Source organism: Mixophyes fleayi, chromosome 1 (genome assembly GCF_038048845.1).
Source record: "Mixophyes fleayi isolate aMixFle1 chromosome 1, aMixFle1.hap1, whole genome shotgun sequence".
NCBI lineage: Eukaryota > Metazoa > Chordata > Amphibia > Anura > Limnodynastidae > Mixophyes > Mixophyes fleayi.
The window spans coordinates 416,033,252-416,105,340 of record NC_134402.1 but is presented as its reverse complement, the minus strand read 5'-3'; the positions used below and the strand labels follow the sequence as shown (position 1 = coordinate 416,105,340).

The window sequence follows — 72,089 nt, the reverse complement described above, 5'->3', positions numbered from 1 at the left end:
CTAGCCTGCTGTGTCTCTTGCTGCTCTATTTGGATTCTGATTATTTGTTGCCGACCCTTGCCTTGATTTCTGACTTCGATTGTTTGCCTGTGCCCCTTGATCTTTTGCCTGGACTCTGACGCTGCTGTTCTGCCTGTGACCTCTGACCTTGGCTTGTTTATCGGATACTCTGTCTGCTGCCGGCCCTCGACCCTTGCCTGGACTCCATTCTACCTTCCTGGGTTCCCCTCAGCCGGTACGCATCTCACGACCCTCTGTTAGTCTGCAGCCAAGTCTGTCCCCACCACTAGGGGCAACAGTGGATACCAGACTCTCAGAGCAGACTCCGGGTTTTGCCGTACTGGTTTGAGGGGTTCCTAACAGTTCTGACCTCAGTCTAGAGTGTTCCTTCCGTTGCCTGTTCTAGCTCTGGAAGATACCTCCTTGCTCTGCTCTCCTACTATAATATATTGTGCTCTATAAGAAAGGGGGCTGCTTTAGGTGAAAACCATGTATTGCAGGTTCCAGGAAACATCCCAGTTTATGTCAGTTGGCATCACAGTAGGAAGCATAGACATATTATTACAGACAATTATAAAAAATGACGTATTTTTGAGAGTAGAGCAACAGTTATCTAGACCTTTTAAAGTTAATTGTTTAGAATTGATACCACTTTGGGAACGAGGAGAAGTTAGACACCTTTGCTTTTGAAAAAATAAGCAAATTGGATTATATATTTTGATACAACAGGACTGAATGGATTTTAAAAAATATTTTTATTTTTCTCAGACTTGGTCTCCCAGTTCCAGATTCAGTAAAAAAGTAGAGTTTAAAAAGAAAGAACAAACAAAAAAAATAATTTATTTCAATAGTAAAGCATTTTTTCCACGTGGGCACTAGCAAGAGACGGCATTAGCAATCGAGGGATAGTAGCAGTACCATTTTCACAGGATTTAGGGTTTATTTCTCTTTGGTAAATAGTCCCCTCGGTAGAAGCACCTTTAGCTGCAATTACAGATAATTTGTAAGTCTCGACCAGCTTCTCAAATCTATAAAAACTCTGCAGTGCTCAGCCACCCTATATATGCGTCTCCTAAAATATACTTTACCCAGTTATCTAACAGTTGCAATAAGTTGGATAACAGCACAATAAATGAAAACCTTGCAATCCCTAAAAGAGTCCAATAACGTCCGTATCCTCTAATGTGTATCCTTACATGCGGCGGACCTCACCGATAATAGTCCCGTTCCATATAAATAAAGAGGAGAAAAATGAAATCAGCTTCAGGGACAATAAACCAAGAAAATAAGCAATCCGTTACTCACATATAAGTAAGGAAATTCCGGTCCTACTCGGCGTCTCCAAAGTTGCACTACCAACTGAAATGCCGACTTTCAAAGATCTTGGGCTGCATGTAGTGATCGCGGTGTCCCAACAGCTGTTCCAGTGAGAAAACAGATCTCCTTCCTGTTCACGCTGATTCCGCTCCACAAATCAAGAAGGCGGGGTATGTATTAAAAATCTTTACTTTAAACACATCTCGGTGACAGCTTTCGCGATACCACCAGTAAATTGGTATGAATGGATAAAAATAATAATGCTGATCGCAGCGCCTCTACGCGTTTCGTTCTATACAAAGAACTTTCTCAAGAGTAATGACATGCAATAGAAGGAATACAATATATACAAAAACACCTTAATTCTTAAACTGTCTTGATTGGTTGCTGGATAATCATATGCACAACTGACTTGCTGATGATAACATTAACCCATCCTTTGCCAACCGTAAAAATAATTACTTATTAATAAATAATATAACATTAAAAGCTTCTCAAATCTGGATGCTGCAAATTCTGCACATTTTTTACCTCAATATTGCTTGAGTTTCAGAAAGTTGGAGACAATCAGTCAATAGCAATTTTCAAATAATTCCATAGATTCTCCATGGGATGATGTCTGAGCTTTGAATGGGCAACTTCAAAACATTCATTTTATTTGTATTTAGGCCTCTCCACTGTAATTTTTGATCTATGCTGTGGGTCACAGTTCAGCTGGAATATAAATCTTCCAAGTCCTAAGTCTCTTGCAGACTGGAGCAGGGGCAGATCTAGACTTTTCTTTTAGGGGTGGGCAGTTTATTAATTAATCCCAACTCCTCCCCCTCTTCAGTCCCAAATCTTGTAGGCCCTGTGCCCTTCAACAATATGTAAAAAAAAACACTAAACTGTCCAGCGCTGGGAATAAACCTTCTGCCTATACACAATTACTCTCTATAAAATACACACTTGAGTAAAAATGCACAAGTTTATTGGAATAAAGATTCCTGCAGTAAAGGACACAACTCCCAAATGGGGAGCTTAATATACAAAAAGAAGACAGCAGTCTATAATCATTCAATTTAGGCCAAACGTATCTGTATAATACAGCCTTTCAGTGTTTCACAAAATAGTGAAAGGAAACTAATAGAAACAGCTGATGAAAGCATTTTATGTCTCCTTTTGTCATCTAATAAAAATGGTTTCTGTCGTGAACCTTAAAAATGTGAATACATGCATGATTCAAAAAATAAAATAAAAATAGACATAAAAATAAATGTAAAAAGATGCGTTTATGATGAAAAAATAAAAAACTCAATATATCCACAACGAGCAAATGATCTTCAATGGGAAGAAATATATAGAGATCCGAAGATACAGAGTTAGGCTTGTTCCATATCTATACGGTAAGTATACTTCATAATGTCCTCCATTTTACGTATGTATAGATTCTCATAGTGTTGGAGACAGTGAGTCTGTAAAAAAGTGGTTCTTACCGCATCCTCTAGCCCTCATATGTAAGTACGGGAAAGCGTGATTCCACCCGTGCAAAGTTCTTAAACCATCTGAATATCCGGTGATGTTTTCACTAGAAAGAGTGCAATATCCAATTCAAGTATACAGGAACCGATGTGATGTATTTTCATTCTGCTTGAATACAATACCGATCATCGGAGCATATATTGGTCAAAGAGTTATTTCTCCCCACACAGGGCTGTGTATAATGAAGTAACCTAAAGGGAAATCCTTTGTTTTCTGACGCGTTTCGTCCCGTTCCAAGCGGGACTTTTTCAAAGTGATGCTCCGGTATTCTCAGCTCCTATTTAAGGAACATGGGGGCGTGGTTATCCCCATAATTACATTTAAAGTGCACTCTTCTCTTTATCTTCCCTCCGCTGTCCATTATCATGACAGCTATGTGGAATACTTATTTATCGATTAGTTGTATGTTTCACAAATTCCAGGTAATCAAATGGCTACTTATGAAGAATTGAAACATTTGTATCCACCCTTATTAAGCACTTTCAGATATCCGCAAGGAGTGGAATTTCGATCTGATGTTCTAAAAGTATTTATTTCTTCATTTGTTGTTCTTATTTCCTAATAATGGAACTCATCGTTCCAAAAACAATATTATTTTGTTTATTCCTTCATATTGTTGCGTATGAAGAGAATTACTCATATCATAAAGAACACACACAAAAAGCAAGTTCCGATCTTCTCAGATCCTAATTTAGAGAGCATGATGACATCACATAGATTTTATCATAATAAAACATGTCATATAAAATCCCGTTTTTTCAAAACAGTTCTCCACGTCCTGTCACATTATATACAGGTATCATAATGTTATTTTGTTCATTCCTTTTTATTGTCACATGGTCCATATATGTAAAAAAAGGGTTTCTCATATCATAAAAGTTCCCTAGGGAACTGTATGTGTGTTGTTTTTGATTCAACAATATGTGACACACAAATTAATGTATTCCAGGATACAAGATGATCAGGTTTGTTCTTTGCTTTATTTTAAGTAAAACACTATATAGCTATAAAATCACAAGAATAAGAGCAACAAATAACAGATATGTCTGTCCCATCATCACAATGTTCCCTCCTTCATCACACTGCTGCCCTTTACCACACTGCTGCCCCCCTTTTACTTTCATCCCTCTGTGCCCCTCCATCACACTGTGCCCCTCACCACACTGTGCCCTCTTACACACTGTGCCCCTTTATCACAATGTGTCCCTTTTCACACTGCTGGTCCTTTTTCACATTTTGCCAGTTATAGCACTGTGCCTCTTTTCACACTTTACCCCTTTTCACACTGTGTCCCTTATCAAACTGTATACCTTTTTTTTAAGGATGAGCGGGCTCGGATTCCGCTAATCCGAGCCCACCCGAATAGTGCGGATCCGACGGGATCCGAGCACTGTTCGGGTATTTCCGGCGCCAAAAAAATTAAACTGAGGCTCTGACGTCCAAGTCTCGCGTCGGATCTCGCGAGACTTGGATTGCATAAATTCCCCGCTAGCGGCCGCCATTTTCATTTGGGCTGTGATCAGGGTAGAGGGAGGTTGTAGGGTAGTGGTACTCCTGCGTGATCAGTCCAGCTGTGCTTTATGCTTGAGTCCAGTGCTCTGTCCTTGCTGAGTCCAGTGGTGCTTTATGCTTGTGTCCAGTGCTCTGTCCTTGCTGAGTCCAGTGGTGCTTTGGCCAGTGTCTGTCCTGCTGAGTCCAGTGGTGCTTTAGTCCTGTGCATTTTTGTGCTAAGTCCATAGTAATTGTCTAATTATTAAAAACTCCAAAAAAAAAATAAAAAAAAATAAAAATTATACAAAAACAAAGTAAAAAAAAAAAATTATTTAAAAAGTATAAAACAATTCTAGAGCAATAAATTATTGCAGTCCTGAAATATTAGTACTGCAATATCTACATTCACTGTTTCTACAGTCCAACAAATAGGAACTGCAATCTATATTACTACGTTCCCTGTTTCAGCAGTCCAAAAAATAGGAACTGCAATCTATATTTCTGCGTTCACTGTTTAAGCAGTCCAAAAAATAGGAACTGCAATCTATATTACTACGCTCACTGTTTCAGCAGTCCAAAAAATAGGAACTGCAATCTATATTACATTTACTACGTTCATTCTTTAAGCAGTTCCAGAGAATAGGTACTGCAATCTATATTACATTTAATACGTTCAATTTTTAAGCAGTGCAAGAGAATAGGTACTGCAATCTATATTACATTTACTACGTTCATTCTTTAAGCAGTTCCAGAGAATAGGTACTGCAATCTATATTACATTTAATACGTTCAATTTTTAAGCAGTGCAAGAGAATAGGTACTGCAATCTATATTACATTTACTACGTTCATTCTTTAAGCAGTTCCAGAGAATAGGTACTGCAATCTATATTACATTTAATACGTTCAATTTTTAAGCAGTGCAAGAGAATAGGTACTGCAATCTATATTACATTTACTACGTTCATTCTTTAAACAGCAGTTCCAGAGAATAGGTACTGCAATCTATATTACATTTAATACGTTCAATTTTTAAGCAGTGCAAGAGAATAGGTACTGCAATCTATATTACATTTACTACGTTCATTCTTTAAGCAGTTTCAGAGAATAGGTACTGCAATCTATATTACATTTAATACGTTCAATTTTTAATCAGTGCAAGAGAATAGGTACTGCAATCTATATTACAAGAGAAAGTGAGGGAGGAGCTGGTAAACCATTGCGATTCCACCAAGCATGTAGCTCTTGTGGATGAAGCGCTTCGTACGCTTTGCCAGGATCCGAGGGTGGTCACTCTTTTAAAGTCAGAGGAATACATTCTGGCCACCGTGCTCGATCCTCGGTTTAAAGCGTATGTTGTGTCTCTGTTTCCGGCGGACACAAGTCTACAGCGGTGCAAAGACCTGCTGGTCAGGAGATTGTCCTCTGAAGAGGACCGTGACATGCCAACAGCTCCACCTTCATTTTCTTCCACACCCAAGGCTGCGAGGAAAAAGCTCAGTTTTCCTAAAAGACCCACTAGCGGGGATGCAGACAACATCTGGTCCGGACTGAAGGTCCTGCCAACCATTGCAGACATGTCTACTGTCGCTGCATTGGATGCTGTCACAATAGAAAAAATGGTGGAGGATTATTTTTCTGACACCATCAAAATAGACATGTCAGACAGTCCATATTGTTACTGGCAGTTTGGAAGCCCCTGTACAAACTGGCTCTATTTTACCTGAGTTGTCCCCCCTCCAGTGTGTACTCGGAAAGAGTTTTTAGTGCAGCGGGGGAACCTGGTCAGTGAGCGGCGAAGGAGGTTGCTTCCTCAGAACGTTGAAAAAATGATGTTCATAAAAATGAATTATCAATTCCTCAATCAAGTACAGCACTGGCCTCCAGATAATACAGAGGGACCTGTGGTTGCGGAGTCTAGCGGAGACGAATTGATAATGTGTGAGGATGAGGAAGTACACACTGAAGGGGGCCAGGAATCAGAGGATGAGGACGACATCTTGCCTCAGTAGAGCCAGTTTAGTTTGTACAGGGAGAGATGAATAGCTTTTTTTGTGTGGGGGCCCAAACAAACCAATCATTTCAGCCACAGTAGTTTGGTAGGCCCTGTCGCTGAAATGATTGGTTTGTTAAAGTATGCATGTCCTATTTCAGCAACATCAGGGTGGGTGGGAGGGCACAAGGACAATTCCATCTTGCAACTCTTTTTTTTGGCATTATGTGCTCTTTGGGGCCTAGTTCTATCTCCATCAGAGATATTCCTGCAGGCCATGTCACCGGCACAGCTATGTTGGTGTTAGACGTGCGCTGCATACTCTGTCTGATCTAGCAGAAGCTAGGCATTGCCCTTGATAAGCAAATAGGCTTTCCGTGATATTACATTGTCAGGGATTAGGCTAAACAGAGTGTCATGGTATTTGAGATCCCTACCTTACCTACACACAGCGTATACAGCGCTGTAATTTGTTCTATCATATTAATGTTTAGAAAGGGTCTCTCCATATTAACACACTCCGCCTGCTCACATCACCCAGTGAAGCAAGCGCTATATAAGTGCCAACTTTTAGACACGTTAGGCAGCGTCTTTAATGAGAATACAGTCTCTATATAATTGTGAGTGCTTTAAGATCTTACATGACCTTTAATCAGGCCACTTTAATCGCTGCTCTATTACAGATCTCTGTCCAGTGATCATCATGCATATTTTTGCAGAACCAAGTTAAATATATAAACAGGGTCTCCTAGAATACGTACTATTTTATTTAAAAGAGTTTTAAGGGGCATTACACTCTAATAGAGAGACTCATCATTTCTGAATAAACAAAATTATATAATTCTTGTTAAGTTCCAAAAAAGAGGAACTGCCATTTCTATTACTACGTTCTTTGTTTTTGTAGTTCCAAAAAGGAGTAACTGCCGATTCTATTAATACTTTCTTTCTTTCAGTAGTTCCAAAAAATAGTAACTTCCATTTATATTACTACGTTCTTTGTTTTTGTAGTTACAAAAAAGAGGAACTGCCATTTTTATTACTACGTTCTTTCTTTCTGTAGTTCCAAAAAAGAGTAACTGACATTTTTATTACTACGTTCTTTCTTTCTGTAGTTCAAAAAAGGAGTAACTGCCGATTCTATTAATACTTTCTTTATTTCAGTAGTTCCAAAAAATAGTAACTTCCATTTATATTACTACGTTCTTTGTTTTTGTAGTTACAAAAAAGAGGAACTGCCATTTTTATTACTACGTTCTTTCTTTCTTTTGGGTACCGGGGCCACTCCACTACGCAGTCCAGATAGATGCGTATCAGATATTTAACTACATTCAGTGTTGGGGGCAAATCCAAAAATAATTAAAATGCACTGTCATGATCGAAAACAAGAGATATTGACACGCTAGAACTCCACCCTCTATATGCTGCAGAGGATGGAGGAGCAGCCATACGTGCAGTGGAATTGAGACCAGTTGGAGGAGGCATTGTGGCCCCGGTACCAAATTGGGTACCGGGGCCACTCTACTACGCAGTCCAGAAAGCTACAGCGGTGCAACGTTTTGGACTAAAAAGAATATTGTGAGGTGTGAGGTGTTCAGAATAGACTGGAAATTAGTGGAAATGATTGTTATTGAATGTTATTGAGGTTAATAATAGCGTAGGAGTGTAAAAAAAAACAAAATAATGTATTTTAGCGCTTTTTATGCTTTTTTAAAAACAAATCAGAACCCAAAACCCTAAATCAGAACCAAAACCTTTCGTCAGGTGTTTTGGCAAAACAAATCAGAACCCAAAACCTCAAGCTAATTAGAACCCAAAACCCAAAACATTAAAAGTGCCTACTTTTTTCCTTCTGTTCTGTCAACTGCTCCACTCACCACAGCTCCTCACTGACAGCGTCAAGACGTGATGATGATGTCACGCCCGACAATCAGTGAAGAGGAGATAGGAGGGCGAGTGTGCCAGGGATGGGAGGGGTGTCAGGGATAGCTACCTCTGGCCACTCCCTGATTTAATATCTTATCATATATTAAAACAATCACACAATATATCACCTCTATTTTATCAGGAAACCTCTCTTAACTACGTTTACCAGTAACAAACCGCACTCTGTGCATTCGTGACCTGGAAGCTTACTGTAAGGCAACACACAGGATTCCAGCCTATACCTCACACTCACCTCTCTCTTAGGCTACAGATTTAGCTGCTCCCTTTCCCAACATAATCTGCACTAAGGGAAATTGGCTTGAAGATGGACAGCTTATCTGACTGATTTCCCAAAACACTGACAATTTCTTGCAACTGGTCTTAGCTTTTTAAAGACACTTTTCCCATCTCCAGGGGTTGTGATCTGTGACACTATTTACAAACATAATTTGCATATTCCCTGATTTAATACCCAATTCTATTATGTGACCTAACTTTTATGTGGAGTGTCCCGCACACCCAATTTTATTATTAATAAATCCACTATGAATTTACCAATTTATTGATACCAAACAGCCCTAGATCCAGTGTATTATTTGAGCTTATACTCATTTCCTCAACTTCTCTGTTTGACAGAATGCTTTATTTGACATATGGGCTGCCCTACTCATGCTATTTATGAATATGTGGTTGATCACTACTTTTATTGATTTTAAGTGGTATTTTGGAAACTGACATATATTTGCCTATACAAAACATAACAATTCATCACGTGGTCTCCTTGTATAAGACAACAAGCTGTGAACGGCTCTCTACTGTCTGCCCAAAGTCTTGTGTCTTGTTAGGTGTCAAAAAAACTATCCTATGTCAGGATGTAGCTCACCCCAGAGGCCTTTGAAGCAGTTCACTCCCTAAAGGTGACAACTGTTATCTAATAACACAAAGGCGTGCAAAGCCAGCAAATAAACACACATCAGAACCTATGGCTTCACATTTTACACCTTATTACCTCAATTTATAAATGGCTTCATTTGATACACAGTATTTACACTGCAGTTATGATTAGTCCTTATTCCCAACAATTATGTTGTGTATTAATACATATAACTGTAATTCCTCTATGTTCACTATGGGGGGCAATCACCCCAAACACAAATTCCCCCACCCCGATCCACCCTTGGACTGGAGCAGGTTTTCCTCCAAGATTTCTTCATATCTGGTTCCATTTTCAAGCCACTGAACATTCCCAGCATTATGCTCCTACCACCATGCTTGACAGTAGGGATATTGTTCTTAGGGATACGCACAGTGTTAGGTTTGCACAAAACATAACATTTAGTGTTGGGGAAAAAAAGTGCAATATTGGGTATTTCCGTCCATAGAATCTTCCTCTACCTGGAATGTGTATTTATTACATGCTTTCTGAAAAACTATAAGTGACATTTCTTGTGAGTCTGTAGCTCTGTCAGAGTTTCCATAAGCCTCTGGGTAACATTCTCACAAGGATGTTTAGGTTTGTAGGATGGTCTGTTCTAGCCAAATTCAAAATTGTGTCATATTCTCTCAATTTCTTTATGGTGATCTTAAGAGTTCTCAGTTTGCTTTGAACATTCTTTGGTTTTCATGATAAAGTTATTGTTTACAAATACACAAACAAACTGTAGAGCCTCTCATAAGGAAGTATATTCATTTTTAAATCAATTGAAATGATTTAATTGTACACAGGATGACGCCAATTAAGTAATTATGTGCCACTAAAGACAATTTATTACACAAGGGTTGATTTAGATGTATTTTTAGCAAAAGGACTAAAATACTTATATAATCAATATCCAACATTCTGCTGTAGTAACATTTTGAAAGAAAAATGAGGCTAGTTATTGGCAATTGGACAGTGACAATATCAACTAACCAGCTACATGTAGCAATTTACGGATACAGTAACCACAGCTGTCTGGTACTAATCTTACAAGACTTGTAGTTTGTACCTATAACATATAATTAGCAATAATGTTTAAGAACTAGCTAGAGCAGGGCCGGTACTAGCATGCCTGGCGCCCACCTGCAAAAAATAAATTTGCGCCCTTCTCTTTTATAAATTATTTGTTCATTCAGTAATGGTTTTTCTTTTAACACTAATCATATAATAAACTTTAATAAAGACAGTAATGCAAATAAATACATTAAACAGCAAACATGAATTACTATATGAATAATATAAATGAAGAATGTGTATTCTTTGTAATAAAATGCTACATTTTTGGCAAATTGGTTTGGTTGTGCCCCCTCCTTCATCACATTGTAACTCCTCTTTCAGCACAATGTTACCCCCTTCAACATCACACTGTACCCTCCTTATGATCCCTCTGTGTCCCTTCAACATCACACTGTGCCCCCTTATGATCATACTGTGCCCCCATCATCATCACACTTTTTCTTCTCCATCACAGTTTGCCCTTCATCAGTTTTCCCTATATCCCAATGTGCCATCTTTATCACACTGTCCCTTCATTATCACACTGTGCACTTTTAACATGACACTGTGCCCTCTTATGATCACATTGTGCCCCCTTACGATCACACTGTGCCCCCTTATGATTACATTGTACCTTCATATAATCACATTGTGCACCCCTTATGATCACACTGTGCTCCCTTCAACATCACATTGTGCACTCTTATGGTCACATTGTACCCCTTTATGATCACACTGTGCCCCCTTCATCATCACATTTTACACCCTTACGAGCACATTGTGCCCCCTTCATTATCACATTTTACCCCCCTACGATCACATTGTGCCACCTTATGATCACACTGCACCCTCCATCCTGCTTTTGACCCCCTTCATCACATTGTGATGAATGACGTTCTTTATAGCCTTCTTTCTTGTGTTTTCTTCTCCTCTGTCTTTATCTTTGCTCATGGCTCCTCTCTATGCCGCTCCTCACTGAAAATGTTGGGTGTGATAATGTCACGCCAGTCAGTGTGAAGGGAGCAGGAAGTCAAAAGCAAGTATTTTTTTTTTCTTGGCTGGCAGACAAGCGGTAGATGGCAGGCAGGGGGAGCGCCTCTCAGGCATGGCGCCCCCTCTGCCATGCTTACCCCGCTTACCGCCAGCCCTGAGTTAGAGTAAACATATTAATATACTGACAGGGATACCCCTTGAGGATATATTATCAGAATAGGATTACCCCAATCTTATAGATATTGTGATAAGCAGAAAATCATCAGTCTACACCGGCGGTTCCCAAAGTGTGCGCCGCGGCTCCCAGGGGTGCCGCGGCGCTGTCACTGGGGTGCCGCGAGCCAGACTTAAAAAAAAGAGAAGATAGAAACTTACCAATCAGCGCGGCGCCGGGACCCAGCAGCCTCCTCTCTCCCGCAGCAGCTGTCACTGACGTCTATATTCAGTGACAGCTGCGGGAGAGAGGAGGCTGCTGGATACCGGCGCCGCGCTGATTGGTAAGTTTCTGTCTTCTCTTTTTTTATGTCTGGCGTGGGGCAGAGTGAAAAGGATGGTGGCACCGGAGGGGGACAGTGTGGCAGCGGAGGGGGACAGGGTGACAGCGGAGGGGGACAGTGTGGAAGCGCAGGGGGACAGTGGACAGCGGAGGGGGACAGGGTGACAGCGGAGGGGGACAGTGTGGAAGCGCAGAGGGACAGTGGACAGCGGAGGGGCACAGGGTGACAGGTGGCAGCAGAGGGGGACAGTGTGGCAGCGGAGGGGGACAGGGTGACAGCGGAGGGGGACAGGGTGACAGCGGAGGGGGGACAGGTGGCACCGGAGGGGGACAGTGTGGCAGCGGAGGGGGACAGTGTGACAGCGGAGAAGGACAGCAGGAAGCAGAGGGGGACAGTGTGACAGCAGAGAAGGACAGCGGGCAGCGGAGGGGGGCAGCGTGACAGAGGGCTGCAGATGGGGCAGCGTGACAGAGGGCTGCAGAGGGGGCAACGTGCCTGGGGGTAGAGGAGGGGGACAGCGTGGCAGAGGGCAGAGGAGGTGACAGAGGGCAGAGGAGGGGACAGCGTGACAGAGGGCAGAGGAGGGGGACAGCGTGACAGAGGGCAGAGGGGGCAGCATGAGAGAGGGCAGAGGAGGGGGGACAGCGTGACAGAGGGCAGAGGAGGGGACAGCGTGACAGAGGGGGCAGAGTGCCTGGATGCAGAGGGGGCAGGGTGCCTGGATGCAGAGGGGGCAGAGTGCCTGGATGCAGAGGGGGCAGAGTGTCTGGATGCAGAGGGGGCAGTGTCTCTGGATGCAGAGGGGCATTTTTGCATACAACTAAATAAGTATTTCTGTCGTGACCTAAATACTTATTACAATTTTTTGACCCAACTACTTCTAAAACAGGACTGCTCAGTAATTATTTTGGAGGGGTGCCTTGAAAAAATTTGGAGACTCTGAGGGGCATATTCAATTAGCTTTTGGATTCGCGGTAACGCGCCGGAACAGCCGCGAAATGTAATACACGGTACCGCAATAACGTGGATTTTCGTTCGCAGCCCATAGGGTTGCGAACGAAAATCCGCGTTAATGCGGTACCGTAATACCCGCAAGAACGCGCACTTTTCGCGGCAACGCGCGTTACCGCGAATCAAAAAGCTAATTGAATATGCCCCTAAGGGTGCCGTGAACTGCAAAAGTTTGGGAACCACTGGTCTACACTATTAGATGATTTTATTTACACTGTTTGTTGTTTTTTTTTTAACAACTCTCTATTTTAAATATTTTGCTAGCCTTATAGTTGCAGTTTGATTTTAATGCAATAGAATAAAGGTTAATACAGTTTAATTGATTTATGAATCAATTAGTGCAAAGGCAACTACTTTTTTTTTGTTCTTTGGGGGGTATACAATTGTTTGGCTTGACGGCCGAAAAACTATCGCTCTAAAACTATTACCGTTAATACGGTAAAATTGCGCTTAAAAACCGTTCATACGGTAATTTACGCGCTGAATTTCAGCTCGCAGCTCAGAGAGCTGCGAGCTGAAATTCAGCGAGTAATTACCGTATTAACGGTAATAGTTTTAGAGCGCGAGTTTTCCGGAGGTCTGGACGAACAATTGAATACCCCCCTTTATGTCAGCAATGTACTGAACTGATATGCAGAGCAGTTGTGTACCGAAGATAACTAACAACATTTCCACCAGCAGGACAAATATTTCCCTGGGTGGGACAGAGCCTTAAAATTGGGACTATCCCACTGAAATCGAGACAGTTTGAGGTATGTCAATGAAATGCTTGAATACACAGATAAAGTCTTGAGTCTATTTCTGAATATTTCTAGAATGGGGACCTCTCAGACTGTGCGAGGCAGCGAGTTCCAGAGAGTAGAAGACATAAGCTCAAGCCACAAATGAAGTATGGTAGATTCTAAGTACTATTAGTAGTCCTTTATTCACGGATCAGCAAGTGTGAACATAGAGAATCAGAAGCTGCTTCAAGTACCCAGGACCCTGGATATGTAGGGCTTTGAAAATCAATAATTCAATCTTCAAACAGATTTGCCATCTTACATATAGGGGATATGAGGCTATAATGAGGCATTTGAGTCGGTCTCCCTGTGTTTGTTGTGTTTGCGTGGGTTTCCTCCCACACTGGTAGGTTAATTAGCTGCTTACAAAATTAACCCTAGTCTGTGTTTGTCTGTCTGTATTAGGCAATTTAGACTGTAACCACCATTAGGGTAGGGACCATCATCATCATTTATATAACGCCACTAATTCCGTAGCGCTATACAGAGAACGCACTCACATCAGTCCCTGCCCCATTGGGGCTTAGTCTAAATTCCCTAACACACACACAGACACACAGATTAGAGTCAATTTGATAGCAGCCAATTAATCTACCAGTATGTTTTTGGTGTGTAGGAGGAAACCGGAGCACCCAGAGGAAACCCACGCAAACATGGGGATAACATACAAACTCCTCACAGATAAGGCCATGGTCCGGAACCGAACTCATGACCCCAGTACTATTATGAATGACAAATATTATCTGTACAGCGCTGCGGAATTGGTGGCACTATATAAATAAATGGTGGTGATGTTCCTGGTATTTATTTACTATAGTGAATACATTAAATATTTTTTTCTAATACTATGCTACAATCTCACTGTAAAAAAAAAAAAAAAAAAAATGTGTTAACGAAGGCAGTTCTACAAACACCACCTAAAACTATTGAGACATTATTAACACACAGTTAAGCATTTACAAGCCGTAGTTATCCTTGGAACGTTGTGACAGTTTAACGTACGTTTAAATCGAACAACACAACTTAAATTGACTGTAATACACTCGAATGTATCAATGCGCGTGCACATTCATCACGGGAGCCCGCATAAGTGGACGTTAGCGACGTATCTGCGTGGTACGGCTGTGCCCTAAACTTAGGAAGGTTCCTTTATGCGCATGCGCCCCTCCCCAGCCAGTACTGGTGACGTAACAGGCACGCTTGCCTTGGCCCCTCCCATTTTCAGTTGCGCTATGTCCCCTCCTCCTCTGCCTCTGAATGTGACCGGCAGAGGCGCCTCACCGCCCGCACCCCACTCCTCCAGAGCCCCGTCCCGTCCTCCCACCCTCCTGTTTCCCCGGCATCGTCTCACAGCTGTCCTCACATTCAAACAATAACAGTCAGTGGCCCCTACGGAGGGAGGAGAGGCCGGTATCAGGGACCGGGGTACTGAGGAGGAGGCGGCATGGCAGCTACCTTCGGCAAGATCCAGATAGGCATATATGTGGAGATCAAGAGGAGCGATGGTGAGTGTGTTACCCCCCTCCCTCACGTCCGGCATCTCCATTCATTCATGTGCTGGGACCCGCCATTGTGTGCGAGTCACCCGGGGAGGGCTGGGCTCAGGCAGCTGCATTGGACCAGGATGGAGGAGATGCGAAAAGGAAGATTGTGACGAGATTGGGCTTTGATTATTCGAGATCACAATGATGCTGGTGCTTGGAAGATGGGGTGAAAGGATGGGACCTATCAGAAGATGGAGTGATTGGCTTGGATCTGTCACAAAATGGGATGACAGTCTAGAACCTGTCAGGTGGTGGGTTGACTGTCTTAAGAACTGTCAGGTGGTGGGTTGACTGTCTTAAGAACTGTCAGATGGTGGGTTGACTGTCTAGTACCTGTGAGAAGGTGGGGTGACTGTCTAGTACCTGTGAGAAGGTGGGGTGACTGTCTAGTACCTGTGAGACGGTGGGATGACTGTCTAGTACCTGTGAGAAGGTGGGGTGACTGTCTAGTGCCTGCAAGAAGGTGGGGTGACTGTCTAGTGCCTGCAAGAAGGTGGGGTGACTGTCTAGAACCTGTCAGATGGTGGGGTGACTGTCTAGTACCTGTGAGACGGTGGGGTGTCTGTGAGAGAGTGGGGTGACTGTCTAGTGCCTGCAAGAAGGTGGGGTGCCTGTGAGAGAGTGGGGTGACTGTATAGTGCCTGCAAGAAGGTGGGATGCCTGTGAGAGAGTGGGGTGTCTGTCTAGTACCTGCGAGAAGGTGGGGTGACTGTCCAGTGCCTGCAAGAAGGTGGGGTGCCTGTGAGAGAGTGGGGTGTCTGTCTAGAGCCTGCGAGAATGTGGGGTGACTGTCTAGAGCCTGCGAGAATGTGGGGTGACTGTCTAGAGCCTCGAGAATGTGGGGTGACTGTCTAGAGCCTGCGAGAATGTGGGGTGACTGTCTAGAGCCTGCGAGAATGTGGGGTGCCTGTGAGAGAGTGGGGTGACTGTCTAGAGCCTGTGAGAATGTGGGGTGACTGTCTAGAGCCTGTGAGAATGTGGGGTGACTGTCTAGAGCCTGTGAGAATGTGGGGTGACTGTCTAGAGCCTGCGAGACAGTGGGGTGACTGTCTAGAGCAGGCTTGGCTAACCTGTGGCACTCCAGGTGTGAAACTACAAGTCCCAGCATACCCTTCCAGCAATAAGCTGCTATATATCTGCAAAGCATGCTGGGACTTGTAGTTTCACAACACCTGGAGTGCTACAGGTTAGCCAAGCCTGGTCTAGAGCCTGCGAGAAGGTGGGGTGACTGTCTAGAGCCTGCGAGCAGGTGGGGTAAGGAGCGGAGTTCTGTCTGAGGGTGTTGTGTGGGCCTCTGTACTATCAATTACTAAGGGTGAGGTAGACTTTCTGTCCCTCTGTTTGACCATCTTGATAGTATCCTGATAAAAAGGACATTTTTAGCTAGACTTAAGACGTTTTCCCAGAGAGGAGATACCTAGGTCACAGTAGGGTAAGCTGCTAGGTGTATGTTTTGGTGTCACTTTTCTTAGCAACAGGCAGATTGAATAGAGACACTAGTGAAATATTCCACCTGGGAGGGGTTTGGTGAATGTAGTCTCTCAGGTTTCATTAACACATTTCATTCCATATTATTACCTCATTATATAGTCATCTTTATTAGGTTAATTTCTGTAATGACAATTTTTTTTGTGCCCAGCTTTGGGCCTTTAGTATATTTTTGCACTTACAAAGCAAATGCTGCTTTGCTCAAAGATATTTGTATCTTTAAAGATAATTATTAACCCCCATGCTTCCCAAGAGGCCTGCAATGCGTTTCACACTCCTTCCATAGCATAAATAATGCCAATATCACATTCCCCTTTTACTACTTATTTCTTCTTTTAAGGACAATCTTTGTGCTCCCAGTTTAATCTATCATACTGGTTGGTAAACCATGTCTGTCTGTGAACTGATTTGCAATTGCAGCACGTTGCAGTGACACTTACACACCCCTCCTTTCTGAATGATTTAGGTTATTATTGCCACAGTAACCAGAGTCGCTACAATGAATGGCTTAATTGTGTCAGTTGCTCAGTGTGTACATCACAATGCTGCATGGTGGGTTTGAATGGGCTTGGCAGGTGTAACATGTATTTTTTAATCGGCCATCAAGGGGGTATGTTTTCTGGGTCTAGAACTGTAAGAGCTTTTGTTAACCTCTTCATGACCTGGAGAAAGTATCTGTATGATTTCACATGCTTCTTTCATGGAGAGAGTGGTGGTTTTGGGGATCTGTGCCAGGGAGTTAGCAGTGAGAATGCAAAGTAGAGCAGTGGCTGGGAAGACGCTCCTGCCCAGTATATCGCCCTCCTCTTTCCAGACAGCACTGAGGTGCTGAAGTAGAGATTCCCCACAGAGTGTGCAGTGCACTGCATCATGATGCCCAACCCTGCCTGCTGATAGGTTGGTAGGAAATGTGGACCAATCGGTAGCACTGCATAAGTGCCAGAACTTGTTGCTATGGCCATATTAGTGGGGTTACGCTTTTGTTATAGCTTCACTTCTGCTGAATGCACACAGTAGTTTGAGCATTGTATCATTTACACACTGTCATTAAAACAGATTTTTGTTATTCTGTTATTTGAAATGAGCAGTTATGCTGAATCATCTCTGTATACCTATTTTTACAGCTGGTGGATATGTCATTTTCATTGTCTCTTGTTTAACACCCTTGTCACTAAACAGTGAGTTGACAGGTTAATGTCCATTTCCTTTATTACGTCATGGTGCAATAAACTAAACATATTATTTGCTACTTAAAATATTAAGCAACCAGTAAGTTTCCCTACTAGACAAACTTTTAATGCCCAAGAGGATTGAAGACTTTTGAACACAGTTTAAAATATTAGACTTAAGCATGCCCCATTTCTCATGCGTTAATGTGCCCATTGATTATTAGTAATAGCACAATGCAGGAAAAACCCATGGGAAATGTGATAAAGTGTGTTAGGTTTTATGCATTTTTACTCATTTTCCCAGTGTGTACATGTGAACAAGCTGAAAAATAATGAGAAGTATTGTAGTGTATTTTAAAGCATAGTTATCTAAACTAACCACAACTAGTTTATTATTATTGTGATTTAATTGTTTAAATGAAGATATATATTATTGAAGTATACAGTAGGTATATAATGGATGTTGCAATGGAACTTTATTATCTTTCCAGAACAAACAATATTGTAGCAAATATTGCAGAAAATATTTTTTTATGGTTAGGATTTTGAAATGCAGGAATATAAAAGGTGTTTATTTGGTTTCACTATGTACTTGCTATCTAGATAATCACATTTATAGAGCATATACAGCTACTATTTGACACTAACTGTCCCGCATTAATGAAGTGCACTCAATGCTCACTGCCAACAAAAGTTTTGCACTTGTGATTTTAGATGGAGTGCCCTGCGCACTTCAAGCCCCCCCCCCCCCCCTCTCCCCTACTGCTCTCTATCAGGCGACACCTTGGCAAACTACAACTGTGCAGAAACGTCCAACCTGCTATCACTTTAGACCATTCCTCCCCCCGTTTTGTTAAATAAAACTTTGCTGTTGTAGTGCTTGGTTTGGCTTTATGGCAAAAATCAGGTTCTTTTGCAAACAAAGTGTCTGTGCACCCCACGATACAGCAAAAATCTCCCCTTAAACGCGCTCTCTCAAGCTAATCTTAATCCACAGTTTGGAAGACTGTTTTGTACAGCTCCACAAAACAAAGCTGACAGGTACGCCTGCCCTTTACTTTGCAAGGAATGACATGGTTGTGACCAACCCTTCACAACAGCCGATGCAAACCTCTGCTTTTCTGCAAACTCTGACATCTTGCTTTATAAACATATGGGGGTAAATGTAGCTTAATTTAACTAAAACAGCATTTTATGTAAAACGGCAATAGGTTTAAAGGCAAAACTTGCCTTTAAACCCATTGCCGTCTTTAAATTATGCTGGCAAAGTAGACAAATATCGGCGATTTGCTATGTAATATATTTACTACATGGGCTTTTGGTGGAAACTTTGGCACTCTTGTGAAAATCTAGGCACAAGGCACCTCCAAAAAGGATTGTGCATTGCACCTCTACTACTTTGTATTTTGTGATGCTCTGTGGGGCATATTCAATTGCCGGCGGGATCGCCAAAAATCCCGCGCTCCAAAAATATTACCGTTGATACGGTAATCCTGCGCGAGAAAACCGTTAATACTGTAATGTACTCACTGGATTTCAGCTCGCGGCTCATGGAATCACCTCATCATTTTACAATGGGGGGGGGGAGAAAGTGTGCCAAAATGATGCGATTCCTGGAGAATCGCACCATCAAGGCTCAAAATCTGACCACTTCACTAGGAAGTGGGCAAATGCGGGAGAATTACCAGCTCTCCTGGGAGTTCGGGAGACCTAACCAGAATTCGGGGGTGTCTCGGACATTCCGGGAGAGTTGGCAAGTATGGCACTAGGTATAACCCAGCAACTGTGCAATGCTCTTGCAGAGACAACTACAAGTGGATCTCTGAAGATATGTGCGGTGATAAGAGTGTAGGTGCTAGACAAGACACTGCAAGATATGTAGACTACATATGTGGAATATAAAATCACAAAAGAACACACAGAGGAAAAAAAAAAACCTATTCAATTAATGTCACCTATTAATGCCTATATTAACATAAATACAATTTTTACAGTTGCTCCTGATTGCAAACACATGTCCAAGCATGCATACTCAGCCATCATCACTAGTAATCTGCACTTAGACTAGACCTGCCACCATTCATACTGCACCTCGACCTGGGTCCTCTGGGCTTGCCCTGGCAAAAACCCGGGTTTTTGATGCAGTATGAATGGGGTGTAACTGAACCCGGGAAAAACTTTCAGCATATCCAGCTCCAACGACGGACTAACCCTGGTCGCATGACACAAAATCTGGGTTATTGCTAGGTCTATGCCTCTGTGAAAGGGGTGTTATATCACTTCCACATTGCCGACCCTGCAATATCCTGGGTTTCTCAAGCCAGGTTTTTGCCGTGTCATAGAGCATCCCAGCTCAGAGACCCCATTCACACTGCACCTGAAAAATGGTGAGGTCAATTTTTTTTATTTATTTTTTTTGCACACAAACATGAGGCCAAAGTGGGTGGTGCACTTTTGAGTATTGTTTTTGAAGTGACTTTAATTTATTTTCCACCAGCTGCTGGCTGTGCTTTATCCCACGCTCTGTTGTATTTTTGCTATATTATAGTACACTGTTGCATCCTTTACAATGCCTGTGATCTGTTTTTTTGATTTCCCCCTCTCCTCTAAAGGCCGGCAGTTCACTCACTTCTTCCTGTAGTCAGTGTGCCATGCTTTCTCCTATCTCTTCTCTGAAATACCATTATCTTCCAGCATCCCTAATCCTCCCTAAGCGGCTTCTTTTGTGAGGCCCAGAACCTGGGTCGGATGTTCACACTTTAGGCGACATGAGAATAACCCTGCAAAAGTCCCGGGTCTAATTCCCGGTCATCAGACTCTGGATTTTGCACTGACCCCCTTTCACACTGAGCCACGACCGGGTTGTGGGAGCTCGCCCCAGTAAAATCCCGGGTTTGTTTAGGCAGTGGGAATGGGGTATTAGTCATATTACCTCCCTGATTTATTACAGAACGCAGCAACTCATCCCATATCTTTAGAACAGGGTCCTGATGGGAAGTCATATGGGTCAAAAAGCTGACAAAGAGTTGTTGCGATATTACTGCCCCTGTGTATAAATTAACCATTCCACACAACAAGTCTGCCTAGCTGTCAGTCTTTATCTGTTTGTTCTATTCAAAAGCACCATCCTTCTAACCTGGCAACTTCCTGCGGAGGAATAAGGGAGAGGTCGTGATGGACATATTTAGTGAATTTTTCAGCTCAATAATGCATAGCCTTTACAATGCATCAATGTCAAATAGGTGTTCTAGTCTCTTGCGACATCGAGCTCCGATATTTTGCAAATATGTATTTGAATTTATAGATAAGCACATGGATTTTCAGGCCAGAATGATTGCGACTGCACATTCTCATGCAACTCCACAAACCCTCAAAGATAAGCTGAGATTTCATGCTCCTGGGCAGTTCTAAGACCATCATTTACCTTATGTTGCATGTCTTTGTATGTAGTTTGTTTGTTTGCCATGATCCCCTCAATGACCAGCACTGCTGTCCCCCGGCTGACAGAATTATGGGAACTCTGAGTCTGAGTACTGCATGGAGAAATATGTAGAGACTGTCTGGTAGTTGGTGACATGACAAAACCTAGGTACATATCTATGCAATTATCGTGCAGATCACATGATTCGTGACTGCTTGCTCAGATATTGTAAGAGTGTGTATGCTCCCACGATCATGTTTTATCATACCAATACACATAGCGTCTGTTGATTTTGTTTTCTAAACTTCCTAAAAATCACGATCAACGATGTCGGGTGAATGTGCAACTGTGTGCGCACTCTCGACCAGGTAGATATCTGTAGAGTGTGCACAGTCACAATATTTTTCAGCAGATGGTTGAGAGATGAAGGTCACAGATCTGAAGGTAAATTGTGTAGGTGTGTACACATGCTCCTCTGGACTTTCAGCCGTTGGTGAATTTGTTACAGAAATTGCATAGATGTGTACCCAGCTTTACATAGAAGTCCTTTTCCCCAATGGCTAAATTTGAGTGTAATGAATCCCTTATAATTGTTTAATCAGATCTGTAAAAACTACCACAATGTTTAAGTGTAATTTGTTTTAATGCTGGCCATGGGAGATAAAATAATATTGTTTTTCTCTTCTACTTCGCCATATTTTATATATAATTATCTGCAAATGTCTTCCATACAGCTTGGAGCCCAGAACTGTGATGAAATGTATTTATATTTATCTGAGCATGGGAATCTTGAACGCCTCTGTCTCCTTTGACCTATCAAGCTTCCCCCTGTTACTATATCTATGTGCACCAAATCTTAATTAAAAGGCCTCACCCTCCTTATCTGGGGTGCTGTCCTTATTACTATGGCTGTGATACATCATTTCATCATCATCATCAACATTACAATTGGGAATACACATTAATAAAACAATACTGGGTAATACATACAGAGAGGTAAGAGGGCCCTGCTTTCAAGCTTACAATCTGGGACAATGGGAGTTTGAAACACAAGGGCATGTGCTACATCATATTGCACATTGGACCAGCTAGAATATAAAGGTAAAAAATATTGAGTGAGCTGTGTGATCAGTCACACAACTATGTTTGTGAAAGGATTGTTGTCTTGTGTTAGCTGTGTAGAGGGTGGTAATAGGGTAACCTAGGGAGATTAAGATGCTGGTTGAGGAATATCATAAGCTTGTCTGAAGAGGTGGGCTTTCAGAGAACGCTTGAAGGTTTGAGGACTAGAGAAAAGTCTTACTGTACGAGGGAGGGAATTCCACAAAGTGGGTGCAGCCAGAAAACCGACCTGTAACCGGGAATGGGAAGATGTGATGAGAGTGGAAGAGAGACGCAGATCTTGTGCAGAACGGAGGTGTCAAATTGGGAGATATTTTGAGACAAGTGAGGAGATGTTTGTCGTGCAATTTTGTTGACGGTCTTGTATGTTAGAAGAAGAATTGTATATTGGATTTGTTGAAAAACAGGCAACCAATGTAGAGACTGACAGAGTGGCTTAGCAGAGGAAGAACGGTTTGCAAGGAAAATCAATCTAGCCGCTGCTTGCAAAATAGATCATAGAGGTTCAAGTCTGATTTTGGGAAGACCCGTAAGGAGGAAATTGCAATAGTCAATGTGGGAGATGATGAGTGCATGAATTAAGGTTTTTGCAGTGTCCTGTGTGAGATATGTGCGTATTCTGGAAATGTTCTTTAGATGTAAGTAACATGATTTAGATATAGTCGATTTGGGGAATAAACGATATTTGTCAGTCAAGGATTACACCTAGGCAACGAGCTTGCTGGGTGGGATATATCATGTTATCAACAGAAATAGAAATGTCAGGCAGGAAGCTTCTGTTTTTGGGTAGGGTATATTATTAATTCAGTTTTTGAAAGATTTAGTTTAAGTTGGCGAGAAGACATCCAAGATGAAATGGCAGAAAGACGGTCATCATCATCATTTAATTACATAACGCCACTAATTCCGCAGCGCTGTACAGAGAACTCACATCCGTCCCTGCCCCATTGGAGCTTACAGTCTAAATTCTCTAACCGACACACACACACAGACAGAGAGAGAGACAGACTAGGGTCAAATTTGATAGCAGTCAATTAACCTACTAGTATGTTTTTGGAGTGTGGAGGAAACTGAAGCACCCGGAGGAAACCCACGCAAACACGGGGAGAACATACAAACTCCACACAGATAAGGCCATAGTCGGGAATTGAACTCGCGACCCCAGCGATGTGAGGCAGAAGTGCTAACTACTTAGCCACCGTGCTGATGCGAGACAGCACAGATGGTTTAAGATCAGGACAGGATAGATAGATAGATAGATTTGTGTATCATCTGCATAGAGATTATACTGAAATCCAATGGAGCTTATTAGTTTTACAAGAGTAGTGGTGTAGGTAGAGAATAGCAGAGGACCTTAGACTGAGCCTTGTGCTACTACAACTGGTAAAGGAAGCGGAGCAGTGGTGGATCGGACAGTGCCTTCAAGACCTAGGGATTGTAGCGTTTGCATGAGGAGAGAGTGGTCAACAGTGTCAAATGCAGCAGAGAGATCCAGGAGAATTAGAAGAGAGTAATGGCCTTCAGTTTTTGCTGTGATCATTTGGAACTTTTCTGATTTAAAAAGTATCCATATTGTACTCCACATATCCCTTTATATATTTGTTTTCCTCAAGCCCCTTTTTTGGGATTTTTAAGGAGATTTTACAATGCAAAAGTTCGCCTGCAGTTTGACAATACAATGCATAGATTTTTAGTGAATAATCTGATGTAGTTAACTGTTCAATTCCATGTTTACAATTGTAGCCCCCATGGTTGATTCCAAGTACTTTAGGTAGGGGAAAGGAAGGGCTGTTTGTAAAAGTACAATGTGTTACTGACTGCCAGTTAAGCCAGTTTAAACCTGATTGGTCACAGATCATATTGATAGAGGGCACAAAGCCACCAGACTCTGTATCTAGTCCTAAATATTCAGATATTGATCAGGACAGGTATAAAGTGGGGTTGGTCGATGACCACAATTAACCTCTTTTGTTTCACCTAACCGATTGTTGTGTATGTTTCCAGCTGTACTAGCTGTGTCCCATGGTATCCGGCTTCATAAGAGGATAGGGAACTAAGCTGTTTACATGAGTTATGTCTTCTTTTTTTTTCGGTTTGCAATGCAATGGAAGGAAGAAAGTGTTTGTGTAAACAAGCCCTATGAGAAATCATTTCGCAAAACATAGGTGACGGCCGCAGGAGAAGAACATTTTAGAGAACTTGTTCAGAAAGGTTTTATTAGCATATGATGGATTATGGGTCAAGTTGAAGTCTTCAAGATGTCTCTGCAAACATATATTTTAATTTTGGGTGTAACCCTTTCCGTCCATCTTTCAACCCTCGGTCACATTAAAACCGTAATCCCACATGTATTTTCTCTTTAAAAAGCAAGTTAAGCAGGTCACATCTTTGTTCTTATCACTATCTCATTTTCAATACCTCTCTGGAGAAATAATAATGGCTGCCACAGTGTCTCCGCATGTCCTGTAATGACAGAGGGGCATGCTGTCGCCATGCACACAGCTGATGCAACAGATTTGTCAGCCTGCCAGCAAGACATTGTCAGTAGTCTAATCCAAGTAGTCCATTGCAAAGATGCATCTAGTAGCGGCAATGAACATTGACAAATGTATCAAGCTGTGAGTTTCCGGCTAGAGCTTTTCCCTATAGCAACCAATCATCCTAGCTATCATGTTATACAATGTATTACATAAATGATAACTAGAATCTGGTTGCTATAGGCAACATCTCCACTTTTCAAACCCCCCAGATAGTTTTACTCCTATATGTGACTCACCTATGTCATTATCAGCCAGCTGGATTTCATCAATTGGTGATTTACTCATGCACTGAACGAACAGTTGCAGAGAGGGTAACACAAAAGTTCAAAGTAGGAGAAGGCGGGTCAGACAGTCCCAATGTTCCATAACTGTGTCCTTTGTCCAGAACAACCACAATATTTTCAGAAGGTCAGACATTGCTGGATCTTTTCCACTAAAGGTGGGAAATATACATTGTATTGACAAATATACATGTTTGTGTTTAATGGAGACACTTGCTTGAAAATATAATTATCTTTTAAATTTCTAAAAATAATTCTTCACGTCCAACCCTATAATTTTATTGGTGTGAGTTGGTTACTACATTGATTACTCTGCTGAGCTAACATTAAATATCTGTAGACTCCTTGATGCCAGTGGCCAAATGATCCTCATTCTCGTAGTATGCTTCCTCCAGAGAAACTTTTGTGTAAAATATCTTCTTAATACAACATACTTAAAATATACTTAATGTTTGTTCACGTCATTGAGGTTGAACTTCTGTCAGGATAAGGAGGGGTGGACTCCAGACTTATATTTTAGCTTGGTTACTGTGCACACATGTCTGAGTTCTGAAGAACGAAGGCAGTGGCAGTTAGATCCTATTTTTAGGTTGGCAATTAAGACATGCTAATTAGAGTCTTGGTTCCATTGATGAGGAAATGATGGTGCTTTAATTTCTGCATTATACGAATAATGATCGGCAGTAAGCTCTCTAGCATTTCAATCTAGATATGTCGCTGTTCAACATAATTCTGCTCTCTTGTTTTACAATTTGTTTAGAGTTTTGTTTTTTTTCCTGACACTAATTACTCTAATGTACACAACTGTTTTATGCCTTATACTCTATCTCTGCGAGTCATGTCACAAGATCAGGGTCTTCCCTCTTGCTCGATATCTGTCAATACACTTCCTTTCCTCTTTCTTTAATACACAAATAAAGGAGTTTAAACAGACTCAGCATTATTGACTGTAAGTGGTGACTAAGCTATCTGGTATTTACTGAATCAGGTCAACTCTATGAAGCAGGATGATTATATGTTTTGCATGATAAAACAGTGTCTATAAATACAATGACAAAACACAACACCTGATTAAAGCAGTAAAGTGCTCTGTGCTCAGGTACAAAAAGGAACAAGGAAGCAGTTGTGTGTTGGCCATAGTGACTTAAAGACTTAACATTTACATAAGAATGCAGCCGATCAATTTACCAGACATTAGGGACATCACTGAGGCATGCAGCACATTAATCCACTTTGTGCCTCATGCCTCTGTAATGTCTTTTGGGAATCGATAGGCTCAATTCTTTTGATTCACCCCACAGATAGGCTGCCTTCACTGCGTATCTGAAACTGGTGATTAATATTAGTGTAACATAGGTTTCTGAGCATACATTCTTATAAATCCTGTTATCAAGATAAAATCCTTATTTTTTGTAATTAAATCTTCATCCAAAGTCTCCCATGTGTATCCAGCAGTTGAAAAGCCTGTGTGATTGGCAGTGATGGCTTAGTTTAGCGTTTGTCTTTATATCACATGGGCTAAACCTGTCTGTCCCTCTCAGGTCGAATACACCAAGCAATGGTAACCTCTCTAAATGAAGACAGCGAGAGCATCACTGTTGAATGGATTGAAAATGGAGATACGAAAGGAAAAGAGGTAAATTGTGCCATTTGGTGATGCATATTTCATTTATTCCCTGCAATGATTTGCAACGTTATCAACGTTTTCCAGGGACACGCTTCTGCTAGACAGGCGCTTCTTAGCGTGTTACATGTGGTGCTTTCTCTGTAGGACGCTGGGCCACTGCAGTTATTTTATTGTTGTCTGAACAAGATTAATGTAATTTAACTGCACTTTAAATACTGTTCTACAATAATGATCAACTTATAAAGCCCAGAGATGAGCAACGTTTTTCTTATTTTTATTTTCAAAACACAGTACATTTCTCTTCTTTTTATATTTTAAGTAGTTGTTCCTGAGTTACAAGGCCACTACAGGACTACAGAGTTTTTTAAGGGTCTATTTTACAAATATATCCCCCCTCTTATATTGCACTGTTTTCTATAGCCACCCTATAGTAGAGTGGATCTTTCCTAACTTGTAGGTCTTGCCATCTTTGGCCCCATTACAAGCTCGATGTCCTTGTGTTTGAACAGTTGAAACCAGATGACTTCGGCAACATGGCGCAGTGCAGAGGGCCGACCATAAACTGAGGACTGGCTTAGGACAGGAACCTTCTAGATACACTCTACTGAAGAGTATAGATACTGAAGATATAGAAAACTGTTTAAAGTAGGATACGGATTGTGTTTCCTCTTAGGTGTAGATTTACTAAAGCTTCAAAAAAAAGAAAAGTGGAGGCATTGACCATAGCATCCAATCAGGTTCTAGCTATCATTTTATATAATGTACTAGATAAGTGATAGCTAGAATATGAGTGGTTGCTATGGTCAACACCTCCATTTGCTATATATTATTATTTTATATTCTACTACTGGGTGGTGCTTGGTCCCTGCCGCACTCGCCCACATCCTGGTCAGAGGGCTGGCGCTGAAGAGCAGGCATGGTTGAGGAATGGGTAGATAAGTGTCCTTGTAGTCTCCTTGTATCAGACTTTTCATAGTCCAACATTTTTCTTCGCAGCATCCAGTACCACTGGCTTCTGTATGCCTGCGGCTGCCCCTGCTGTCTGACTAACCCTTTTCCACACACTCCTTCACGCATACATGAAATTGGCTTTCATTGCATCAATCTTGTCAAAAATGATACTACGGGAGCAGTATATATATTTATTTTGTGCTCCCCTTTTGTTTTTTTGTCTCCGGCATTTATCAAAGCAGCCTGAGCTGAGGTCCTTGGCAGAAGGAAGGGCAGGTAGATTGTAATTGGGAATGTCACATGGGCAGTTGTTATAATGTGTTATTAGTTACGTTCTCATAGTGAGTACTACAATTTACTGTTGTGTGCCCTTACCAACAGTAGGAGAAGTTGCATGCTGGGCAAGCTCCCTGCTCAAACCTAGTAAAATACATCAAACTAGGCTTAAACAATAAGTAAACCTGCCTTAAAGCCCACCAGTGGGGGAAAAGCAAACATACTTGAACAGCCGGGCGCAAAGAGTTAGTCTGATTTATGGAGACTTTGGGGTATATTTACTGAACTGCGGGTTTGAAAACGGGAAGATGTTGCCTTAAGCAACCAATCAGATTCTAGCTGTCATTTTGTAGAATGTGCCAAATAAATGAGAGCTAGAATCTGGTTGCTATTGGCAACATTTTGACCTTTTTCAAACCCACAGTTTCGTAAATATACCCTTTTGACTTATTTTGCTCCTGGCCCTCTGCACTAACTACAGTGTCCATCTAATCCTGTGCCACCAGAGGCATATTAAACAAATACCTTTGTGGTGGAAAGGAGCCTCCTAGAACCTATATTGTCATTCCAAGGTCCAGAACTATTCAAGGCCATGGCTAAGACCTACTCCCGGTTGTAAGGTCGAAATCTTTCACCTGAAACCACTGTAGCCTCGTGCAAACAGGAGAAGCCCAGGATCAGCGATAACACACCCGTAGACCATCAGAAGTGCCTGAATTTGACACTTAGACCAATTTTAATTTGAAGCAGCGCTCTGGACTAACATTTACTGGCTCCATACTAATTACATCCAAGTGTATTGAGATTTTAGTGACCAAAACAAGCAACATACATTTCCAGTAGGCATCTGTGAGCCTGGGGCCTCTACCTGCCTGAATCTAATGGCACTTTCAGAGAGCTAAATATTTTATATCAAACTCCTTCGTAACCTATCTTGCCCCTCAAGATGTACAGAGCCTCTGTCCAGGGCAAAAAAACGGGGGCTGTGCAAGAATTCGCCCATTATATTTCCAGCTAAGAAAAAGCAATCGCTCCACTTCTCCCCAATCCACTCTGGACCGAGAGACAGTGGAGTGTCATGCCCTGTTCACCAGGGGAAATCTGGTCTTACAGAGTCTCATCAAGGACTTAAAGCAATCCTTTTCAACAGAGTTCAAACAATAATCGCTGATATAAAGGCCGAAATTCGTAAATTAGGATCACAAATCAGTGTCCTGTAACAACAATCTGAGGACTTACTCATGGTTCACTTGGAAACGTTCAGAGCATTGAGCGGTTTACACTCGGGGAGGTAGCATGAGATGAATATTTAGAAAAGGAACTTTGTTTGGATCTAAAGAGACTGGCTAGCCACAAAGGGGCTTATTTGTTGTCAGAGGTGTTTGCAAAACTTGATACATTTGTTCATCTGCTAATTTATGCCGATTGCATCTCTGTCATAAGCTGTTTGTATACAAAAGGAAAATGAAGAGATTAATAAAGTAATAAAAATATAATTTGAGTTCACAAGATATTTTTACTTGGATCTTTTTAACATGTACTTCTGAATTGTTAACCTATAATCTGATCTCATCCCACAGTATTGGTTGTATATCTTCCTCAACTCCATTACTTCCTACTTCTCCTTTGTGTGATTACTCATATCCAGTACATCAGCTAACCACAGCAGTCAAAATAGACACAAATTGTTTTGCCAGGGAAGTAGATTCTTAAATGGACAATTGAGCTGAAAGAAATTAGTTATTGTTTTCGGATTGGTGTTTTAAGTAATGAGCTTATTGTGCTTGACTACATGAAATAAAGCAGTGAGTTTTGCAAGTGACATGTATGATCATGTTGATGCCCTTGGTTTGGAAATCTCTGAGTAATAAAGGTTTGTCCATTGAGATTATTTCCTGAATGTCATCCCTCTAAGTATATAAAGTTCTTTATAGTAATAAAATAGGCATGACAACGTAATACATAGCTGTGATGGGCTGTTTATTTTCTCTCAAACTCATTAAAATGTTACTGTAGTGTTGAGAGAGAATACCTTTAATTCTGTATTGTATTTGTTGGAGTAAGTTACTACACAAGTATAGTATGGTGACATTTCATTGGCAATACATTTTTTTTCCCATTGCATGTTATTCCTGGCCATTCCAAGTATAATTATGATTGAAATTCATGAATAAGCAATTTGAATAGACCAGCACAAAGTAATACGAGTAAGCTGACTTTTAAGGGAGTTGGAAGAACAAACATAACATTTGTATGCTTGAGATTTTGAGTTAGCAGCAAACAGGTGACATTTGTATTATGTTTAAATGCCGCTGATTAGTCCTTGTGGAACTGGTATCTCTGTGTGTGCTTAGATCACTCTCCTCATCTGTCAGTGAGGTTTCCTTTATAACCGTGACTTCTCCATGGCTTATCCATACTCGCTGCCAGAGTTGTAAGTACGAAGCCTAGGTGGGGTCTGGATACAGCCTGCATAGAGGATGTTAGAGCTGCTGTAGTTTAATCATAGCAGATGTAAAAGATGGTTTAATAACTGTCAGGTTCTGCTGATCTTGCTACAAAACCAGAGGCAGATGATCATTATGCTCGGAAGCTGCTTACATTTCATTGAATCTTTCTGCAAAGTTGCGTTTAAACTTGTCCTAAATTTGTGCCAAAACAGTTTAATATCTGCATGCTGACAATATCATCACTCGTCTATAAGTTTTCGTGTATTTTAATAAAATGTTGATTTTGTGAGAGATTTCTGCTATAAAAAGTGTCGGCTATAATAGCAGTGGGACTGCCCAGGGCAGGCACACCCTGCTGTATTAATGAATGCAATCCTTTATAAATGAGCATTGTGTAAATATTTAGGTGTATGACAAATGTGTGAATCACACGTTTTATTATTTTTGTTTTTTTAAAGATTGATTTGGAAAGTATATTTTCACTTAATCCTGACCTGGCTCCTGATGACGAAATTGATCCCTGCCCTGAAATGCCTCCTCCTCCTACCCCTACAACAAAAGTAAATAAAGTCGTCAAGGTTAGTTTTGTGTATCTATTTATGTTTATGGAAATGACAAGTATCTCCTATTTCATCTATATGGTTGTGGGTTGTGTGTAGCACAGGTAAATGTTCTCTCTAGCAGCCTATCAGCAGAGTAAGGTACAGCCTAGCAGGCAGTTGCTCTGTATCTGGGTAATCCCCGGCCATGATGTCACATGGGTATGGCACTCTGGTTCTCCAGAAACACCTGCTCAATAAAAGAGGCTGCTGTCTGTAGCTTGTAGATCAGCGCCGGTTCGTACAGCAATTAAGCAAAAATAAAATGTATGTTTAAGAAAAAATTTGCCCTTTTTTATGTTTGCCAATGTAATTTTAAATCAGAATATGTAACCAAAACAAGTCCATATTGCTGATTCATAAAAAAAAGCTCAATATTAAACGGGTTAATCCTTAAAAAAATAAAATAAATTAAAATATCTGTTTAAGCTACATATCAATATTGCATTTCCAAATCTATTTTTCTTCACTTTCATGCTTCATATCTGAATATTTAAATTTTGACTTAAGATTTCCTTTATTGGGCAAATCCACTTAAAATGTAACTGTTTACAATCCTCCCTCCCTCTGTCAGCCAATCCATGTGGACAGAGACCCCACAGTTTAGGTTGGGGTTACACTTTAAGCTTTTGTGTGCCACACTGGAGTGAGAATTGTCCCAGCAGCAATGGGGGTTAAAGAATTGCCATGTGTCATCGCTAGGTATTCTCTAGTTTGCCATATTGAAAAGTATTTTTGTTGTTTACTTTTATAGAATCGGCGCACTGTAGCTCCGGTTAAGAATGAAACACCTGCAAGAGACAATAGAGGTAAGGATTGCAGTTCTGACTTCTGCAGAGACCATTGCTTCATCTTTGTAATGAGGAGGTGAATCCGGATTTCTCTTGTAACTTAATCGCTTGTGCTCAAAAATACCATTATTTTATAGTTTTATGTGCTGACATCAGCTATAGTCCATCCATTATTTTTAAGTTATCTGTTTATATTGGAGATATAGATTATTATAAAACAAATTCATTTAGCAAACACATTAAAGATTACAGTGCTAATAAGCTTGGATTGTGATCTGTATAGTTGACAATAAAGTAAAATACAACAGTCTGTACTTTTCTGTGCTATATGTGTGGTGTCTTTTGTATCACAGATTGCTAGTCTGCGCTCTTGGTCTAATGTTTTCCCCTTTTCTTGCAGTAGTCGGTACAGCCCGACCTCGGCCAACCCAGCCTCCAGAACAGCCGCCCTCTGCACAGCAGAATGGTAGTGTTTCAGATATATCTCCAGATCAGCCTGGAAAAAAGGACTTTGGCCCTCCTTGTATGTAACATATGTCTAGGATTGCTTCATATTAAATGTGCACATTCATTATCCCACATTTTCAGTAGAAATCATGACCATCCACTTCTCCAATCGTACATAGTGGTCCATACATATGAAGTATCTGTAGTTTGAGTGAGTTCTATTGCCCATTGTGACAGTAACATTGTAGCGCAGTTAGCCATCCTCATTATGCTAATGATGGATTTGTTTGCATGTACATGTGGGGTTTCATGGCTGCTGTGGTTGTGTCATGCACTGTTATCTCCAACCTAACTATTCAGCCATCAGCTTTTTGATAAATGAGCTGCTGGACTTTCCCACATGGAAAGTCTCTAGTGTTTCAGTCGCTTGTCACACTTAAATTAGCATTGGGTAATGCTGTCAGGAGGTCGCATTCAGGCCTGCTAACCTGAAAATGTCCCCTCTACCGGTGATTCTAATGTGAGAGTGGATAACTTGCATCCACACAATCTGTATAGTAAGTTAGTGGTTGGCTTGGCTAGCCAGCCTTCACTTTACCTAATGTTTGGGCTGCCTCTGATGTTATCATGTGATCCTTGATGGCGCAGAGACCATTTGGTAATCTCCTGAAAAATATAATTTGGTCACTGCTGTTTTACAACCATAACAAGTATTCAGAGTTTCAGAAAATAAAGACCGGTTCTAGTTCTAGAATGACCCTTATATTTAAAAAATGATATATACGCTTTTTAAATAAAAGCTGGGTTATTTCCTCGAGTAGAAAAGATTGTTGTTGATACTCCTGCTTCGTCCAGTATGATGGAACGCTGTATATGCTTATGTTACAGAATAATACAACTGTATTATGTTACATTGCAATCAAATCTTATCCTAGATATCTTTGGTATTGGCAACTTTATATATTTAAGTAGTAGTAAGTGCTTGTCTTTAGATATAACTTTGTACTATAAGGGACAAAGTTTCAGCAGTGTAACAAAATTCTATATATCTTGCCTGGCATGTAGAATTCCTCTTCCATGCTGATTGTCTAGTCACATGACTTCATGGTAGCAAGTCATTATAGCTGCTGAAAGCCAGGATGTTATACCAGGATTCTCTCATGTGAAAAAATAAAGATTAAAATGTATCACAGTATTTTTGTTATTAATTGAAGTGCAGGATGTTTTTGCAATTACAAAGAATGGATTTTGTACTATGTAATATGCCTAATCCTTTGAACAGGACAATGTGTATTGTGGAGCAGATGAAAAGATTATGTAGATCTATATGGATCAATCAGCATCCACTGCCCTTCTGTTAATAACTCTTCCAATTTCAGGGTGGACAGTTATTCTATAGCTTTATTTCATTCTTCTGCTTGTATTTGTATGTTCTTCTCTTGTAGTGTGATAGTAATTTTCCTAAGGCTGATGGATGCTGTAAATCATCAGTATAGTGTTTTGCAGATTTTTCATTGAAAATTCCGGTAAATGAATTTGACACTTCTGACATAAACACTCTTTCCTTTTCCCCACATAAGCTCGGAGAAAATCTAACTGTGTGAAAGAAGTAGAAAAGTTGCAGGAAAAGCGGGAGAGACGGCGATTGCAACAGCAAGAACTGCGCGAGAAGAGAGCCCAGGTGTGTAATGTAAGCTTTGTTATGTTTTGTTAGCTTTAGTCATTGTGGCCATGTTAGTGTTGTATGATGTGACTTGGTTATTTTAAAGCGAACCTTTGCGAAATTTGTGAATTGCTTTTTTATTTATTTTTGTCACTGTGCCTTGGGTATTATGCATGTAGGAAAAGGAAAAACCAATGATGAAAAAGTGCCCGCTGTGCCTCCGATTTCCTGTAAATCGTTCTATATACTAATCGCTGGACTCTTCTGAGTTTAGCTGCCTATTGTGCTATGCTCTCTCATGGTTTCCCCATACACCATGTCTTCTCTATATTACCTACGCTTGCATAAAATATAACTGTATAGTCAACTTGGCCGAGTCCAGGTATTCTCCCACTGAGGATACAAATGAGGGCATAGATAGGCACCAGTTTTTATTATACATTTATATATGTCATGCGGCCTTATTTCTTCAACCTAGTGGCAGCTTCTCTTTTAAGAACAACTAAATTTAAAACCTAAAAGTTTTCTTACATATTGAAGCTTTTAATATCATTCACACCTATATTAGTAAAGCTTTCATTCCCTGATGGAATTGGGGTATTTCGCATTGTATAAACACTTAGGGCTAGATTTACTAAGCTGCGGGTTTGAAAAAGTGGGGATGTTGCCTACAGCAACCAATCAGATTTTAGCTGTCATTTTGTAGAAGGTACTAAATAAATGAAAGCTAGAATCTGATTGGTTGCTATAGGCAACATCCCCACTTTTTCAAACCCGCAGCTTAGTAAATCTAGCCCTTAGTGTGTAGCTGAGTGATTGCGATTGTACGTTATCGGGCATTTCGGTGCTGGCTGCAGTGTCATTTACATAGGAGTACCGTACAAGACGACTGCTGTGTATAAGAAAGTATCCCCCTGTTATCACAACTGTATCTCCAATTTATCTGTCCTACCATTGGGGGACACTGCGTTACCTTGGGGTATAGTAGGTGGGTCTGGAGTTAGGCACTTATAAACTTGTTTGTTTCCCTGACTCATCCCCCACTATGCCCCTCCTCTGTAGCTGACTTCAGTTGTTGTAAGTGCCTTCTGGAGAAAGGTCACTTCTGTATAGGCTCCTGCCTATACTTAGTTTAGCATTAGGTTTTCCTGTTTTTATTTTTCTTTCCTTTTCAGGTGCAGCGCTGGACTGAAAAGACCCAGAGGAGTGAATAGTCCCGGGGATTAATTCACTCTGAGTTCCAGCGCAGGTAAGCAGCTCTTCAGCACGCTTCCCTCACACCTCTGCCGGCAGTCATCCCCTAGAGAGAACGAGCAAAGGGGCCATGTTTAATTTGTTTAAATTATGCCTTTAAAGGCAAGCTTTTCATTTGGGCCATTTTTTATTATATATTTGGCCTTATACACGGCCGCGGCCACAATCAGATATGCGGGCGGGAGTGAAGGTGTCTCCACCTCTCCTCTCCGCCCGCAGACTTGCCGGCAGCCTCCCCCCCCCCCCTCCTCTGCCCCTAGACAATGAGCAGTGTGGGAGAAGGACAGGCATCGCGCTCTGTGGAGGCGAAGAAACTGTCAGTGAGACCGCACGCACCCTGCGCTGCAGCCATATTCTGTATATGGGCTGAGCGGCGGTGAGCAGGGGCGGACATGTTAGGAGAGGGGAGTGCACCTCCCCCCCTCTCTCTCCCTAATGGCGTGAACGGCAGCCATCTTGGATCCGCAGTGCACACACATCAGTGCATGCTGTTCCTGACTGCCTCTATTCACCTGGTAATGTTGGATCGTTTTTAATCATATTTGTAAACGATTGTCAGCCTACTTGCCACACAGTCAGGACTTTTATTTCAGGATCCTGTGACTGCTGTATATATTATAGGATTACCTATTTGACAATATTGGTAGTTCCTATCCTCCTGTGACATATTTTTCTTTTAAGGCAGATATACATTGATGGGAATACATAGCTGTATGATATTCCATATGGTGACTGTGAATGGAATGTTTCCATAACTCTGGTAAAGGGAGTTCTATATATATAAAATCCCTTTTTGTTATGTATAGCCTCAGTTCCACAAGCATTGTGGCTGGGTAACTTTTATACAGTTTTCCAGATATGCGGTATGTCTCAGGAATTACCTAGGGGGTAATAAACACACTGTTTTATATGCTCTACATTATTTATGTGGCACAAAATTAATATACAGTGTTATCCCGTGGTAGGCTGGTTGGTCTGTATTGCAATATGTATATTATATATATATATGTGTACATCAGGAGCTGTGGCTCATCTGATATATACACGGTTTTGATTACATGGTGTTGTGGTTTCTATTTCCATAATAGCACATATATATATTACCTGTTTAAAATATAGAGCAGATTTATTCTGTGTCTTTATTTATTGCTGTTATATCAGCCTACAATCGGTGACTCCTCCAGGAGTAGATTACTCGCTGGTTGGCACACTCTGAAATTGTTATATATTTATGTGAATATGTGTCTTCAAAGTATATTGTTAGACGATATTATTTCCTGTTACTTTGCCTACCGTTTCCTTATGTTTTCTGACGGATCAACTGGGAAATAGGAGTGACATTATATATGTGCGAAATGTAAGTTTTGAATTATCTTTTCCACAGCATAGCCCGAATGCCTCGGCACAGACTGCGGGGCTAAGGTCTACAAACAGGGTGCTCCCATTTCGGTGTCAGCTGTTTTGCAGAAACAGGTCTGGTCTAAATCACTGTCACGTCTGGTGGCCGAACACATTAAGGTGATTTTTAATTTTGAAATGGTACGTGAGTATACCCTTTTTCATGCTTCTACACATGTTTACACTGTGCTGGTTAAGCTCCCACACAGCTTATATCTGTCCGCTAACACAAAAGCGGCATTACGCTGTTCAGGTATAAAACCATCCGGACAAAGATGCTGTTGTTCACCATCTTTCACAGATGGAGAGGATTTTATCTTTGACTGTTGCTACAGTCAAAATAAGGATGTAGTTTATTCCTCACCAGAGGATGTCTATTTCCATCTTGTTTTTATTATCAAGAGGAATATTCTTGCTGATTACACTTACGAGGTGGATAATCGCAGCTTAAACTGTACACAGTTTTCGCATTTGCAAGACAAACAGTCTATACTTTGTTTTCAACCTAAGTTTGTGACACCCTAGTTGGGAAAATGTTTATCCTCATATCTTAAACTCGGTGTCTGTCTTTTCTCAAAGACCAGGTAAACAGTAATAGGCTGGCTAGGTTTTCACCTTCCCTAACTCTCCAGAGTCAATACAAGGGAAGTAATCCCTGTTGGTGACAATCCTGTGGCTTTTTAGTTCGCTTATTCTGCTGTCCCCGGCGGGAGCAGACAAAGAAGTCCTCCTACACACAGCAGGGGCTGGTAAAGGATTTTATCTAGTGGCTTTCAAACAGAAGAAGTGCTCTAGCCTTTATTCACATTAAGGGTTAATGGGGTGGTTTGTATTCACCCAGCAGCATCATAGCTGGTAGGCATACAGCTATTCAGCTATGATACCTATAGTTAGCCACATGCTCACAGGACTACGTTCCAATATCGGAACTCTCAATTTGCTCTATTACAAAATGAGTATCCAAAGGCTTCTGGCGGTAGGTGTGCTTTCTTTGTTTTATGTCGGCGACACCAGGCCATGATGTTTACGTGTTCCATCCGTTGATCCTCTCTGTTGATCTGAGGTCAGGGTGCCACATTCCGAGTCAGGCTTAGTCTTACAGGGGTGGTTATAGTTTATGTGCTGTGGAAATCAGGTAAACATCCATAGATTTGTGGACATTCCCCGAAGGTGGAAGTTATTTATTACACCCAACGCTTAGCTTACAGCTAGACGTTTTTCAGCCAGAACATTATACTTGCAGCCTCTCAGCAAGAAGCAGGACTGCATTATTGGGTTCACAGGTGATCACTTTGAGCCTACCCAGCTTTTCGCTTGTTCTACCACGCTAGAAGCGTTGGCTTATGCCTTATCTTCTAGTTCGGGGTTTTCAATAGCTTCCTACCAAAGAACACGCTCATTTCTTTTCTACACAGTTCCAAATTGCTCCTGGCAGAATTTCCTTTTGGTTACAGGAGTTTCTGTTTTGCAAAATAGGATACCAAGTTTCTACTGGTATCTTTGGTTCTCCTTGTTCGTAACATCTCCCATGTCTCAACAGGGAGATTCTTATCAAGGAAGGCTGATTTCATGGCTTTGGACGTGCATAGCACCCGTTTGCCTTAATTCACTAATTTACCTTTCGGGTGGTGCTTAGTCACATTGTTTTTATTAGTGAGTCAGTTGTTCTTCTTGGACAGAGGGTCAGAAAACCTGTAGAGATTCGGTCTCAGAATGCAGTGCTGTTGCATATTTGTAGCACTTTTGCAATTCCCGTATCCTAATGCAGGATAGGGGTCGACCTGTGTATGGTCGGAGGGGTGTTCCTTGTGCCATCCTATGGGCCAAGCTAGACCAACTTATTATTATTATTGTTATTGAGGGCCGAATGCCTTAGCAATCAATCCTTTAACAGGTAGAATGGGTCACCTCAGGGTAATACCTTTGTGCTCTCCTGGTTAGGTCATAGGGCTCTCTAAGAGGAAGCCCAGGTTCTTTTCACATGTTAACCTGTTTTCTCTATCGGCTCTCAATCTAATGACCCTCAGGTGGATTTGTCCATAGCCAAGTCGGGTCTCCCTAGAACTTAGGAGGTGATTCACAGCTCCTATTTACTCGTGGGAGTTCAAGAGTTTCTAGGAGGGGGCGCATCCCAGCTAGTCTGGTGGTCCGCCGTATGTCTCGCAGAGCAGTGTTCTACTGTTTTAGGGGACTTGTGTTGTCGTCCCTCTATTCCCGTTTTGAGAGCGGCCTCATCTCGTAGTTCGGTTCTTTTTGTTTTCATCATCTGGTTTGACGTTGTGGCATCGGATGGCTAACCTTTTCGGCCAGAGAATCCTTGCAGGGAGATGGTTGCTACCTTCAATTCAGCGGTAGAGATTCTTCCTCAGCTGTTTTCTTTGGGCTAGAAATTATATTTGGTGTAAATTTCTGAAATTTCACACGTCCCACTCAGGAATCTTTTAAAGAGTTTTCTTTACCAGCTGGCTTCTATGGGGTCTACGCCCTTCTTCTTTCAGCGTGCAGTTTCCGTGGCTCTCTGTCTAGCTCAGCGGAAGGTTGTTTTGCTTAAGTGGTTTCTTTATGCTCAGCCCACCTTTGGTTGGTTGTAGATTTCCAGGGAGTCTAGTTCTCGTCATCAGGAGGCTTGCTTTGGCCTCCGGTGACTCTGAATTAGTTAAGCTGTTAGCTCATGGTTTGAGTGCTTCCTGGTATATATGTCGGGCTTACGTTGTTAGCTCCCTCAGATATCGCTGAGTTAGTTAAACAAGGGAGCACTCATTTCATGAGCAAACAGCTTATTTCTGAATGGTTTAAGCACTGTATCAGTGCTCCCTTAGATATCACTGAGTGGCTTAAGCTGTTGCATCAGTTATATGGTGGTCCTTTGTATATCATTGAGTGGATTGAGTTGTTAGCTCAATGCAGGCTGTTCTCTTGGATGTCACATCTCGTAGGGGATCTGGGGCGAGAGTGTGTATGGCTCTTCCTCATTTCCTTTATCAGAAACTTAGTGGCGGTTCGAGACATAATTGGTTATGATCATTAGTGCCTGCATTCCACTGACACAGAGATTGTAGTTCATCAATCTTGTGCCTCTTCTTTTTGTGTAACGTTTCTCCGACAGGAGATAGTTTGTGCTCTTGTTCGCACAGTTCCTGTTAGGAATTTAATGCCCATTTAGCCTCTCTAATGCTAAAGAGCGTAAGGGGGACAGGGTCTAGGTGGTCTCTTGCCACTGCATCATGACCAACATTCTATCTGTACCCCTCTGCAGGTTCCAGAGACTTTTACAGTGCACTTTCCAGGAGGGTTCCAGCTTTTTGTACGCCACAAAAGCGTCATTCAATGGCGCAGTGGTACAGAGTGGCAGCGTCTGTTTCTGCTGCATATTGTTTCTTTGTTGCATGCCTTTGCATTCACAAATGCAGGGTTTTGAACACAAAACATTGCGCACAGCCGTTCCAGAGCATTCCCGCCCTTGGACACAGCTTTGGTAGCTCCCCAAGGTAACGCAGTGTCCCCCAGTGGTAGGACAGAGAAAAGAGGATTTTTACTCACCGTAAAATCAGTTTCTCTTACTACACTGGGGGACGCTGCGCGCCCTCCCTTGCTCTGAAAGTAGTGCTATCTTTGGTGTTGCTTTCTAGATTGCTTCTTCTCTCTTCCTGGCTTTGTTATACAAAACTGAAGTCAGCTACAGAGGAGGGGCATAGTGGGGGATGAGTCAGGGAAACAAACAAGTTTATAAGTGCCTAACTCCAGACCCACCTTACTATACCCCAAGGTAACGCAGTGTCCCCCAGTGTAGTAAGAGAAACTGATTTTACGGTGAGTAAAAATCCTCTTATTGTCCGTTCTAATAAGCATCTGAAACTTTTGCATATGAATTTGTTACCATAAAAAAATGTAACTTTACCTTCCGTTAAATTCTCATGCATTTGTTTTACTATTATTTATCTTGTCACTTTGCAGGATTTTGATGCCACAAACCCAAACTATGAAATTATGTGTATGATAAAAGATTTCAGAGGAAGTTTGGATTACCGGCCTTTAACTACGGCAGATGCTGTAAGTTAACTCTTCAGTGGAAGCCTATGAGTGGTTTATGTTCTGTGATTTATGAATCACATTTTTTTTTCGTTCTCTATTGTAGTTGGCTTCATTTTGAATAATATAGTATTTGTGAAGTTGCTCTAAAATGAATAGTTTAAATTATATTTGGCCAAATGTATGGGGAATTGTTTGTGATTTAAGTGTTTCAGTTGTCTCAAAGAAACTGTTTTAATGCAGATTTTAGGAAAGTGTTTGTAATTTAAATTAAACCTTTCAACCTAGAATTTAAGATGCTAAAATATCTAATTACTGGTGGAATTGTAAATGTGATACATGATGAAGCGTTGTCCCTCTTCTTTACTACAGATTGATGAGCATCGGATATGTGTGTGTGTTAGAAAACGTCCACTAAATAAGAAAGGTAATGACCAATGTAAATCACTGAATTGTTGGCTTCATATAGACTCTTGGGGGCATATTCAATTAGCTTTCCGGTTCGCGGTAATGCGAGTTACCGCGAATCCTGCGCAGTATTGCCGTTAATACGGTACCGCATTAACGCGGATTTTCGTACGCAACCCTATGGGCTGCGAAAGAAAATCCACGTTATTGCGGTACCGTGGATTGACTACGCGGCCCGTTCCGGCGCGATCCTGTGGACCGGAAAGCTAATTGAATATGCCCCTTAATGACTTCACGGCTATCTATGTCCTGTTAGACTCTGCTGTACTGTAACTGCTCACAGATAAGTGCCCTGCTGTGATGGCGGCAGTGTAGAACAAGTCTGACCTGGACTGCATCTAGTCCTGCACTGGGATCTATTTTATCTGTATCACTAATACACACCCAGGGGTCTTATCCCCCCTTACGTCGACTTTTGTGTTCAAATGTGGTATTAAATCAGGAGAGAAGAAACAACTGTGATAATGTAGTGGGGTAAACTTTCAGTGCCTGCCGTAATTTACTATGTACTTTAGCAGACTTTCCTATATGTAAAGCTGTGTACTCATTAGCATATGCAATACATTTGTTTGCATGTTTAAATGCATACAAACCATACACCAGTATGTACATAGCTTTATGCTTCTAAAATAAAATAAGTATTCATTGCTCCAGTTTGCTTTTTTCTATCCTGTGAAAAAAATATAAAACTTGTTTGGGTAGAAATCTGGTCTGGCCATGAATGGGTGAAAAGCCTCTGATTTGTCCAGTAAAGATAAAAGCTGACATTATTATATTGCAGCTTAGTATACAGCGCTGAGTGTGTTTCTTGCATTTTAGTAGCAGTGCTGTATTTCTTGTTGTCATACATATTATGGGTTTGCTAAGAGGCACATGTAGGTTAGATCGGCTGAAGTCCTGACCTCACTGCTTCTCTAATATGCATGACCTCAGAGTCACATGGTGTGACCTATTTATGGTTTGAGGTTGTCTTGTATCCTGTTAACTTGCGGTTCAGCAGTGAGCTGCAGTCTCCCAAGATATTCTGCTGGTAAAGGAGACCTCATTATGATACGTGGGGACACAGGGCTTACATGCTTCTTTGTGTCTCCAAATTACGTACATATTTAGCTTGCAAAGTTGTGCAAGAACATCTCTGTGCTGTTTGCTGAGCTGTAAAATAAACATTTGTTCTTCTCAGACAAAGTATGCCTAAAAGCATAAAAACTATTAATCAAAATCCAACTGGCAGTAATATTTGCCGAGTCAGCACTCATTTTGCTCTAAACAATTGTACAGTGACTTATTTTAATATACCACTTCCTAAGAGATATGGTGACTTAATGTTCTCATAAAACTTTATTGTACGTCCTTCAGCCACGAGGAGATGTTTAATTTTGGCAAGTGTGGTCCTATGTTTCAGATAGCAGCCTCAGCACACATCCTCACAGCACTCATCCACTGTAACACCATGCCATGAGCACTGCATGCAACGATCCCTATTTTATTGTTACGGTGCTTTGTGCATTCTGACCTGGTGAAACTAAACTGCAATAAAGTGTGGTTTTTAACCATGCACAGTGTAAATAAATGAGCCCATAGTATTCAAATCGAGAAGATGAAATGAGTAATTAGACTAATGCAAATTGCTGTGAGTTGACATATATTTTTATTTTTAAAAGTCTCTTATGATGCTTCACTGTCTTATTCTCTTTCCAGAGAACACCATGAAAGACCTTGATGTCATTACAATTCCCAGTAAAGATGTCGTAATGGTGCATGAACCCAAACAAAAAGTGGACCTTACAAGATTTTTAGAAAACCAAACGTTTCGTTTTGACTATGCCTTTGATGAAACTGCGCCAAATGAAATGGTCTACAGGTAAGGAAACCATAGGTTTACTTGCACTGCTCCATGACATTGTACTTCCTTGTTATACCGGCCAATTTTTCTTTATTTACTGTATAAGTAGTAACATACAAAAAGTCATGCTTAATTTGCTTCCATAGTTTAATATAAGGACTCAACATTTTGTTTTAGAATCCAGGAGGCAGCCAAAAAATGTAGGAGCCGGGCAAAGTTTAAAACTTTTTACATGGCAACCACGAAAAATAGCGGCCCCTACTCTTTTTACCCCTCTTACATAAATTACACCCTCTTCCAATCTGCATCATAACCCTTCTTTATTCCCACCTCAATTCTTCTTAATCTCACTCCCCTCACTCAAGTCCCTCTCACTCCTCCTCAAATCCATGCACCCTTCTTCTTAAAATCTTCACTGCCCCATTCATCAAGATCTTCGTCCTGTCCTCAGTCATGATCTACCCTTCATCAGGGTAATGTTAATAACCACTCCCCCCTAAATCCAGCCCTCATTAATCCCATCCTTATTTATCCAACCAGTCCTCCCTCATTATTAACCCCTACTTACCGCATGTTTCTTATCCCCTGCATCAATCATTATTATCCTCTGCATTGTGCATCATTGTTGACCCTTCCTCACTAACCAGTCATCCAATTGCCCTCATCTTTTATTATCGCCTGTACCTCACCGCCATGCTGCTCCTCTGCATTTACACAGAGGGAAGTTTGATCAGAGAATTCCTGATGTGTGATCAGTTCCCCTCTGAGTAAGTTTGCATTGGGCACACAATTCTCTGTGGATTCTGTTAGGTGTCAGTGTTGGTGGTCAGAGCAGAGAGCTTATTACAAAACTCAATGCTTCTATGTGCACTGTGCCTTTTCCGAGGACAGCATGGCAAAGCAGTGCTTGGAGGAGAGGATCTAATGTCCTGATTCATGCGGGGCATGGCACCATGGCCCAATATTTACGGGTTATGACAGCACATTGTTGAGCTCTGGTTTATCTTGTTTACAAAGAAGCTGAGGAAACCCCATACCCCAAAGTAAATGTAGTTGTATAAAATATCTGCTGGTATCACAAAGAAGCTGAATGTGTGCTGCTACACACTTACGGTTGTAATTATTCCTGTATGACTAGGTGACCCATTAAAGCGGTAGCGGGAGGTAATACAGGATGAAAGCTTCTACAGTGAGACCTTATTTTAGGTGACTTTTGGTGTATGTATGGCATTTTTTGTGGGGTTTTTTATTTGGAAAAAAAATTGTCATTTGTATATTATAGCTGATCAGTTAGAAATGTATTTGATATTTACATTTACTTTTGCTATTTTTTTATTTATTTTTATTCATTGTTTGCAAAGAATTTGTTTGACTTTTAACTTTTTTTAAATCCATGTTGTTCTTTGTATTTGCTGTAAATTATAATTGTTATAAATGGGTTTCAGCTGCCTCACTGGTGTGAAGGCTAGAACAGAAATAAGTAACGCACTGTGGCAGGACAGACCAGCTTGTATCTATCCAACGTTTGTTTGTGGGGTGTGATTTGTGTTTCCTGGCAACACCAGATACGAGACTAGATATTGTGTGATGTCCGTTAGATGAACCTCGTCCCATTAATTACTGTCTGATCAGTAACCAGGGCACTGGCTGTGAATAGTGAATGGACAGGATCCGTGACGGGTCAATTCAGCAGCCTCATTGGCTTTATAAATGCCCTTTTCCCATACGGAAATTCTTTAACACAACTTACTAGTGAACTTGCTGTCTGTCTCTTGGTCCACTGGATTTGAATAAAACCACATATAAGCTGCCTGTGGCCTCCTGGACTTTGACATAACTTGTGTGTTGTTATTCTGGATTAAAATAACAAGAGCACTTTGAATGTCTTGAAAGTTTACACATTATAGAACAAAGGTACAGGTGCAAATTACTTGTGTTGATCCTAATGTGCATTTTACTTTTCTCAAGAGAGGTGTTAGTCTTGGCAGAGTTTAGTCTGTGGGGTTAGCCTTTATAGGGACATTTTAGAGATGGTTTTATGCGATAACTTATTTTTGCAAATGGGAAACAAGAGTTTATGGAACGGCTCTACCTACCACTGCCACATGTGGATTATCCAGTGGAACCAGCGTGCCTCTGGTGCACAATGATCTTCTCCTGGTTCTTGCAGTAATGGCTTTTTCTGTTGAATTCTTTTAAATACCATTTTCACACTAAATTTTGGGAACCTCTCTAAGAAGGCTGATGTATTATTGATTCCTATGCTGAAACATGTTAGTCACGTGGACAGGAGTGTGGAACGTGGCACAGACACGAATGTTATAAAGTGTGTTACCATTGATGCTTGTATGATGAGTTACAAGTACCACGGCTTTTCATCAAAATATATAAAACCTAATAAAGATAATGGGATTCATTCCATAAGATTTAATCCTACCACAACAAGATATTCTATTACCAGCATTTCTTACTGTTTAATATTGCTATATATTTTTTTTTTTATTAGGTTTACTGCACGACCTCTTGTAGAAACCATCTTTGAAAAAGGAATGGCTACTTGCTTTGCATATGGACAAACTGGAAGTGGAAAAACTCATGTATGTATTCTATTCTAGTGTTCTAATAATGAGACAAAAAGCACAAACCTTTGTAATGTATGCAAGATATGCTGAGAGGAGTCTGGAACACTACACTCGGCCAGTTTAATAGTCGAACCTCTTAGACTCTAAGACTTAGAGTGTGGCAAGTTTGATAGTCCCCTATACTGTCACTTTACTTTACTGTATAGGAAAATATCTGTTTGTTTTATTATTCCAGCAGTCCTGTAAGCTTGTTTATTTTATGGCTTCCAGCGGCATTGCATCAACATTGTGTTAACAGACTTGCGTGGCCGTTTTGGAAAACACTTTATTCTGTGCTCGTCCATTATAGTCAGACCGTTTCAAGAGCAGATGAAATATCTGGAGTGCTTGCTGTGTGTGTGTGTTAGTCTCTGTGTAATTACTGCCACAGAATAGGCAGAGGACATCCTCTGTTCTGCATCTACAGCAATGCCATATTTGTATTTCAAGGCCATTGTCAGGAGTTACTGAAATATGATTTCTAGCTGCTAATTTGTGAATAAAGTGGATGGATTTTCTTGTTTGGATCTTCAGTTAATGTTTCTTACTTTCTGTTTCTTTCCGTTAAAGACCATGGGTGGTGACTTTTCTGGAAAGAATCAAGACTGTTCAAAAGGAATATATGCACTTGCAGGTATGATTGGTTGTATTAACCAACAAAGTAGGAAATGCATCATTTACTGTCTAATCTTGGATAAGTTTCACTGTACAGAAATAATACTTTGTATGTCACATTTGAGACAGCTTAATACTGAAGAAAGAGGGTCCTATCTGTGAACTGCTTTATTGTTGTTACATTTCTATTGTAGTTTTACCAGTAGCCTATGTTCTTGGTTGTGGAATGACTATGGCAGCTTTTACTGCAATATATGCAGAGGAGTATTTTGTTTACTTTTTTCTCTTTTCCTGTGGGATATGTCATGTGCATGTATCTTGTTGATGATTTCTAGAAGAGCTAGAATACTACACCCAAAATGGAAATTATTCTTTACTTTCACTGTGTTCAACCTGATCCCATAAAGGTTACATGCTGGGGTCCAGCATTCGAGCTCTGTCAGCTAGCCAGAAGTCTTCCACACACCCGCTGCTGCCCGTCTCCATCGGCAGCGGGATGTTGAAAGGAGCCAAGGATGTGGCAGAGGTTACAGCGAGAGAGTCCCTGCCAGAAGGAGAGAGAGGGGCAGCAGGGGGACCACTGAAGGGTTCTTTCATATATCAGAGCTGAAGCACACTATACATGCAGTGAAGTGGGACTATGGTGACTGCATGCGCCGTGCACTAGAAATAGACCAGGCGTCTGGATCATTAATCCCAATGCCGGCACACCGCCCCTACATTGTGGATGGTAGCATATGATTGGTGGAGGTTTGCTGTCACCGGGGTTAATAATCTATATTCATTGCATCTATGATGATGAAACAGCACTCTCGAGCCCTGATATATAGATGAGCACTGAGCCGTGGGTTTTTTAGTGGAATTGAAAACTGCTTCACTGAGAACAGAAGAGAAATAGTAAAAGTTAGAAACTGAGCAGACACTTATCTGCCACATTACATTCACTGGATCCACTTTAGTCCCTAATGTGTAGCACTGTCCCATCCATTCTCCTCTTCCTGCCAGGATTGTTTCAAATAATCCCCGTAACCTTTATTAACCTGAAAGAGGGGAATGAAGTGCGGTATGGTACTAATAGACCCATCGGGGGATTTTTTTTGCATTTGTCAAAGTATTACATTTTTCTAGATGTTTTTAATATGCTTTTTAATATTTTAGACTGATGGACTTTTTACGTACGTAAGAGATACTCGCTGTATTTTGGCTTTTCCCTGAGTAGTTTTATATGGCCTATATTTGTATTTTCACACAGCACGAGATGTATTTCAAATGCTGAAGAAACCAAATTATAAAAAATTAGAACTTCAAGTATATGCTACATTTTTCGAGATCTACAGCGGCAAGGTAAGAGTTAGCATATTACATATTGGTTTGTGATCTTGTAACGTAAGAGGCTTTTTATGTGTTGTTAATTCTATTTTAATTGAAAATCGAATTGTGCAAAGTTGTATTTTTGTTGTGTTTTTATGCCTTATTTAAGCAGTAAAGCGTTCCCCTATTTGGGTAAAAGACTATGCATTTTCTCATATATTGATATTATGTTATATGAACGCATGGCGTGACTTGCATGTCTGTGAATACAATGTTTTCAGAATGTAACACTTAACAATTTTACTGATTCTCAGTTCATCCCCATTCATTGTAGAATAATCTTATTCCATGTGGTATGTGACCTCATCAGGGGACTCTTCTGACTGGGTTGAAAGTTCATTAGTCAGCTGATTTCTCTTTAACTTACTGCACATTGACATTGAGTGTTCATTTTTTTAACCACTTGCTGACCACTTAATTCTCCACAACTTTCCTAAAGCGACAGGCAGAAACTGGTGTCAGTGCTGCTGGTAATGACAGCCGGGGGGTCCACAGAGGGCACAGGGGACTGTTTCATGGGATTCCCGGTATTCTGCTCACTGCGCACAGGGTCTGCGGCTTCCTCCGTTGAAGAGGGCAGTGCAGGAGACATCTGTATTCAGCACCTGCCAGCTTGTTCTATCGGATCCATGCAAATGTGATCGAATAGAAGCAGCTTAATTAAATACAGTGTACACTGAACCCATTACTGCTGGCAAGAGGAAAAACCAATGAAGCACATCAGGGTCTCCCCAAATTAAAAATAGGAATAACAAAACCAATTTAAAAAAGTAAATAAAAAAAAAAACCATTACTTACATTTACAGCCCTAACACAACTTCAGATTTAAAATAAACTACACTTTTGAGATTGCTTGCAGAGTACATTTAGTAAATTAATAGGCTTTCACTAACTAATAGTTATAAATAGCAGAATCGTGAATCGTTGTTTTTAAGTTATTCCTGAACAAATTGTTGCATCCCAAACCTGAAAATTGCCTTAGTCACGGATGGGAGTGTTCAAGTATTAGATATGTGTAAGTAAAGAAAAAAAGAAAAATAAACCTTAAATAAAATACATTTTCATAGCTAGAGTTTAACCCTGGTTTTCTATCAAAAAAACAAAAGCAAAAAAAAACTGTCTCCCTGCACCATTCATGGATTCCGCAAGTAATCTCTATTACTTAAGCACAAAATTACTTTATTTTCTCATGAGTATGCAAATAAATTGTGCAGTCACATTGAGTAATTGACTGAATTGTTAATTGCTTAGACATCATCCTCCTTCCTGGCTGTAAAAGGATCAGACCTGGGAAAACACTGTTCATGCCTCACTTGGTTATGTAGATTTTGATATTTACCGTTACGGTGCGGTAAGGATTACTACACCTGTACTCGCATAGCAACTGTTTCACAGCAGCACCGAGATTAAAGGTACAGACACCTGTGCCTCACTTCTTCAATTGTATACCATTTGTCACAAATCCTTCTTTGTTTTATACAGTTATGTGCACAGCACATGACATCAAATACTACAATTTGACAGAAATTGCTGTTCAATGGTTTTAAACCTATTTTCCATATAGGTTATAGGACACATTTATGTTGAATGTTTACATGTATATGCTGGTACAGTAATTGAAGCTTGCTGTTTCAAGGTGTTTGACTTGTTGAACCGGAAAACCAAATTAAGAGTCCTGGAGGATGGCAAACAGCAAGTGCAGGTGGTTGGTCTACAGGAACGAGAGGTCAAATGTGTAGAAGACGTCCTGAAACTCATTGAGATTGGCAACAGCTGCCGGTACGTGTCCTCTTAATGGGCTTTTTAAATATACTTTTATTTACACAGCAATGAAAAGACCATTTAGAAGTTTGGAAACTGCAGAGTATATTGTTTGGTTTTCCTGTATGCTATAATATTGGGATAATTCCACATGACCTGTTTTACTCATAGTACATAAACATATTTTATCTTTAGGATTAATATGTGAAATTGTTCAGAGTATGAAATCCCTTCTCTTTATGTTTACAAGACAAATGAGTGCTGCAGTTCTGGACAACTCATTTTGTATGGTTAAAACATCCAATAATATCCAGTGCATGCATAATTACATGATTAGTGGAATTCACAAACTATTTAGTGTATGTTCTAATTATTTTTTTTCCTTTTAGCAAAAGTCCCAAACCATAATGTAGTTCTAGTATGAAAGTGGGTTTAGAAATATAAATGGGAGTAATGTAACCAATAGTTTAAAACAGTGATACACAATAGACGGCCCTTGGGCCACATGTGGCCCTCCGAGCCTTCACCTGTGGCCCCCTATTCCTTCTTGCTTTACTGTCAGATTTGTTTGTTTTAGCATGTCATACTTGTCAGAAATGCCTGCTGATATGTTATTACAGGTGTCTTTCTTTGATATACTGTCTGAAAATTAGAGGGTCGTCCATACATACCCCATAAGTGTACCAGGCTGCTGATCACTGGTTTACCGTGCTTTATTTACACCCAAAATCCCATACATGTTATATCCTTATTTAAAGTGCTTCTTTCCACATCACTCTGACTTGCTGTGTGCTACTCTTTAGTTTATACACCTTTAGCAAAACAGGTTTTAATCTACTGATGAATTCAGTTATCACTATAAACACATTTTACGGGATTTCAATGTAAAAAATGTATGCTTCACAACTCGCTGAAAATGAATAACATGACTATGTACATTTCTTTAGGATGAGACGATTGTTAACATTTCATTTTGGTGCAAAATGTGCACTGAACTACCGCAACCAATCACACGCTGGATTTCATAGTGTAACTCCCTCTAGACAGATATAAGCTACTTACAGCTTGGTTACTGTTGGTCAGTGCATTGTTAGTAAATGAGCCATATTATGTTAATATACTTTAGATTAATATGTGTATAAATAGTGAGTGATTACTAGCTTTGTTTTGGCTCATTGCTGATAAAATATTGAAGTTAATTACAAAGTTATTGTCTTATATATGCATCCTAAAGTGCTATAGGCTTTGATGGGCCTTCTGGAACTTGGGGTTCCTCAGCAGCTGGAAAGCCATAATTTGCCTAACACTCTCATTCAGGTGCACGTCTTTATAGCAGCAATGCATTTTAGGGTGGTCATGGTTTCTTTGTGACGCTGGGATCATTATTCAGTGCAGCCATATTTTCTACTTAAGTAAAACACACTCACTATAATTGATACAAAAAATAAAAGGGTATCTGACTATTGCTACAAATAATTGCTCTTTTACCCCCATAGGACGTCTGGTCAGACATCTGCTAATGCACACTCCTCTAGAAGTCACGCTGTGTTCCAGATCATTTTACGAAAGAAAGGAAAGCTCCATGGTAAATTCTCTCTCATTGATTTGGCTGGTAATGAGAGAGGAGCAGACACTTCCAGTGCAGACAGACAAACTCGCCTGGAAGGAGCCGAGATCAACAAAAGTCTACTAGCTCTGAAGGTGAGCTTTGTGTTTTACTGTGATGGATTGTAAAACACAACACAATCTGGGTGCCGAGGTACATTGATATGGACTATTATTTTAGAGAGCAGTCTCCTTTTCTTTCTTTCATTCCTTTCCTCCGTGACATAACTCTTGGGGGGAGATTCAATTTGGCCTGAGATGCCGCTGAACATCGCTGCCCCTATTTTCAGCTATTTCTGCCTACCTCTGTGGGGTGCGAGGGAAAAAAGGACTGGAGATTTTTGCCATATCGTCAGCGCAATGTGTCCTTGTGGATGTTCCGGAGACACCTCGCGCTGCATAGAATCTCCTTCTGAGCCTGTAACTTTGTGGAGGAAACCAATGAGAGAACTACAGAGCAGCAGTGCTAACTAGCTAAGGTTACAGATATATTTACCATTATTTTCTTTTCCCTTAAGGGAAATTCAATTGGCAGTGATGTGGCGCAGCTCACATTGCCGGCAATTACGGTAGAAATCTCCACTTATAAAATGAGTGGAGATTTCTTTTTAAATCTCCACTGCGAAGAGTCTCCGGATACACTTCGCTGCTAATTGAATTCCCCCCCTTAATGTCAATATAAACATTTCCGATATTCATGTTTACTGAGTAATTTACTTAATATTCAATAGATTGTACAATGCAAAGAAATCTGGAGTTATTATTGTTCGTTGTTGTCTTTGTTGTTATTGTTTATTGGTATTATTCTACAACTTGTAGTTGACATGCTGACATGTTTGGTTGCTATTATGTTTTTAGGAGTGCATTCGTGCACTAGGGAGAAATAAGCCACATACTCCATTTAGGGCCAGTAAACTGACACAAGTTCTGCGGGACTCTTTTATTGGGGAAAACTCTCGTACCTGCATGGTAAGCTTTACCTCTTCTTTTACTTCCACACAGATTAACTGCTATTTACTTACAATATTCTACCAATATGTAGAGATACCTGTCCTTGTGAAGCATAAAGTAAATCCATTTTTTTTGAGTATTTACGTATTGTCTTGATTGATGATTAGACAAACGTAGGCATGTAGTAGTTGTATATATCTTATAGGATTTTCAAGTTACACAGGAGACAACACAATGGGATAAACAAACATCTGTGTAGCAAACAAATCAGATTAGGTGGTATATTTACTAAACTGCGAGTTTGAAAAAGTGGAGTTGTTGCCTATAGCAACCAATCAGATTCTAACTGTCATTTTGTAGAATGTACTTAATAAATGACAGCTAGAATATGATTGGTTGCTATAGGCAACATCTCCACTTTTAAATAAATATACCCCTAGGTATTAGTGAAAGCATACATGGATGTGTGGTATTTCCTAATATCTACTACAAATATAAGAAAGAAATGCAAGTAATTGCAAAGATTAATTATTTCATTGTTGCCATCAAAATGGTAGTTCATTTTATTTGATGTATGATAAGTTTTGTTGTATTTAAAGTTCCCGGTTGAACATACAATGATAAATATGGAATATAAACAAGCTTTTCAAGCTTTTTTTTTGTTAATGAGTTTATATTTTGTATTTAAAGTGTATTATTGTTTTACCTTCTGGGCTCTGATGAGGAACAGCATAATACAGTATTTGGGAGTGTAGACACATTATTTGTCACATTGAGAAGGAAATAGCAGTACCTCTAAGCCTGCTTCCCGAGCCTTATTTTCTTGAGCCCAGGTCTACTTCACATTACCGTCACTCTCGTTCATTGCGCCGTAAATAACTTGCGTTACTCTGCATTAGAAAAGAAAAAGAACTAAAGCATCGGGTATTGAGTATCCAATAAGGCTGTAGTTTCTCTATTGTATTACTTATTACTTCTATTAATTAGTTTACTTGTTCTATAAGGGTGCTTAGTATGTACTTGGAAAACAAGACTGTAATAATATAATGGATCTCTATTTTTTACCTCGAGTACATAGAAGTTAGGACTTTAATATAACATTTGAAGATTCATTACAATCAGCGGGTCTTTTACTTATCACTTTTTTGTAATTACTTTCACTTGGCACAGTTGTATTTTGCTGTTTTTATTAATTAGATTTTAATGCAGTGTGAAATAAAGTTTTTATTTTTTTATTTTTTGATTATAATAACTATTGTAAATGTAATATAAGTAAATAGGCTTTAAGTGCACTGCATATAATAAACTGTACTTCACTATTTGTTACTCTGTATTACCAAGCTATCTGTGTAATCTGTTATTTAGTAGATGTCTGGTCTTTGTATTTTCTTTCTTTTTATATTCTCGTTAATAATTTATACTACTGTAAATTTCTCTTGCACCTACAGCTGGGGGACACTGCTCACCATGGGGTATTGAGGGCCCTGTGTGGAGTAAGGCACTAAAAAAACTTGTCTTGCCTATTCCCCTCCATGACATCTCTGGCCAGACATATCGGATTTTTTTTTAGTGCCACTGGAGTGCGGAATTTTTTTTTTTTTTATCATTTTTATATTTTATTTTATTATGCATCTTTTTATGTGTAGCAGTGTTCACAGGGTGAACATTGTGAGAACAAGCCAGAAAACTCACCTTGACCCCTTTATGCCTTACCTTCTTCAATACCCAGGGCGACATCGGGATTGGAGGAAAAATGTACGCCAACCTGGACTTCCAAGGAACTGTCATAGCGTCCACTAGAAACACCTGAGGATCCCTTGTCCAGGCACAATACTTGTTCACCTTGTGGTTCAGCTGATAGTCGATCATGTCGACCTCCAGTTGACCCCTTCTGTGCACAATCTGAGCGAACACCTCCTGTGACCTTCTTCTCGCCATGACAGCAGACATAGCCTCCGAGAGGGAGTCTCCAAGGTATCTGCTCAGCCAGGGTCAGTTCTTCCATCAGGATCTAGCATGGCTGGCTTTGACAGTCTAGAGGTTGAAACCTTGATTCATATGGAAAGGTCTCTCGCATAGGGTCATTCAGACTATGATCAAGGCCAGAAAACCAAAGTCTTCTAGTAACTACCATTGTATCTGGAAGTCTTACATTGGTGTGAGAAGAAACGGGTTTTGACTTCTTCCTTCTGTTTGGCTAGAGTGTTAGCGTTCCATCAATTATGGTCTGGATAAGGGGTTGCGTTTGGCATCCGTAAGGTCCAGGTTTCGGCATTGTCTGTTTATTTCTAGAGGTGCTTAGCTCTGTTACTAGATGTGCACACTTTTCTTCAGGGGCCCTAAATGTTTAACCATCTTTTGTTCCTTCGTTGGCGCCGTGGGATCTCAACTTGGTGCTCACGGCATTACAGAAATCGTTGTTTGAATCACTGGAGTCCAATTTCTTAAAACTTCTCACTTGGAAGGTTTCTTTTCTACTAGCAGTTTCCTCAGCCAGGCGTGTTTCTAAGTTACAGGCTCTATCTTGTTGTGCTGCCTTCCTGATTTTTCCATGAAGATAGGTCTGCATATACTATGCCTTCTTTTCAACCGAAAGTGGTTATATGGGGACCGCACAGCTTCAGTTTGGAAGACAGAAGATCTCCTGGTATTGTATGATGCTCGTAAGCGTGGCTGGCCAACCACGGAACAGACGATAACCAGATGGATTACAGCTACTATTTGTCAGGCCTATATTTCTGAGGCATCTGCATTTCCTGATGTCCTTACTGCTCACTCCATCAGGTCGGTTAGAGCTTCCTGGGCGTTGCAACATGGGGCCTCGGTCGAGCAGTTGTGTGGGACAGCTACCTGGTCTTCCATCAACATGTTCACCAGATTCTACCTATTTCATATCTTTGCTTCCAAGACACCAGTTTTGGCCACAAAGTTTTACACGCAGCTCAGCCTGAGCGTAACCACCCATAGGGGCAGCTTTGGAATGTCCCCATGGTGAGCAGTGTCCCCCAAATGGTAGTGTAAGAGAAACATTTTTTGTGTACTTATCGTAAAATCTTTCTTTTAACACAGTTGGGGAACACTGCACTCCCACCCTTTTTGTTCTGACTATTAAGTTGTCTGTTTTATTGATTGCGTTTCTCCCTCTTGTGGATTTGTCAGTTAAATAACTGATATGTCAGACCAGAGTGGGCATATAGGGGAGGGGAGCAGACTAGACGGGTTTTTTTAATGCCTTATTCCACACAGCGCCCTCTATGCCCCAAGGTAAGCAGTGTCCCCCAACTATGTTAAGAGATTTTACGGTAACTACAAAAATCTTATTTTCATGTATGGCGCTCCTGACCATTTGTGGTGCTTTATCAATAAAAGATAAGTCAGTATTGTTTTTTAATTAGTCTTATAAAGCAATGTCTATAATAAGTATTTACCCTCATTGTCCCGCTAGGAATAGAAGTCATAGGTGTCTTCCATATTGCATCAGGTGTTGGGTTTTTTCCCTTTGCTTTCCCTGGGGAAGTGAAGCATCCACCTGCTTTTTGCTACCCTCTAGTAAAGCACAGATTTGAGGTACTGTGCTTCAGATCACTGAAATCTTCTTATACCCTTCTCCTGATTTTATGATATTTACCGCCTCTCAGATAAGCTTTTAATGTTCTTTGATCTTTATGATGAACACCTACCTGTCAGGACCTCTCACACAGAGGTGTATTTATATTTAAACCAAATTAAACACTTTTATGGTGCACACATGGACTCCAATTAATTGACCTCTCAAGATAACTGGTAGCACCAGAATTGATATAGTTGTATCATAGCAAAAGGGGTGAATACACATGAAATACATTGTCTGTCTATTTTATGCAAGTAAAAGCTTTAGAGTTTGTCTATTGACATTGCAGTGTTTTGCTTTGATCATTTTCTACCAATTCCAAGTATGTTTACATGTTCCACAAGAAGAATAATTGTGTATATATTTATTTTTAGATTGCTACCATCTCTCCCGGAATGGCATCTTGTGAAAATACTTTAAACACTTTAAGATACGCAAACAGGTAATACTGTTAGTACTGTATCATACTCGGGCACAATAACCGTATTTTGTCTGTCCCATAATCCTCCTATGCCCTCCCTTAAGTCCTCATGTCAGTCTTATTCATGCAGTATTTTCCTCTATCATGCTCTGACATGTGCTCGGTCTGACAACAGGAGGAGTCGGCCCATAATTCCCTTTTGGTGATGCTGTGCTCCTCGATTTGCTTAGTGCGTATGCAAAGCGGAGGCATTTGTAGGGAAAGCAGAAGCCTGCAGTGGCCGATGGGAAGAGATGAGTGGATACAGTATTCCTTGATATGCACGAAGCATGTGCAAAAAAAAATTTGTTTTGTAGTGCGTAATTATTAAAGGATTATAATTATTAAATTATTATTAAAGGAAGATAAGATGGAGAAGGTACATTTTTAAGGGTGTTCCTTGCTGTTCATCAAAAGTACTTCAACTTTGTGTCAGCTCGGAGCTGGTGGGATTATACTTTAAGTAGAACTCATTTGACATCTTCCAGTTGCTCTTCTGTGGGGACGAGCTTTCTAGCATCAATTTGCACAATTTAAAAAATAAAGTAAATAAAAACGAAACAAAATCCTTCAAAACACAAGTGCAACATGCAAAGACCATTTTTATGTCCTTTCTTGTGATTATTTAATCCATAAATAAGTCTAAGCTGAGCAGAATTTTAGGAGAAATACTTGGGAAAAATGTATTAATTGAAAGGGGTGATTTTAAAGTCTTAGGAGGTTTGTGGTCCCCTGTAAACCCAGGCACACTTCTAGCTTCTGAAGGCTTCACCCGGGAATGGAGAATATAAGTGCACTGGATTGATGATCTAGGTGAAAGGTTGCAAAACACGCTTTGTAATTTAGATCCACTGCGTCTGATTGTTAGGAGCTGCTTCATGTATCTCTTGCAGAAGGCATCTCCATATATTGCCACCAATCATGCAAAGTGAACGCATGTTTTACATTTAATAGTTCTGTTGCCTGTAGGTACAAATATATGCAAATGAGTTTTGTATTCGTAATAACATGACAAAATACAACCAGTTCTAGAATAATGTGATTACCTTGTGTGACCCTAACAAGCCTACAGCTGACAGAATGATTTTGCAATGAGGAATAGGTGTGAGATTGGTGAATATAAATGGTGTTTCTAATCCATTACCTGTTAGATGAGAGGACCTTAGCTGTTGAAAAGTGTTTAAGGAAGCGAATAACTATCAGTTATCAATATTAAATCACTAACTTTTTATCCAGAGTTTATTACAGTCTCTTCTTGTTCCCAGCTTCCAGCATCATGTAGTGCAATCTCATAGAAGTCATGGTGGCCGGACAGTGTTGTGGAAACAGAGTACGACCGTTCCATCAAATGGTTGGGACCAGAGACTGGGGTGATTGCAGTCAGAGATGAAAGCTGGGGATAGGCTATAAATATCCCTAATAAAACTCAGGGCGGCGGGATAGTTAACTATAAAGGGGTTGAATAGAAGTAACTGTAGCAGCAGATATCCTTCAATGGTAATGGTAACGCTTCAGACTAGCATAGTGGTTGCATTCCCTTCATTTTGCCTCTTTAGTATCCTACCAGCAAAGAATGTCTGGATTTGACCAGTGACTTACTGTTTGACTTCTGAACTAGAAAATTATTTTAGATGCTCTGACAACTGCACTGATTTGTGTCTTAGTGGCCATTATCATAGGTTAGGGGCTGTATACTTATTATCAGATCACACTTACATTGTTCCAGCCCCTGACATGGAGATCTATAGAATACAACAATGCTAAGGAGAAGGTATAGCAGCGACTGTGTGGTAATGATGGGGGATGTGAGGGATCCACAGCAGTTCAACCACTCGGTGCTTGGTTTACATATAAAGATGTAACACTAGTTCTTTCTTTTTATTTCCTTTGTGTACGATGAAAGTACGAAATAATGCTTAAGGCTTGTTCACATTTTACAGATAACAATGTTTTACCAGAGGTTTGTGTTCCATGCATTCGCCACACTATTTATTATATGTCATACATTCTGAGGCCATATTGATCACTGATTTGCAGGACAAAGGTGAATGCCAAGTCCAAGACCTACAGATTTCCCCTCCCCTATCCTTGGTCCAAGTATTGTTCTAAAAATGTTTGATGCCAAGTGTCGGAGGATGATATCATAGCAGGGGTCTGATTCTGAGCTTCCAGAGAGGTTGTGGCGGTTTCTGAAATAAGGCATTATTCAGGCACTAATTTGAAGGCCACAAAGTTTTGTAAACTACAATTTGTATTCTTTGAAAGGTCTATACTAGGAGCATTCACAAGTGCAATGAATACGTTTAATGGACTGGATTAAGCAGAGATATTTTCAGATTAATCAAGGACTCTGCACTTCCTTCCAATATGGCCTCTGCACTTCCTGTAACTTGTTTAGAGGACAACGCAGGAAGCGTGTGAAAATGAAAGTTTAGAGGTCGAGAGCTTAGACCCAGTTAGCTAACGATGATACATACAGTGACCAGTCTTTGCATCCCTTTACATTTTGCACTTATCATAGTTCTAGGTTTGACACAAGCCTTGTGGGCGCTGTAGGTGGTGCCCCTTCCCCTCGGAAATGGCTGCTACTCCCCCGGCAGGTGTTGCACCACCCCTGCTGCTTCTTACTATAGTTGAAGGTGGGTGCAGCATCCTCTGCTTCTCAATCTCAGGAGTGTGATGCTGGTCTGTGTCAATAGCTGACTTTCCATGTGGGGTGCCACAGGCATTACAAACTCTGCACATGAGACTGTCGCTCATTCAGTGTTTTCAGGTACCCCCTATCCATTAGGGCCCTAGACAACCACTTAGTTTCGCCTGATCTTGGCACCAGTTTTGAAAGCCCCCCCCTCTAATTAACTTGCATCTCTATATGTGAGGTTTCCCTTTTCTCTTATCTCAATTGGTAGAACACTGCATATATCATATGTACTGAAATGTTTCTTGTAAATAAACTGTTGCATTTCCCCTGTCTGTACACATTCATGAATGGATCCCTTCAGGCAGAATTTCTGATCTGCTAATTAAAAAGGGCTAGAAATAAATTTGTGTAAATGTCACATTTTTCTGCACACTATTGCATTCCACATGCCTTATGTAATTATGTATTGTTACCGTAGTTCCTTCCTACCAACACTCAATGTATTCTGTCCTTTTCAAACTCTCTCTCTGCTGTGTCTCGGGGATCCAGAGTAAAGGAATTTGGGATTAGTCCGTCGGATATTCCCTTCTCTCAGGGTAGCGGAAGTCGCTCTGATCTCTCTCCTTCCTATGAGTATGATGACTTCTCTCCTACGCTCACCAGGTCTAACCTGCATTTCTCTACTCCAGATATTCTACATGTACACGTGTGTTTTGTGGCCTGAGCCATTGCCACTGTTCCTTTATTGCTCACAGTTTCTTCAGTTCCAAATTTGTGTTGCATGGTTTTATAGTTTTCCATTATGGTTTGATAGCATGAGTTTGTGTTTGAACTTTTTCTTTTTATTGCATTTATTTGTAACCGTCAGCTTTTAGAGATTTCCTTGTTTCTCTTAGTGACCAGATCAGCTAGGGGTTTTTTGCCGCCTCTTATGGATATTTGAGGACTATGCAGTTATCGGAATTATATTGATAGTTACAGCTTAGGAAGACCTATAAGGTTGCAAAGGAAAGCTGTGGAATTTGCAGAAATAGCTGCTATTTAGACATATTACCATAACTTAAACTATGTAATGGCAATGACTGTGCATACTGTACCCTATTTGCTTATAAAGTGCTTACCTGGGTTATGTACATGTTAGTGTCTGTGCTTTGCTTCTCCACTTGCTTTAACTGCATTGTGAACACAACTTGTACATTTAATTGATCTCTATGGTGAACGTAGTATCCGCACCACTGACCGCATCATGGTTATTCCTTGTTCAGTTTCCGTGCAGGCAGCACTTGTGGAAGTGGTGTAGCGCCACATTTTACCGATGCTTTTATATTTGTCCAAGCTGTGTCCACCATGTAGTAAAGAGAGCCGGAAGAGAACTGATGTGTATGTTTTCTTTTATTTAACCTCCTTCGTCTTTAGCATTGTCATTTCATCCTAATAAGTGTTAGATAGTGAATGACCCTGTGACCTAAGCTTTAGGATGATAAAATAAAATATATGTTCTTGCTTGAGTTTGTTTTTTTTATAATTATCTACCTAATGCACTAGCAGGAAACTAGTGGCTGTCAGGCTTTATTTGAAGTCTTTATTTTGCCTCTGATCCTAACAAAGCATGCTGGGAGTTGTAGTTCTGTAACATCTAGAGAGCCACAGGTTGACCAAGTCTGTATAAGGCAACTGTCTTAAGCAACTATGTTAGAGAGTTGCTCTATATGACTGGTATATAAGCAGATTATTTTAAGTGAGCCCACATGTCTTAATTGTTAGATCCGAAATATATCTCTGTATACTGCATTTATAGGTATATACTGTAGTCCCCATTATCCAGTTTTAGTTTGTTTTAGAACAAGGAGATCTGTACAGCTGACCTTATACATTCACATTTGTTTTAGTAACCAATTTTTTAAGTTTGCCTAGTTGTAAATAAATCCGGTCTGCTGAGTTAACTGTTGCTCATTTCAGAGTGAAAGAACTGACAGTGGATCCAACTGCTGCTGGAGACCTCCGCCCCATGTTACATCATGCGCCTAATCAGCTGGATGACTTGGAGTCGTTGTGGGGAGTGGGCAGCTCTCCCCAGAGAGATGATCTCAAACTGTTATGTGAACAAAATGTGGGTGGATTCGTGTATTACACCAGCTGTTTTACTACATGTTGTTAGTGACATGTCGGGTTTTTCATGTTCTGCCAAAACAGTTAAAAAACAAAACGTATATGTATACTGCGTTTTTCTGCATTGTATAAGGTTAATGTCCTTATTGTATAGATCAACTCGCTATATTCACATCATGAAGGCAAAACACATCCAGGCATGAGATCATCTGATAGGAGATGCCCAAGAAAGTGTCTATAGCTGTGTATGAAATGATCAGCTCTAGCTTTGTGCTTTAAAGGGCCATAATATCTACATGTGCATATGTGACTTCCCCCTGTTATTACTGTGTGATTAGGAGACTGGTCATTTTTTTGGTATTAAATCACACGGTCATGAGGCAAAAAGATTAATTCATATGATAAAAGATTTGACCATAGAGTTTTCATCTGCATTGGGTGTAAACATTCTGGTTTGAAGATTGAGTACCGCTTATACAGTTCAGTAAATGTATTCCAGTGGACCCATCGCCACATATTAACATTTCCCTCATGTATTACTGTTCCATAAAAACTTTTTACTCTCCTCAGATAATTACTTATTGCTGGTCATGATGGTAAATGATTCATCAGGCCTTCTAGTAGTAGCACTTGATGGTATATGGCAGACATTGGTATTGGCATATATTGGCCCAGAGATTCATGAATTGGGGAGAGCTATTGTTGTAGGAAGCTGTAATCGGATTATGAGGATTTGTTACCCATGGGATTTGCATGATACCACCTGGTTAGCACCATCGTAAAGAGACTCTCTGTATTAATGAGTGTTTATTAATTACCCATATATGAGATGTGGTAAATGCAAAGTCACTAATAACAATAAATGAGGCTCATTCTGATACACATTCAGTCTGAGAGCAGAATAGTCCGCTCATTAACCAGTGCAGTGTGTGGGAATTTTAAGAAAACAAAAAAAAATCCCAATCAGATTGTTTAATAAAAATGTATGGTGACAGGTGACATATACGTACAGCAGGTCTCATTGTACAAACTTCCATAGTAAGCCTTGCGTTAATGCTTTAACCTCTTTGTTACACCATAATGTGACCAATGTGTGAGTGTGATATGTGCAGCCTGTCATTACAGCTGAAAATGACTAAGTGAATGACTAGAATTAACATTTGACCATTTAAATCACGCTCTTATCATATATCTAATTATATCATTTAGGAAGAGGAAGTTTCCCCACAGCTGTTCACATTTCATGAAGCAGTGTCACAAATGGTGGAGATGGAGGAACAGGTAGTAGAAGATCACAGAGCTGTATTTCAGGTAATCCGATAAGTATATCATTGTATAATGCATAAAGGTGATATGTCACTTAATGTAGAATACAGAAATATGAGAGGCTATCTTGGCCACGTCTTCTGAATTTCTTATATTTTTATCATATGCAGGTTAGAAACTGAAAGCAAACGTCTGATGTTAGTTACCGTCGGGGCAGGATTAAGGGAATGGAGGCCCCTGGGCTAAGGGGCCTCCATTTCCCCGTGAGGGCCCCCCACCGTGATCCGAGCTGCCCGGCACTTACCCCCTTCTCCGGCGTGCTGTACGCTCTTTACTGAGGAGATCTCGTGAGAGTCACGAGATCTCCTCAGTAAGGAGACTACAGCGCGCCGGAGAAGGACCACAGTTAAAGTGCTCAGCAGCTCTGATCGCGCCGGGGGCGCCCCCGCTCCCGACCGATCAATACTGCTGCTGAGCACTTTCAAGGGCCCCCTGGATGCCATAGGCCCCTGGGCTGTAGCCCAGTTAGCCCTATGGTTAATCCGGCCCTGGTTACCGTACATTTGTGCACATATTATTAGTTAAGAATTGATTTATATAAAACACCTCTTTTCCCTGGAGTCTTTATTATTCATGCAGATTGGTTGTAATACATACACTCATAACTTTGTCTTTGCTGTAACAATGTGGGGATTGTGTTATGCACAGGAGTCTATAAGGTGGCTGGAAGATGAAAAGGCTCTGTTAGAGATGACAGAAGAGGTGGACTATGATGTGGATTCATACGCTACACAACTAGAAGTAATCCTGGAGCAGAAGATTGACATCCTCATTGAATTACGGGGTATGTACATTACTACTCTGTAGAAACTGTGCACTGTCTAGAATATGGAACCAAATCTATGTAGTCTTGGAATATGAGCTATAAATGCTTCATCCTTAAAGGAATCTTATATGTATCATTCAGCTTTCACTTCAGTGATGTCTGTCCACCATGGGCTTCTGACAAAAGGCCTGTAAACATCTGCACTGATGCGCGTTTCGCTACCTAGCTTTATCATAGCTTTATTTTGCTATATAGCTATGTATGTGTTGTCTGTCTGGTTCACGTATTTTCCACAACAGCTGACGAATGCTTGCTCTCCTTACTAGAGGATAGAATATGCCGCTAGCAGACAGGAGGGTCAGTTAAGTATGATGTATATGCACCTGAATGAATGAAAATCTGGACCTCAGTGAATTAAAATCACTAGGATATCAGTATGTACACATGCTGTCTGCAGTGAGCAAGTATTATACTATAGTATAATTAATATCCTTTCTATAATATCTTAGGGATATAATGGCAGCCTATATTATTCTTTTCACCCTCTAAGGTTATTAGACTTATAGATTATTATATAGTATCTGAGAGGCAAATTATATCCTAGAGCCAATCTAATTAACCAAAGAGTAATGAACTATAAAGAGTCTTTTAATTACATACAAATGGAAATTCTCATTTATTAAAAATATTGACACAAACATACCATAGCAGTTTTAAAGACAAATTTGAATTCACTTTTTTTTTGGGATGGTTACTGCACAGTTACATATCTAATATCTTATATGTTTTAAAATTTTGCTACTGTCCAATCAATCAGGATTTACATATATTTTAACATGTTAACAATAAAGATTGAATTATTGTAACAAACATTATACATCCCAGAGTGCCCCTTTCATAAACACATTAATTCTTCTCTCTTTCTAAGTACTATTGATTCAAGTATGTATATGGGTGTACCAGAGTATAGAATTGTCAAATACCCTGGGTGGATATAATTTATTTAACATTTCCTAGGGATGTTGACTACTTGGGGGTAAAAGTATCAAGCTGTAAGTTTCCGGCGGGTTTGAAAAGTGGAGATGTTGCCTATAGCAACCAATCAAATTCAGCTATCGTTCTGTAGAATGTACTAACTAAATCTAGAATCTGATTGGTTGCTATAGGCAACATCTCCACTTTTCAAATCCGCCGGGAAACTTGCAGCTTGATACGTTTACCCCTTGGTGTGGTTGGAATATGTTTCCTTTCTTGCACCTCTGCTGACTAGTTCAGAATTAATGCTGTCCTATTTACATTATATTCTACATGCTGTCTTTTAATATGGTTTATTTTCTTCATTTAAGATAAAGTGAAATCGTTCCGAGCTGCTTTACAAGAGGAGGAGCAGGCCAGCAAACAAATAAATCCCAAGAGGCCTCGAGCCCTTTAAAGGACGGACTTAATGAAGGATCACCTTTTAGAAGAACTTTCTACTGTACAAAAGCATTATTATTAAACTGTGGCCGTAAGAACCCAAATACTTGAAACGTTAAGTAAACTTTTATAATGTCAGTGGAAATGTCCTCTTTCACTTGAATGGATATCTATTTTGGACTAACCACTACACTGACGTCGAGACAAGCTTCAGATCTGAACGGCACAAACTTATCAGTAGGGACTGCGAGGCACTTTGTCCAAAATACTTCATTCAGTCATGTCTTATTTCCTAAACGTCTGTCAGTTTCTATATTGTTTCTTTTCTTTATTATTATTTTTTTTATTTTTTAAATAAATAAGTTTAAAACTGTGTAATGAAGGGTAATGCCATTTTTTTTAAATACAAGACTCCATTTTGCTGCAGAATATGAGACATTATGGTTTTAAGTTACTTGCATGCCTGCCTATTCATCTGTCATTGTACAGATACAAATATGACCTGGACGAGCTGTGCACACCTTGTGGGTGTATTTATGAAGGCTATTGATCAGATATGTTTGTTTTTAATTATGCACAGCCTTAACTTAATAAAATAAAAACCTTCTTTGTTTGTTAATGTAAAATAACAATGTATTACATCTATTTAATTCTTAGTTTCTGTTGTAAGATGTGCCATATTAAAGTACAGAAATGACACTGTATAAAAGGAATAAGCAACATGTTGACTCTCCTAAAGCACCAGCTGGAAAACAGGCCATTAAACCAGAATACCAGTATGTCCTGCGAGCCTGTAAACAATCTGCAGTTCTATTAGTGGAGCTGTCACCTGCACACAGTAGACACAACCATATTGTGGCTGAACCATTACCCATGAGAGAACACAACTCATCCACCTACCTGGAATCGGTGGTCCATGAATATCTGCCAGGATACACCTTTGAGATGTCACTGGTTCCTAGTGGATAGGCTGTATTTTTATAGTCAATTAACCACAAAATGGCTATCTCCACTGTATATGGGCAACAGGTTGGTTTTAAAGGATAATTCTACCTTTAGTGGAGTGTGGACTTTTGATCAAGCTCCCCCCACATATAGCAAATAAAAGGGTCCCTACTCTCTCCCACCTTTAAAGCTGGGAGCAAGATTAATTATAAACTACTGAGTTTTTCTTCACCCTTGTATGGTAGAGCCATGTACATACTTTAGTCCTCCAACACTTAAAGATGCATCATGACTCTTCCTTCCCCAGCCTTCTGTATAATTAGTGGCAACTCCGCTAAAGGTGGCGTTATTTCTTATAAGACTGCCAGTCATGTTGGTATCTGTACATGTTGCCTGCTCCATCTGTATAATAAGAATCCAAAGTTTCCATCTTCCACTTGTAAAATGCATACTTTAATAGTGGCTGTATCATTGATTTCACTTTTTTATTTTACAATGGAAAGGAATATGGCCGTTAATGAAGTCTTGATTCACAGACAGAATGATGGCCTTGTATTCTCCCACATTTTCTTTTCTGGACCCCAAATAAGTCATCATTTAAATAATGTATACTGTTTAAAGAATATGTTCATCTGTACATTTCATAGAGGTCAAAGGTTCCTTATTCATAACTACTGAACTATTTTAAGGATACAGTCACTGCCTTATGTTCCATCTGTTAACTTATGCCTTTAGCACACAAGTTAACAATAAACAGAACTATGTTGGCAATTATGGTACATTATATGGTTATGTGTTGTTTGTTCTGTTCAATATTTGACTGAATGTAATTTGTATTAAACATAGGGGCTACCTTTATGTATTAGGTGGTTCAGACAATTCCTTTATACACTATACAAGTTAAGAGCTGCAATTGCTATCCTTTGCTTACATTCTGAAAATAATATTTCTCTTTCATCCAGTCTGAGGGACACTGCTTACCATGGGTTTTGGAGGGAGCTTCGGGAGTTGGCAGCTAACTAGTTAACTTTTAGTGCTGCCGACAGACCCCTCCCCTCTACAATCCCCCTGCCTCTTCCTCTTCCTGTCAGGTTTTTTTAGGTGCCCATGGAGTTGGGCAGTGTTTTAGTACTGTAGGTAATTTTTAACTTTTATTTTATTCTTAACTTTTTTTTACAGGTGGCAGAGCTGGAGTGTGTTCTAATATAGAGAACACACTCACAGCAGGTCCCACAGTAGTCCCACCCTTAGGGGGCTGCTTTAGAACGTCCCCATGGTAAGCAGTGTCCCCCAGACTGGATGAAAGAGAAAAGAGGATTTATGTACTTACGTTAAATCCGTTTCTCTGATTCCGTTTGGGGGACACTGCGATCCCTCCCTTCTGCTTTTCTTCTGTGTGCTTTTGGTTGATTGGCCTTTTCTCCTTGGGGCTTTTTAATTAACTGACAGGAAGAGGCAGGGGGATTGTAGAGGGGAGGGATCTGTTGGCAGTACTAAAAGTTAACTAGTTAGGTGCCAACTCCCCAAGCTCCCTCCACAACCCATGGTAAGCAGTGTCTCCCAGACGGAATCAGAGAAACGGATTTAACGTAAGTACATAAATCCTCTTATTGGGTAGTAGAATAGTTGTCAATGTAAACCATTCAATTTTACAAACTGTTACATAGTATAGGGTGGCCACATTACCACAGTGTCACATCGCCAAAAACAAACCAGCCACATGCTGCAAAATCATGAGTTTAATTGTGCGGAGAACATGTCTCCCAAACTGAGAGCCAGTAAAGATATCCAAATGATAATGACTAGGGAAGCTTGTGCATATAGACCTGGAAGACAGTATTTTGGACAGCTGAATACTATGGCAAAGCAGTCCTTTCGACCCCTTAAAACAAGAAGGGGTAAATAAAGACAGCAGAGGACCCAATGACTGTATTCCGATCCAGTCTCCGCTGGTTCCAGTCGACAGCAGGAACACATGGGATTCTAATCAAAGCTGTTTCTGGTTCAAAAGGCATCAGGGGCCTTCAGGATTGTGTTGGACTTGCGCTCTCTCAATCGGTTTGTACAAGCAAGACCTTTCCATATGGTATCAATTCCATCCTCAAAGGGATAGAGAAAGGAGACTTCTTGACCACAATAGACCTGAAAGATGCATGTTTTCATATCCTCATCAACATTTATTTATATAGCGCCAGCAATTTCCATAGCACTTTACAATTGGGAACAAACATTAATAAGGCAATACAGGGTAATACATATAGACAGAGAGGTAAGTGAACCCTGCTCTCAAGCTTAAAATCTATAGGATATCACCATCACAACCTAGCACCAGCATTTTTTAAGATTCTATATACAGGGAAAGCACTTTCAGTTTACTTGCCTCCCATTCGATCTTGCCATGTCCCCAGGAACCTTTACAAAGGTTCTGATAGTTATGGTAGCAGCACTTGGAGAGCGAAACATAGCTTTATGGCCGTACCTGGACAACATTCTGATCACAGCAAAGTCACAGAAGTTGGCCGAAGAGGCTACAGCTCCGGTAGATATCTTTCTACAACAACATGGCTGGCTGATCAACACCTCAAAAAGTCATCTGGTACTCTCACAGCAACTCCTGTTTCTAAGGGTACAAATGGATACAAAGCAGGACAAAGCTGATCAAGCTTCAGTCTCTAGCACATCAGGTTCAAACTCAAACACGAGATTCAGCATGCCTCCGTCTTCTGGGAATGTTCTTCTCTACTGTAAGCATCCTTCTGTGAGCAAGATGGCACATGAAGTGTTTTCAATCAAATATTTATGCCAAATGGGATCAGACAGTAGGATCACTAGACTTTATGCTCAACCTTCCAAAGAAGAGAAGACGATCCTTCGATTGGTGGCAGCATCCAGGTCTAAGAGATCAGTGTGGCTCTCTGAGTCAGAGTGGACAATTGTCACAATGGATGCCAGTTCCATGGGCTGCGGAGCACACATGGCCACAATGATAAAGCAGGGCAGCTGGCTGGAGGAAAAAATACATCTACAGGTGAACATCCTGGAAATGATGGCAGTCCTACATGCGGTCCAAAACTTTCAGGCCTGTCTACGGTACAAGCTTCTAAGTATATACTCGGACATCAAAATGATAGTGGCCTTTATAAACAAACAAGGCAGTACAACAAACAGCAATGACAACATAAGTGACCACCTTAATGTGGTAGGCAAAAAGTAACCTGAAATCGCTCTCAGCCCTCCATGTGGCAGGCAAGGACAATGTACTGGTGGACTATCTAAGCAGACACTGTGATGATTATGTAGTATATCTAATGACTGATTGTTATTTTCTGTTGAATTCATGTATGACCATGTGAATATTTTATGTAACCTCTCAAAGTATGCTTTGCTAACTGACCTACGTGAGCTGTGCAATTAACAAATCTGACTTAATTGAATGTAATTCCTAAGGTGGGGGTGAAGAGCCTGTAAGAAGGGTTTAAAATCTTCTACTTCCCCCTGTCTCTTCCTCACAGCAGTCCAATGCCACGCTGATTTCAGACTTCCTTGCTAAATCTAAACTCCCCAAACTATCCCCTCAGGCCCTCTAACACCTCAATGAAGAAATCTCATTGGATGAAATTCAGCTTGCTATTAAATCACAAAAAAAATGGTAAATCCCCAGGCCCCGACGGATTTACGGCAGCTTATTATAAAAAAAATTCGAGCTTGCTTGTCCCCCACCTGCACTCCCTGTACAATGACGTCCTTCAAGGAGTTCCCTTCCCATCCGAAATGCTCGAAGCTAGAATTGTAGTGATCCCAAAAGATGGAAAGGACCCACTTCATTGTGCCAGCTACAGACCCATCTCCCTCCTCAACCTGGACTTAAAGATATAGGCTAAAATTCTGGAAAACCGCCTGAATGTATTTCTTCCATCATTGATCTATTATGATCAGGTGGGGTTTATCCCGGGACGCCAGGCAAGGGATAACACCAGAAGAGCTATTGATATTATCCATATTGCAAACACCAGGAGATCTCCCACTATAATCCTCTCTCTGGATGCTGAAAAAGCATTTGATAGGATCTACTGGGGTTTTATGAGAGCGGCTCTTGAGGCCTTCGGCTTCGCTGGTGACTTTCTCACTGGTGTCCTGGCACTGTACTCTTCATTCTCAGCCAAAGGGGCATATTCAATTAGCTTTCGGATTCGCGGTAACGCGCCGGAACAGCCGCGAAACGTAATACACGTTACCGCAATAACGTGGATTTTCGTTCGCAGCCCTGAAAATCCGCGTTAATGCGGTACCGTAATACCCGCAAGAACGCGCACTTTTCCCAGTAACGCGCGTTACCGCGAATCCGAAAGCTAATTGAATATGCCCCAAAGTATTGATCAACGGTACACACTCAAATCGATATTCATCCAAAACGGTACAAGGCAAGGTTGCCCCCTTTCTCCCCTTATTTTCGCTCTGGTGATTGAGCCACTGGCCTCTCAAATCCGTTCTAATCATAACATTTGCGGGGTGCAGGTGGGGGACATCAACTCTAAAGTTTTGCTTTTTGTGGATAATGTCTTGCTTTCGCTTTGTCAACCGGCAATCTCCCTCCCCAACCTCTATAATGTTCTCCGGACCTATGGTGGTGTATCTAGCTATAAAATAAATTATACGAAATCAGAGGCCATGTTGGTCCATGTCTCCCCTCAGGAGGCCGATGTGTTATGGTCCTCGTTCAAATTTAAATGTCAGACTAGGAGAATAGACTCCCAGATATTTTATCTCATCTCGCTACGATCTCCTCTATCAAGAAAATTTCCCACCCCTCTTTTCCAAAACACAATTTGATTTGGCTTCTTGGAACCCCCTTATTTTGTGGCTGGGCAGGATCATAGCAGTCAAAATGAATATCATACCCAAATGGCTATATCTTTTCCAAACACTACCAGTTGCTGTCCCCGGTACCCTCCTATCTAATATCCAGAAAGCTCTTACTCATTTTATTTTGAATCACAGGCCCCCAAGGGTCTCGGTCAATGTTTTGAAAAAAAACCCATTTCTGGCGGCAGTAGGGGTCTACCTGACATCAAGCTATATTATCTGGCTTCCCACTTTTCCCAAATTTTTGCATCATATGCCCCCTCGGGTTCCACCTTGTGGCACACATCGCCCTCTCTGATCTCACTGCACTTTGGGGTCTATTCCCTATACACCTCCCCTCTCCTTCCAAATTACTTCCTACCATTAAATTTGACATTAAGGTTTGGGGCTCTTGCTCCTTTAAATTAAACTCACATCCACCCTTTCCCCCTGACTCCCATTTGGTTTAATCCTATATTTTCTCCTGGCCTCTCTAGAGTGAGACACCGCCTTTGGACTCAGGCTGGCCTTAAATTCCCATCAGACTTCTCGAAACAAGGCCAATGGCTTCCACTAGCAGAGCTCCAGTCTCGCTCCCCAGCCCGGACGCTCAGCCCCTTCGAGTTCTTTCAAATCACCCACTTTTTTCGATCCCTGCCACCCAAATATATACTACATCCCCTCACTCCGTTCGAGAACCTTTGTAAACACCACCCCATGGCTAAGGGTATGATAACACAACTTTATAGTATCTTTCTTGACTCCACTCTCCACCCTCAGCTCTCCCATGAAGTTGACTGGAAGAGAGATATCGGCCCCCCTCCAGACGAGGAGGCCTGGGAGGACATTAGACTGGGAATAGCCAAAAGTTCCATATCGACCAGATTAAAAGAAACATCCTATAAAATTTATTATCGCTGGTATTATACCCCCACCCAACTTCATACAATGTTCCCCTCCTCATCGCCTGACTGTTGGTGGGGTTGTGGCCACAGGAGGTCAATGCTCCACATCTGGTGGACTTGCCCAGTTATTGCTGCCTTCTGGGACGTGATCCATGGCTTTATCAATACACTATTTGAGGCTCCCGTTGCGAAAGACCCTTGGATCTTTCTCCTTTGTTACCCTCTCCCGGACCTTGATAAATTTTCTAAAAAACTGACTGCACACATCCTTACAGCCGCCAAATCTCTTATAGCCCTTAACTGGAAATGCAGCTCTTCTCCATCTCTCTCTGCCCTTAAAAAACAAATCTGGCACGTGGCAGCCATGGAAGAGTTTACTTACTACTTACACGACAGATGTTACTCTTTCAATCAAGTTCGGGCTCCATGGCAGTTTGCGGAGCATTCATTCCCTTCTGACCCTTAATGGCCTTGTAGCGACCCAGCGATTTAGGATCCTGCTCCTGCTCTGCCACTGTTTGACCCTCTAACATTTACATATTACCTTTTTTCCGATCACACTCTTGCTTTAACCTTTGTGGTCTTCCCTCCCCTTTCCCTTCTAATTTTCCTTCATCCCCCCCATTCTATTTTTGTATTGTTGTCTGTTATACTTAAAGAAAAGCAAAAAATAACGAAAATATGGTCAATTTATGTCCCAAGTTTTCTGAAGACGCCTTCTCTTTATTCCACTACAATGTTAATGTCCTTTTATGTACACACTGTAACTTTCATACTTTGTATGTCTTTTATTGTTTGACATTCAAAATAAAGAATTCTAAAAAAAAATCTTCTGCTTTAGACATTATTGTGTACATTTTCATGAGGGGTCTATCAAGACTGAAATGTTCAGTTTTCCTCAATTGTGTTCCCTCACACATCAGGTCTTAACTAGTAAGTAGTAACTTTGATTTTATTTCCTATTTTATTTTCTGAAACTCATTTGTGTAACATATTGTATGTCTTGTTATTCATTTTTGTAAATAAGCCTTGGAAACGTTTTTCAGATTAAATAAATTTAATCTAGTGTATTTTCTGTGATTCTTTGTGAACTTGCAAAGCCCAGGGAGACTTATGCTACTTGTGTATGTGATTTAAGTGTGAAACATTATTAAGTGGTACTGGTGAACGTAAGGACACCATAATAAATCCTTTGTAGTGGCAGAAAAGGTGTATTCATTGCTAACTGCCTAAGGTGATGCCAGTCAGGGCCAGCTGTTCAGATTGCTGTATCTGGAACAGG

At 40.7% G+C, this 72,089-nt stretch overlaps 1 protein-coding gene across 8 annotated transcripts; it reads left to right on the top strand.

The window, feature by feature from the left end:
* Positions 1 to 14,721: 14,721 nt before the first annotated feature.
* On the top strand, positions 14,722 to 65,841 carry KIF2A (kinesin family member 2A). 8 transcript variants are annotated; one of them, XM_075183049.1, is made up of 21 exons: positions 14,722 to 15,007; positions 26,609 to 26,703; positions 30,830 to 30,949; positions 31,725 to 31,779; positions 32,165 to 32,227; positions 33,789 to 33,898; positions 40,478 to 40,573; positions 40,925 to 40,979; positions 42,719 to 42,881; positions 45,370 to 45,460; positions 46,055 to 46,118; positions 47,352 to 47,443; positions 49,107 to 49,249; positions 50,728 to 50,932; positions 51,695 to 51,805; positions 55,772 to 55,839; positions 59,048 to 59,161; positions 60,458 to 60,608; positions 61,817 to 61,918; positions 62,582 to 62,717; positions 64,046 to 65,841. In XM_075183049.1, the coding sequence occupies exons 1-21, from the start codon at positions 14,947 to 14,949 to the stop codon at positions 64,129 to 64,131; spliced, it is 2,181 nt and encodes a 726-aa protein (XP_075039150.1). In that variant the 5' UTR covers positions 14,722 to 14,946; the 3' UTR covers positions 64,132 to 65,841. The 8 variants fall into 8 exon arrangements, with proteins under 8 accessions (XP_075039150.1, XP_075039129.1, XP_075039141.1 ...); XM_075183028.1 differs by having other exon boundaries at positions 32,165 to 32,284; XM_075183040.1 differs by having other exon boundaries at positions 14,723 to 15,007; positions 32,162 to 32,227.
* Positions 65,842 to 72,089: the final 6,248 nt, after the last annotated feature.

What these genes read in the sequence shown, in the direction of transcription:
- KIF2A (XM_075183020.1), top strand. Translation starts at nt 14,947, where the DNA reads ATGGCAGCTACCTTCGGCAAGATCCAGATAGGCATATATGTGGAGATC. An exon ending in GGAGATCAAGAGGAGCGATG is followed by an intron (nt 15,008 to 26,608) that starts GTGAGTGTGTTA and finishes TGTCCCTCTCAG; the next exon opens with GTCGAATACACCAAGCAATG. An exon ending in AGAGAGCCCAGGTGTGTAAT is followed by an intron (nt 33,899 to 40,477) that starts GTAAGCTTTGTT and finishes GTCACTTTGCAG; the next exon opens with GATTTTGATGCCACAAACCC.